The sequence below is a fragment of the Lutra lutra genome, chromosome 10 (assembly GCF_902655055.1).
Source record: "Lutra lutra chromosome 10, mLutLut1.2, whole genome shotgun sequence".
Lineage (NCBI taxonomy): Eukaryota > Metazoa > Chordata > Mammalia > Carnivora > Mustelidae > Lutra > Lutra lutra.
Genome location: NC_062287.1, coordinates 2,895,409 through 2,967,497, shown reverse-complemented (window position 1 = coordinate 2,967,497; position 72,089 = coordinate 2,895,409).

Sequence of the window (72,089 nt, the reverse complement as noted above, 5' to 3'; positions counted from 1 at the left end):
ACCTGAGATTAATATTACACTGTATGCTTATTGTACTTGATTAAATTAAAAATAAATAAATAAACATTTTTTAGAAAATAGAGTCATAAAATGGAGAAACGCACGAATGCATGAGCATATTAACATTGCACAAGTAGAACGGAATCATTTTTTTCTTTTCTCCATTTTTATGGTTTTGTTCGAGAATTTTTCAATAATGGAATAATTTTTTCTTATGAAAACACAAAGTACTTACTTTTAAAATAAGGATTAGTCATGTCTTTTCAGGAATAGTGACTTATCTCAAACATACATAAGCTTTAAAGACATTATAAATTCTCTGGTTTAGGTGAAAGTAAAAGTTCATACAATTTAGATTCCAATTTGATGCTCATTTCTGCTGGAGTCTTCTCTATAATATACCCCTTTCTAGTTGGACTTCTAGCTTGAGCACATCTCATGAAAATGGCCAGCATCTCTGTGTTTGCAGCCTTTCAAAGTGCTGAGAATATACTTCATTCTGTTGATTCAGGATCTGTTTCCTAAAGCTTATACTCAGACTTTTGAAGTATAACCCCTTTTGCACATGGCAATCATACAAATGCATAAAGACTCTGATCACTGATCACACAAATGCATGCACACAAGACAAGGCACAACAAAGACATATACATATCCTCATTTACCTGGCATTGAGTCTTCTCAGGGTTTTGGCCCCACTATTCTGAATGCATTTGTAATTTACCTCTAGCTTTCCTTAAAGTTTTTATCACCCAGATTTGAATACATTTCTGTAGTTTTGGTCTCACTGGCTCAGAACAGTAAGACACCATTATCTTTCTTCCTTTCCATTATTGAAGCTTAAATTCTAGCTAGCTTCTTTTAGCCTCACGGAGAAAATATTTTTAAAGGGATACACTTTATAATACTGAGATTACCTTTGAGTTTTAATTTTTATCACAACTGACTTTTTAATGAAAAAAAAAAAAAGAAATCAAAGCCATTTCTGTTCTTCCCATCCTCTTGACTTTCAGTGAATCAATAAGATGACCAAAAACACCCCACAAAACACACATTCCACTCAATCAAGTGCTAGTAAATCAATACAAGCAAAGAGAAATTATTTTATGGGGGCAGAAACTTACACTCTATTAAACTTAACTGTTTAATCATGCCGGGTACTACATTTTAAATATGTCTTGGAAGAAAGAGAACTCTAGGCAAGGTGTTTCTTTGCTATGCTTTCCTATATTTCTTGTGACCCGAAGTATAAAGACTTTCAAAACACATTTTTTATTTTCTGACCAAAAACATTATTTATTGGTTGAGGCACATGAGATTTATTCCACTATTCCCTCCTTGCTTAATATGCTCCCTTGAATTATAGTTGACATAAATGGATTTAAGTGAGTACTTCAAGAACCGGTGCTTTTCCTTCCTCTTATGTTTGCACTGATGACTTTGTCTGGGATGGAATCTCTATGGTGGAAATACTGTGTGCAGTGTGTAACTGTCCTCAGTGCAGAGTGGTAAATCTCCAGTGCACTATGCTTCCTAAAATCCAGTTTTCCAAGATTTTTTTTTTTTTTCAGTTAAGTCATTTTGATTTTAGAGCCAAGACATCCATGTAGTCTTTGGTTGGCCATTCTGTGTCCATGAGCAGAACTGCTTATCGACATGAACAACAATAGCACAATACCGGTAACAACAAAAACTCCTGGCAAGGATGTCACTGCTTTCTCTGAATTCTTCTACTCCTCACTCTCAGCTGAGCAGGTCAGCTATACAAAAAGACCATTTGGTGCAGGGACTTCCGCCTTTTCTCACCTGACAGACAGTGAGGCTACAAAACAGTGATGAGTGGCCCGGAACACAGCTCGAGATTGTTGATTAAAATTGGACAACCACCAGTGCTTGAATTCTCAATCTATAGCTTTAAATACAGGAGACAGAAGAAAACAAGTGGGCTTGAAAAGCCATTCTGGAGAGTAAGTATATTATACTGAAGTGAGAAAAAAATCGCCTAAAGCACAATGCAGTAGAAAATGTATTTCACATGCACAGAGCAGAGACCAGCCTGTCCTCTCCCCACCGGATACGAGGTGTTACATTAACACACTCTGAAAAATGCCCTTTTCTCAGAGGTTGTTAACTAAAAATAAACACATAAACGAAATCTTAAAAAAAAAAAAAAAAAGAAGTCTGAAGTTATACCATACACCTCTCCTTACTACAACACTACGGAACTAGAAATCAACCACAAGAAAAAATCCTGGACAGATCACAAACACTTCAAGGGAAAATAAAGTGCTGCTAAATAATGAGTGGGTCAACAGAAAAATCAAAGAAGGAATCAAAAATATATGGAGACTTGTTAATTTTAGCCATTCTGACTGGTGTGAAGTAATATCTCATTGTGGTTTTGATTTGTATTTCCCTGATGCCCAGTGATGTTGAGCACATTTTCATGTGCCTGTTGGCCATCTGGATGTCTTCTTTGCAGAAATGTCTGTTCATGTCTTCTGCCCATTTCTTGATTGGATTATTTGTTCTTTGGGTGTTGAGTTTGCTAAGTTCTTTATAGATTTTGGACACTAGCCCTTTATCTGATATGTCATTTGCAAATAGCTTCTCCCATTCTGTCAGTTGTCTTTTGGTTTTGTTCACTGTTTCCTTTGCTGTGCAAAAGCTTTTGATCTTGATAAAATCCCAATAGTTCATTTTTGCCCTTGCTTCCCTTGCCTTTTGTGATGTTCCTAGGAAGATGTTGCTGCGGCTGACGTCAAAGAGGTTGTTGCCTGTGTTCTCCTCAAGGATTTTGATGGATTCCTTTCTCATATTGAGATCCTTCATCCATTTTGAGTCTATTTTCGTGTGTGGTGTAAGGAAATGATCCAATTTCATTTTTCTGCATGTGGCTGTCCAATTTTCCCAACACCATTAATTGAAGAGGCTGTCTTTTTTCCATTGGACATTCTTTCCTGCTTTGTCGAAGACGAACGAGTTGACCATAGAGTTGAGGGTCTATTTCTGGGCTCTCTATTCTGTTCCATTGATCTATGTGTTTGTTTTTGTGCCAGTACCATGCTGTCTTGATGATGACAGCTTCGTAATAGAGCTTGAAGTACGGAATTGTGATGCCACCAACTTTGGCTTTCTTTTTCAATATTCCTTTGGCTATTTGAGGTCTTTTCTGGTTCCATACAAGTCAGGAAATGACAGATGCTGGCGAGGATGCGGAGAAAGGGGAACCCTCCGACACTGTTGGTGGGAATGCAAGCTGGTGCAACCACTCTGGAAAACAGCATGGAGGTTCCTCAAAATGTTGAAAATAGAACTACCTTATGACCCAGCAATTGCACTTTAGGGTAAATACCCCTAAAGATACAAACATAGTGATCCGAAGGGGCATGTGCACCCGAATGTTTATAGCAGCAATGTCTACAATAGCCAAACTATGGAAAGAACCTAGATGTCCATCAACAGATGAATGGATAAAGAAGATGTGGTATATATATATATACACAGTGGAATACTATGCAGCCATCAAAAGAAATGAAATCTTGCCATTTGCGACGACGTGGATGGAACTAGAGGGTATCATGCTTAGCGAAATAAGTCAATCAGAGAAAGACAACTATCATATGATCTCCCTTTTAGAGGGAGAGGAGATGCAACATGGGGGGTTAAGGGGGTAGGAGAAGAGTAAATGAAACAAGATGGGATTGGGAGGGAGACAAACCATAAGTGACTCTTAATCTCACAAAATGAGGGTTGATGGGGGGAGGGGGGTTTGGGGGGTGGGGTTATGGACATTGGGGAGGGTATGTGCTATGGTGAGTGCTGTGAAGTGTGTAAACCTGGTGATTCACAGACCTGTACCCCTGGGGATAAAAATATATTATATGTTTATAAAAAATAAAATAAAAATAATATATATGGAGACAAATGAAAATAAAAATACAATGGTCCAAAGCCTTTAGGTCCAAAAGCTTTTCTAAAGGTGAGTTTATAGCAATACAGACCTACCACAACAAGAAAGAAAAATCTAAATCAACAACATAACCTTAAATGTTAAGGAGCTAGAAAAAGAAGAACAAAAACCCCAAAACCAGTAGAAGAAAGGAAATAATAAAAATTAGAGTGGGAATGAACAAAAGAGAAACTAAAAAAAAACAATGAAACAAGAGCAGATCCTTTGTAAGATCAGCAAATTGATAAACATTTAGCCAGACTTAGAGAGAGAGAGAGGAGTTAAATAAACAAAATCAGAAATGAAAGAGGAGAAATAACACCTGACACTACAGAAATACAAAATTTTATGAGAATATTATGAAAACTTATATTCCAACAAATTGGACAACCTGAAAGAAATGGATAAATTCCTAGAAACATATAGCCTCCCAAAACTACAGGAGGAAGAAATAGAAAATTTGAACAGATTAATAACCAGCAATGAAATTGCAAAAAATTCCCAATAAATAAATGCCCAAGACCAAATGACTTCATACATGAATTCTATCAAACATTTAGAGAAGAATTAATGCCTATTTTCTCAAACTATTAATAGAAGAGGAAGAAGAGCTTCCAAATTCGTTCAATGAAGTGCATTTCCCTGATACCCAAAAAAGTTAAAGACACTATGAAAAGAAGGAACCACAGGCTAATATCTCTAATGGACATAGAAGCAAAATCCTCAACAAAATATTACCAAACTGAATCTAACAATACATTAAAAAAATTATTCACCATGATCAAGTGGGATTTATTCCTAAAATGCAAGGGTGGTTCAATATTTGCAAATTAATAATGTAATACATCACATCAACAGGGAAAGAAGAAAAACCATAGATCATTTCAATAAATGCAGAAAAAGTTTTTGACAAAGTACAACATCCAGGAGTGCCTGGGGTTAAGCATCTGCCTTTAGCTCAGCTCATAATCCCAGAGTCCTGGGATCGAGCCCCAAGTGGGCTCCCTGATCAGTGGGAGCTTGCTTCTCCCTCTCTTCCCTGTCTGTGCTCTCTCTCGCTATCTCTGTCACTGTCTGTCTCTCTCTCTCAATTAAATAAATAAAAATAAAATCTTTAAAAAAAGGTACAACATCCATTCATGATAAAAACCCTCAACAGAGTAGATATAGAGAGAACAAACTCAACACAATGAAGGCTGTATATGAAAATCTCTACTTGGTGGAGAAGAACTGAGTTTTTCCCTTAAGAACAGGTGTAATGAAGGATGCCCACGGTCACCACTTATATTTAACCAAGTACTGGAAGTCCTAGCCACAGCAATCACAAGAAAAAGAAAGAAGTTATCCATATTGGTAAAGAAGAAGTAAAACTTGCACTATTTGCAGACAATATGATCTAGAAAACCCTAAAGACTTCACACAAAAACAAAAACAGAAACAAACAAACAAACAAAAACTATCAAAACTGGTAAATGAATTCAGTAAGGTTACAGGATACAAAATCAATGTACAGAAACCTGTTGCATTTCTATACACTAAAATTGAAGCAACAGAAACTAGGAAAACAATCTCATTTACAATTCTGCCCCAAATTAAAAAAAAAAAAATAGCCAGGAATAAATTAACCAAGGATGTGAAAGACTTGTAATCTGAAAACTATAAAACACTGATGAAAGAAACTGAGAGTGACACAAACAAATGGAAATGTATTCCATGCTCATGGATTGGAAGAACAAATATTATTAAAATGTCCATTCTACTGAAAGGGATATACAGATTTCATGTTTCTATCAAAACACCAATAGCATTTTTCAGAGAGCTAGAACAAATACACTAAAATGTGTGTGGAGTCACAAAAGACCCCAAATAGCCAAAGCAATTTTGAAAAAGAAAAACCAAAATTGGAGGCTTCACAATCCCAGGCTTCAAGCTATATTTCAAAGCTATAGTGATCAAAGCTATTTTGGGGGTACTGGCCCCCCAAATAGACACACAGATCAATGGCAACAGGTACAGAACCTCAAAATAAATCCAAGATGATATGGTCAATTAATCTTTGATAAAAGAGGCAGGAATGTGCACAAACGGTGTCTTCAACACATGGTGTTGGGAAAACTGGACAGCAACATTCAAAAGAACGAATCTGAACCACTTTCTTTCACCATTCACAAAAATATATTCAAAATGAATTAAGGACCTAACTATAAGACCTGAAACCATAAAAATCCTAGAAGAGAGCACAAACAGTAATATGTCTGACATTGGCACAGCAACATTTTCCTAGATATGTCTCCGGAAGCAAGGGAAATAAAAGCAAAATAAACTATTTGGACTACACCAAAATAAAAGGGTCTGTACAGCAACGGAAATAACCAACAAAACTAAAAGACAGCCTACTGAACGGGAGGAGGTATTTGCGAATGACATATCTGATAAGGGGTTAGTATCCAAAATATATTAAGAACTTGTACAACTCAACACCAAAACCACAAATAAACCAATTAAAAAATGAGCAGAAGACTTGAGCAGACATTTCTCCAAAGAAGACACCCAGATAGCCAACAGACGTGAACATCACTCATCATCAGGGAAATACAAATCAAAACTACAGTGAAATATCATCTCACACCTGTCATAATGACTGAAATAAGAAAACAAAAGAAACAACAGGGGTCGGTGAGGATGTGGAGAAAAACGAACCCTCATGCACTGCTGGTGGGAATGCAAACTGGTGCAGCCACTGTGGAAATCAGTATGGAGGTCCCTCAAAAAAATGAAAAATAGAACTACTCTGTGATCCAATAATTCCACTACTCAGTATTTACTCAAAGATGATGAAAACACCAATTAGAAAAAGATATAGGCACTCTTGAGTTTACTGCAGCATTATTTGCAATAACCAAAATATGGAAGGAGCCCAAGTGTCCACTGACAGATGAACAGCCAAAGAAGTGGTGTGTGTGTGTGTGTGTGTGTGTGTGTGTGTGTGTGTGTGTGTATAAAAATAAAATGGAATATTAGTATTACTCAGCTATAAAAAAGAATAAAATTTTGCCATGTGCAATGACATGGATGGAGATAGGGAGTATAATGCTAAGCAAAACAGATCAGTCAGAGAAAGACAAAGACCATAGATTTCACTCATATGTGGAATTTAAGAAACAAAACAAAAAAGAAAGAGGAAAACCAAGAAATAGACTCTTAACTACAGAGAACACAATGATGGTGACCAGAGGCGACGTGGTCGGGGGGAGATGGGTGAAGTAGATGACAGGTATTTAGGAGGGGGCTTGTCCTGATGAACATCCGGTGTTGTACAGAAGTGTTGAATCACTGTATTGCATACCTGAAAGCAATACAACACTACACGTTAACTAGACTCTATTAAAAATTATTTTAAAATTTTAATCATTAAAAATTACTAAAATTATTCAAAACCAGATATATTTAATAGGATATACTTAATAGGATATATTTCATAGGAGATATATTTAGTTACAAAGAGTTTTTATCAGTTTGGCTGGTTCTCGTCCTTGGTCACAGGATCTTGAACTTAATCTCAAGGGTCACTTGTCATCCACCATATAAGTCAAAGTACTCAATCCCTCTTTTTGTTTAGACTTCAAGGTTTCAGTCTGAAGTCATTCATTATATATATGCATATGTATTTATGTCATATATTTCTCTGAAGCTGTCTCTGCATTATTCCCCTTTAATCCCATGGTGCCCTGCATTAAAAAAAAAAAACTTCTTTTGGTAGATCAAAACTAATATTCCCATGTGACACTTTGATTTCATTATTTCCTTTTTTGAGATGATTCAAAGACACATTTATTCCACAAATAGGTACTAAGCATCTCCCACATGGCAGGTGCTCCAGCTCCTTCCAGTACACTGACTCTTGAAGAGCGCAGGGGTTGGGAATGTCAACCCCTGACACAGATGAAAATCCACCCTTGACACCTCCAAAACTTAACTTCTAATAGCCTGTTGACTGGGAAGCCTTACCAATAACATTATCAATGAACACATATTTTGTGTGTTGTATGGTACATGGACTGTATTCTCCAAGTAAGCTAGAGCAAAGAAACTTATTAAGAAAATTATAAGGAAGAGAAAATGCACTTATACTTCTGTACTTTATTTACAGAAAAAAAAAATCTGTGTCTGAGTGGCCCCACAGAGCTCAAACCCATGGTGTTCAAGGGTCAATTGTTTGTGACTTTAACAAAAGAGTAAAGATTCTTCTTCTCAGGGAATTTATGTTATTACAAAGAGGAACATGTAACAAATACACACACTAAAATGAGTAAATCATGTGGTTTGGGAGAAGTTGGTAAGAGCTAATAAAAAAGAAAAAGGAGACTGTTTACGGAGGATTGGGAGTACGAAAAAGCAGCAGTGGCGACAATTTTAAACAGGTTGTTGGCACAGGGATTATTAAGGGGATGAGGTATGAGTAGACACACCACAGAGATCGTGAAGACTTAGCCTTGCACATCTAGAACTGATTGAATGCAATGTCTGTAAGCTAATCAGGCGGCAGGAGGGACTGAATAAAAAGAAAATCATGAGTGTTCAATTTGAAGACCACTGGGTAAGGCATTATTCAGAGATGTTCAGTACCGTTTAAGTTCTCAGTGGGATAAAACTTAAGATATTTCACAAACCATCAGTTCGGAATTCAAGTAGCTCTTTTTAGAAAATTTAGGAATGTTCAATATGCTGGCTAATTGAACATAATAATAAAATTAAATTAAATTAAGTTAAATAAAACAAAGAAAATTTAGGAATCAAACAGTTTCTTTTCTGCATCTGACCAGCTAGGGTCCACATGCATGATGAAGGAAGGCTCTACTAAAATAAAAAAAAAGATGCTAAAATAAAGAATTAGTGAACAAAGAGGAAGGATGATACAGACCCCAGTTTTTTGAGCAGGCAGCAGAGCCACATTTATGCTCCTTTTCAGGCAGAGATGCACGCCGTCGACCATGGTCCAGAAACCTGCGTCTCTGTGTAGTGGGGTTTTCATAAGACCACTTCTGAGGCACATTAGTAGATTTGCCCCTGGCTGTTTACCTTCTAAGCCAGCCTCTATGGCCCTCCCCCAAAATTATTTAATATAAATTTTTTCCTGCTTAATTCAGGCAGAGTTAGTTACTGTTGTCAAAAAAAAAAAAAAAAAGTATTAACTGATAGGCGCCAAAGGCAGATATGGACATCATTATACAAATACTCATAATAAAGTTAAGCCAAAAGGTAAAGAATATAAATTGAAGATTTGAGAATTAAAAAACATAATGAAATATTGAGTGGAAATATCTGGTAAGTTTCTTGGTAGAAGAAAAACGTATCTGAGCAGAAGAATTCTGAATGTGGGACAAAGACCACCCAATGGCTTGGATGGGGTAAGACTGGAGAGTCTATCAGACAAGAGTCGAACTTCACAGAGATCACTGGGGATGTCATAGGATATCTTTCAAGAGCATTTTTTGAGTGAAGAGATCATTTAGTGACATTCTTATAAACTCACATCCACCTACATTGTGAAGGCACCATGAGGTCCTCTGATTATCCAACGACTGTTCTTTTTTCTCCTCCCGTCCCTTCCCTGACTTCCTTGTGGAGCTGAGCAGGCTCCCAGTTATTCTGCCATAATTATGTCTTCAACCTAGCCTCATCTATAGAACTGAACATCTGGTCTGTGCTTTGTTGGGAATATTTGTGCCTGTTCTCAAGGACCAAGGGGAGAATGGGACAGAGGGGATGCATGGAGGGATAATCCTAGCGCTCCCCACTGACATCTGGAAGTGGAGCGGAGCTTTGCAGAAATCAGCAAAAGCCTTTGCACTTCCAATGGTTCAGTTGCTAACTAAAAGACCTGTTATTCATAAATACCAAGTACATCTTTGAATCCTTCTACTGACCTACCTTTTCTAGATGAGGGGCTTGACCCACTTTGAATTCTGAACACCAGCTGCTTGTAACGAAATTTAGAACAGTTGAAACCTCTGCTTGGGGAAACAGAACATGCTCACTCCAGCTCCTGCAGGAACACACTGCTCAACAAATAAATTAATAAATTTTTAAAAAAATAAAAAAGAACACAGTGCTGATTTCCAGAAACCTATTCTGGTTGTTTAAATCGAGGATGACAAAAGGTTTTTTCCATGTTGCCGTTCATCAACTCAGCTCAACCTGACCTTTAACAGCAACCCCAGAAACAAACTTCTGGTAGTTCGTATTTGCCACCTGTGAACCAGACTCCTCTGCTCATTGTTGTCTTAATTATTTGGTGGGTGTTTGTGAAAAATGTAAACACTCACAGGGGTAAAATGAAAAGATAATAGTCACAAAGTCTCCATTTTAAATATTTCGGGGAAGTAGTCCCTGCAGTCTTCTTCACTAACAGTCTCCTTTCTGCAGAGGGACTGGATTACAGAACACAACCAGAATTAAAATGTAACACATAACACGTTTCACTGTCCTCAGAGCAGGGCAGGTGGGACAATCCCATAAATTCCAAATGTCAGGCTGGTCACCTGCCACGGAAATACCAAAACTACCCCATAAAATATACAGGCAGCAAATAAAATTATTCTCCTCAAGTCTGGAACTTGAGCAGGTCAGATGAAATTCCTGGATTTTTATAGTCTTTCCTAAAAGAACACCTAATTATCATCACTATAATGAAAATAAAAAAAGAAAATTATTCCCATCATATTCACATCTCGGAAGCAACCAATTCAATTCTGAAGAATATCATATTCAGAAACAAGCAAATTATGTGATAATCCTGGATGATATCCATCACATCTTTCTGACATTGTGAGAATATTTCTATGAAACATATTCTGATTCAAATTAATTATATGAAACTACACTGGAGAAACTTGGCAGAAACTTCAGTATTTTATTTTACACCATTTGAAAAATGGAGACAGAAAATGTAGTAACTGGCTTTTTAAATATGAACTTAAAATACACCATATTTAGCTTCTACTGTCACATGTTCTGAAATAAACTGGCTTCACTATCGGCTGGCCTAATTAAGTGATCTATGCTGGAAAACACTCAGGTTCTCAAAAGATCACAAAATACACTTGTACACAGAAGAGTGCATCTCTAGTTACAGACCTGAAGAACGAAGCTAGCGAAACAAGAAAGGACAGTGCTCAACAAAGACCAGCGCATCAGAACACAGAACATTCGCGTGAGATTCTTTAGAAGAGCCGTATCTTGCATCCCACATGCAGCCCCATGGAATGGGGTACATTTTGGGGTCCTAGCAGCAGAATGTATACTAGAAAAAATGAAAAACATCCACATTTATTAGGCACGATCAAAAAACGTGGTGCTAGAGTGGACAAATGTGTATGGTTAATATGAAAATTAGAGCCACCATGAGGGGCAGATTAGTGTTTATTTAGGGAATCAGAGAAGTACCATTCATAGAAAACTGCCTCTCTGTCTGTAAGCAGAGAGCAAGGAGTTTTTATAAAGAAAGGGGAAGTGGACAACTACATCAGGTAAGAAAAGAGAAAAAAGAAAGGCTAAAGCCTTTCTCTTGGTTATACATGGATTCTATGTTCAGAAACTCCACAGGCGTCCTTCTTGTGATCGGGATGTCCATTTTCCTCCTGACTTCTCAAGCAATTGCTTACAACAACTGCAGTTCCATCCAGTCCGAAGTTATGGCTCAGTTCAAACAATGGTGAACAAGACAGTTTTCTCTGTACTGGCTGCTCTGACTCTGTTCCAAAAAGCCCTTAGTCACATCAGTGTTTCACAGTATGAAGGACATAAAAATAATTAAGGGGCAGAAGTGATCCCTACACAGATTAAAGAATTTAACCTGATATTACTGATTGAATGCATAATAAATTTAGAGGACAAGTAACAGTTAAAATAAGATACGTAATTAGGGAAGGTGTGACTTCTGGAATGATAGCACGATGAGTGCTCTAAACCCTACTTCTACAGAACAACTTCAAATGGTGAAATTATTTAAAAACCACACTTCGAGTCTCTGGAAATTGTCCCATGGCATATTGCAAACACGGAAACATTTTTGAGAATCTTCTAGAGAAGCCTGGGGGGCTCAGACGGTGGAACGTCCAATTCTTGATTTCGGCTTATGATCTCAGGGTCAGGAGTCAAGCCTTGCATCGGGCTCTGCACTCAGCAGGGAGTCTGCTGGAGATTCTCTAAGTAAGTAAGTAACTAAGTAAGGAAATAAGTAAGTAAATAAATAAATACATAAAATCTTTTAAAAAGTTAAAAAACAAAATAAGTAAAGTAAAAATCTTCTAAATTGTGATGCCAACAATCATGGTCTATGGCACTTGACCACCACCTGCTTTCTCCTTGCCTCAGGGTTTTTACAGAATCTCTAATCCAGGCGGTGGGGGCGGGGTGGGGTGGGTTGGGGAGGGTGGCGCCAAGAAAATAGAGCTTCCTCTCCCTCATTTCCTAGTCAAGGGCTATGCTACCTCACTGGGAAAGCCAGGTTGCCAGCATTTCTCAACCCTACTGGTTGCAAGTGGCAGAGGCTAAATTCCTATCATCTGAAGCTGAGACATTAAGGTCCCCTTTTCTCTCCTCAACCCTCACTAGTAGGATGGAGGCTCAGCCCCGGGAACTCCAGGAATGGCAGGCCCAGAGGGTCCGGGAAACAATCACCCCGTCTCCAGTCCCCTCAGAGGGAGTAAGAGCGATGCTGGGGAGGCGAGCCAAGGAGGTGAGAGGCTGCCATGCTGGTCCATAAAGCAGGGTGCTCCCTCCGACAGGATCAGGCTACTGCCCCCGTCTCTGGATCCAGAGCAGAGGCTACCCCAATAGGGAGGCCGTGCATAAAACCAGAAAGCTCCAAAGCTTTCACTAAAGAAACCGAGTGAAAAGACCAAAGTTGCTCCGAAACCAAATTGATTCTGGTGGTAACCAGGAAGAGTATTAAGCCAAAATTCAAGCCAGGAGCACTACCAGAGAACCAGGTAAAGAGACAGCTGAAAAGACCTGTCCTGTGGTCAGAAAAAAGCGTCCAGGACCTGCTTCAGAAACTCGCTCTGCAAGGGAGCGGGGTTGGATCAGGACGTGGAAGCAATTTATAAGTCAAGGAATCATTGAAAATGACTCAGTGATTGGCCTGCAATTAATGGAGACTACTGAATGCGTGTGATACCAGCACAGGCCAACCGCGTAACTGAGAGCGCAGGGAAGGAGAGAGTTAAATGCGACTCTCATTCCTAGGCGACTGTCCTCTGCCTAATGCTGCACCCTCTGAAGACTATCAATGGCCTCACATGGGAGGGGGAACAGACTTCGCTAAAATAGTCCAACCAAGCCACTAAACAAGGAAACAAGAAAGCTGAAATTCATGAATATTTCAATGATTTGTAAGAAGTAGAAATTTTAAGTAAAGAACTGAAAAAAAAAATAATGGTTTTCAAACTGAGGCAATGCCTTAACATGCTGTGAAGGTCAAGCTGAAATCTTTATGCATCCACGACTGATACAGGAAAAGGTACACAAGCCACAGCTTCAGTCACAAGTACAGAAGCCGTCCTTTGCTACATGGTGCATAGTTTAATGTGTTTCTAGAAAGCGTCCTCAGCAGTGCTGGAGCAGTGAGATTCCTCAGACCAACTCAAAGGCTATACATGGTATTTTCTAGATCTGCCAGAACATTTAAAAACGACCCTCAGACAGAATGTGGGAATGCACAATACATGCCGGTAAAGCACTTTAAAAAAAAATTAACATATAATGTATTATTTGCTCCAGGGGTACAGGTCTGAATCGTCAGTCTTACACACTTGACAGCACTCACCATAGCACATACCCTCCCCAATGTCTATCACCCAGCCACCCTATCCTTACCCCCACCCCACAGCAACCCTCAGTTTGTTTTGTGAGATTAAGAGTCTCTTATGGTTTGTCTCCCTCTCTGGTTTCATCTTGTTTCATTTTTCCCTCCCTTCCCCTATGATCCTCTGTCTTGTTTCTCAAATTCCTTGTATCAGTGAGCTCATATGATACTTGTCTTTCTCTGATTGACTTATTTCACTCAGCATAATACCCTCTAGTTCCATTCACATAATTGCAAATGGCAAGATTTTATTTATCTTGATGGCTGCATAATATTCCAGTGTGTCTCTCTCTGTGTGTGTGTGTGTGTGTGTGTGTGTGTATTAATCACATCTTCTTTATCCATTCATCTGTTGATGGACATCTAGGTTCTTTCCATAGTTTGGCTATTGTGGACACTGCTGCTATGAACATTCGGGTGCACATGCCTCTTTGGATCACTACATGTGTATCTTTAGGGTAAATACCCAGTAGTGTGATTGCTGGGTTGCGGGTAGCTTAAAGTGCTCATTTATATGCTAATTCATCAGTCCACCCTCACAAAAATATTTAGGATTTTTATATTATTGGAATATAGTGTTTGGTAGGTTATTTGAAATATCAGTTAAAATTCATCATAAATTTATGAGTCTAGACATTTATTTAAAACTGAAAATTCTGGTGGTAACGGCCCAGCAGTTCCTCACACCAAAAATTGAAAAGTAGGGGAGCCTGGGTGGCTCAGTGGGTTAAACCCTCTGCCTTTGGCTCAGGTCATGATCCCAGGACCCTGGGGATCGCACTGAGGCTCGCATGGGGCTCTCTGCTCAGCGGGGAGCCTGCTTCTCCCTCTCCCCTCTCTCTGCCTGCCTCTCTGCCTATTTGTGATCTCTGTCAAATAAATAAATAAAATCTTTAAAAAAAAAATGGAAAGTATTTAAGATTTACAGTGATTCAAGAAATACCATCCAATTTGGTCCTACTGTCAATTGAGAGTCAATTATGTATGATGTTCATAACAAACACAATTCATAATTATGCTTAAATGGGGGCCAGAAAAATGTGCATAATTTATCACGTACTTAATGTTCATTAATAACTATGATATTTGTAATTTTTAAAGATTTTATTTATTTATTTGATAGGCAGAGATCACAAATAGGCAGAGAGGCAGGCAGAGAGAGAAGGGGAAGCAGGCTCCCCACTGAGCAGAGAGCCTGATGCGGGGCTCGATCCCAGGACCCTGGGATCGTGACCTGAGCCAAAGGCAGAGGCTTTAACCCACTGAGCCACCCAGGTGCCCCTGATTTGTGTAATTTTTATCTGTTTGGTTTCCCCCCCAAACATCAAAGTCTAAAGAATGCATTAGAATGCAAATATTTTCTTTGAAAGCTGGTCCCCTAGAAGAGTAATGAGAAAGTGGGGAGGAAAAGGAGTCAGCAGAAGGAGGCTGCCAACCTAGCAGGGTACTGGTTAGGGCAACAAGGTTCACTCCATCCTCTGAGACAATACTCAGAAGCCAGGTCAGAAGTGCTTCTCCACACAATCCTGGAACGAGATATTTAACTCTTTGCACCCAGGGTACTCTTGCCCTTTCCAGCTCTGACCGACAGTGGATAACACAAGCCTGTCTGCTCTCTGATTTCCACCATCTGAACTATGTATAAATATTTCAAAGTCACACGCCTCCTTCTGATTCTTTCTTTCTTTCGGGAGATTTCTCTCTGATGTTCACCGTCTTTTTACATGGGGCACCTGGTGTTTCCATAATGCGTTATGTATCTTAGTGATCAGCTGGGGATTTGAGCAATTTATGTTCTGACTTTGGGTCTGGCTCCTGAGGTTTTCATGCTACCAGGATTTCCCCTGAATTCTGATCTCTAACATGGCTAGCCAGAGGAGTGGGGGTTTTCATAGATGTAACCATAAAGACTGAGCAGTGTTCCTGGGTCAGTAAGCCACAAATTCTCAAGTGTTACTGATTTCGTTTTTCAAAATTAATATTGCCAGTTGCTGTCTACTTGTAGATGGCTTTTTCATTTTCTTTACATCTTGTTTAATTCAGCATTTTGTAGTGATCTGCAAAGGTTCTCAGAAGCACATAATTCCTCTATGATGACAGTAAGTTGACTTTTGGTAGTTTTGTAAACATTTAAAATACCTCCCAACACTTCCCTACCTAACACAACCTATGAAAATTCCTTCCATATTCTCCTGTGTATAACCCTTGTAAGATAGTTGAGCTATCTTACTGACCCACACAAGCTCCTGTGTTATCTGATGTGGGCATCATAAATACATTACTTTTGAAATGAGCAGCTGAAACTCATTCATCTACTAATAAGTGGAAGAGAAGAAAAACTCTTCTGACTCAGAATCCCACGCTCTCTCTTTTTTCTTTTTCTGTTTTTTTTTTTTTTTTTTTAATATAACAGTGTGAAACAAATAGAGCCTAACAATTCTTAATAACTCCTATAAGAAACTTGTTATGGGGTATGATTAAGAGATAAGATGTGGGAAGAAAGATTCGATATTATTCATATAGCCGTATTGTGTGTAAGAATTTCCATGATAGGGGCATGAATTATTGCATAGAAACCTCCACTCAAAGATTCCAGTAATAAGGAATAAGATTTTCTACAGAAAGTAATGTGGAATATAAAAAAATACCATTGTTGGATATTGATAGAAAATAAGTTGTAGAAAAGCAAGTTTTCTTTCCCTGTAGCTTTGAAACATTGGTTTTAAAAAATGCTTTACTGAACTACACAGAAAAGACAATTATTTTTAAATCCTTTTTAGAGTAGCATTATGTTTATTATGGACTATGCATTTAAAATCGTAGAAATAGGGGCTCCTGGGTGGCTCAGTGGGTTAAAGCCTCTGCCTTCGGCTCAGGTCATGATCCCAGGGTCCTGGGATCGAGCCCCACATCGGGCTCTCTGCTCAGCAGGGAGCCTGCTTCCTCCTCTCTCTGACTGCCTCTCTGCCTACTTGTAATCTCTGTCTGTCAAATAAATAAATAAAATCTTAAAAAAAATAAAAATAAAATCATAGAAATACATATCATCCAGAATTTTCAGTTTTCAAAACAAAGGGAAGTTCCATAGACTTCTATCACGTATAGAGCCTAAATGGAATTCCAGGGGACTTTCTGCATTTAAATTTGTGTTTGTGTTAAAGCACAACTTTATATATATATATATATATATATATATATATATATATATGCATCATGAAATACATAGATGCATATATACGAAATATGAAATATATATGCATATATATAACTTTATTTATTGAACCAAATCTGTGATTTTTATTTATTCCTGTTAAAGTTAATATTGTTGAATCTAACCAGTTGGAGAGTGAGTCAAGTGCTCGCTTTGGCAGCACATACTAAAACTGGAGAGTGAGTCAAGATTATTTTTTTCTCAGTTTGAAATGTTAGGAACCATTTGTGTTTGCGCTCATTGCATAATTAGAATAGACATTCACAAATCTGTCCTATCTCTTAGACACAAACTCAAAAGGACTGCAACAATGGCCCCAGGCTAAGAACCGACTCAAGAAGAAACTGAAATAGAACCTGTATTCTGAAGTTGCTGTCTCTTTAAGTGTAACATATAAAAATAAACACTGAATTTCTAACATTGTTGAATTAGACCTTACACTTGGACAGTGAATTTTCTGACGAGAACATAGTTCTAACCATTCAAAATACTTTTATTCCCTGGTTTTGAAAAAATAGCAGTAAACATCGGATCCGTAATGGAAACATAAGTTTGCATCTTTGGTTATCTTTATTCACCTCTAAACTTAGAAAATTATAAAAAATGGTTTGAAAAGACTTGGATCACTCAAAAACAAGTTGTCTGTATTTGCTAGCCATAAGTAGAACAGAAAACTCAGATTGAGGCGGCATTGAAATCAGTGAGATGTTGGCCTCTGGGGAAGAAAGTGGGAGAGGCATGCAGGAATTCAAACTGGAAAGGAAAAGGGAATCTATTCATTTTATAAAATGTGGGCCAATCAGAACACAACCCAGGAAAGCTGATAGGGTCATGGCTTAAACTGAATTACTGCTCAGCAGGACAATGAAAGACAACCAACCAACAGGGCCTGAGCTGAAACATCAATATATTTGAGCTGCTAATACATGAAGGACCTGGTTCTGAACTGGTGGTCGGATGGGTCTGGGGGGAAGCAATCCAAAGCTATCCATCAGGGAGGAATGAGAAAGGAAAGACTGAAACAAACACACACGCACACACACACACACACACACACACACAACCAAAACCAAAAACTATAAAGTCAAAGTAAAAAAAAAAAAGTTAATTCAAGAAACCTAATTCATTCAACAAAGAGAAAAATTCACCACTTTAGATCTTGAAATAATGAAGAAATTATGGAAAGACAACTTTAGAAAGCATGTATAACTGTGTTACAGAGATAAAGGGAAGAATGATATCCAGAGAAGTGAATAAAATATTACAAAAGGAAAAAGAAAAAAATGATAAAAAATGGTTAGAGATCAAAATAACCATTATAGACTTTCTATGAAGGAAGAACAATCATTTCAAGATAGTTCTGAAATGTACCCATAATTCTGCATTTGCAAATATGGAAGTTGATATATTGAAAAAAGAAGCTCAAAGACATAGAACATAAGATAAAAATGTCAACATATGACTTTACAGACACAATACAAAAATTTAGGAACAATGATGGAGACAAGATCTTTGAAAACATGACTGAAAATTCTTCTGAATTATATAATAAAAAGAATCCTCATATTAAAAAGTGTATTTAAAGCACCAAATGGAAAAAAATAAAACTATGTGCAAATAAATGTTCATCAAAATAGCAAAAACCATAGGATTTCAGATACATGGAGGTAAAATTACAACTGAGACAACTCTGAGGTAAAATTACGCATTGATGAGCTAACCTCTGTAAGCCCCTATTCCAACTGGAGGACCACAGTGATAATTCAAGTCTCCTGGAATCAGTGTCAGTTGTGAGTCAGGGTCCAAGAACCCTTAAAAAGTCTGATTAGGGGCACCTGGGTGGCTCAGTGGGTTAAAGCCTCTGCCTTCAGCTCAGGTCATGATCCCAGGGTCCTGGGGTCGAGCCCCGCATCAGGCTCTCTGCTCAGCGGGGAGCCTGCTTCCTCCTCTCTCTCTGCCTGCCTCTCTGCCTACCTGTGATCTCTGTCTGCCAAATAAATAAAAATCTAAAAAAAAAAGTCTGATTATATCCTTTTCTATAATGCATGGTCTCATTCAAAGTTTCTGCATCTGTAAGATGGCTCAAGTCTGGAAATTGATTCTAGGGTCATGACTCTCTTTTTTATCATTCATTTTAGGTTTCTGTTCATTTGACCTAGAATTCTTCTTCTACAGATCAAGTAAGAATTTAGTATGATTCCCACTTGTTTCACTTTGGGGATACCATGGTCACCTAACCAATGCCATGGGTTTCTGCAAATCAGACTATCCTGCTTACTGCTCTGGCTCTGCTGTCCAGTAAGTCATCATGCCCACCTTGCTTCTGTTAACTAAGGGCTACCCGGTGGTGCCAGCCACCCTGGGATCCAGTTACCATCCCTGCAACTCTTTTTCCCCAGTTCACTGGCTGCAGTTCCCATTGGCTACTGAGAAGAGTGACTACAGAAATACCTGTCGGCGCCATGATTCCCTTCAGAAATTTGCATCTGTAGAAGAGAAAAGATGGTGTGTCCTGAAAAGAATCAAGCAACTACCTCAGAGGATTCCATGACGGAATGTTTGTGTTCCTTTGTTTTCTCTGGAGGGAGAGCAAGTTTAATCTCAGGTGAGAACACAGAACCAAATTGCCAGATTTGAGGTTCACTGACCCAGCTTCATCAGGTTCATCACATATGTTCAAATGACGATTTTCAGGACCCCATTCCTTCCCAGTCCATGCTCTCACTTTAACAGTGCACAACCTGCAGGGTTGGGAATTCAATTTGTGTTGTAATTCAGCCACTTACTGAAGGAGATGCTGGATTTGTTTTTTTAGAAATCCCAGCTCTGCAGTTACAAGAGATAGAAGTTTCTTTCAAGAAATACACAGAAACTTCCAGATCATCTGGGCAATGCTGGAACATCCATGATGTAATCCTCCTCCTTCCCCACTTTGTTCAGTGCAACTAGAAGCAGCCAATCTTACCACACCTGTTACTTTGAGAAACATATTCTAAGGTATTAAATACCTTATGGTCATCCAAACTGGTCATCCAAACTGCCTCCTGTAAGTATTTGATTAAAATTACCCGATGGTATTATTTTGTGTATCTCTGTTGCCACATTATATCATGGATTACCAATGATATAATGGTATCTCTCTTTTTACTACTGGGAATAGAGTCATTAGTATCTTCAAATCGAATCATATTATAAATCAAGTCTAGAAAACTCAGAAAAAAATTCATAAAACTCATTCTTAAGGTTCTATTCCCATGGAACTACTCTCAGTACCCAAATCTGTATTAATTATTGCTTTCCAGAGAACCAACTGTGTGTGTGTGGGGCGGGGGGAGACAGAGAGAGACAGACAGGGGGAGGGAGAGAGTACGTGCATGCACCACCCCCTTTAAGGAACGGGCTAGTACAATCTGGAGATTTGTTGGGAGGACTAGAACATTAGAAATTTGTAGGGTAAGCTGGAGAGACTGGATATCTGGTAAGGGGATGTTGTAGAGTTGAGTCTGAAAGCAGGAAACTGGCAGAATTTCTACGTTTCAGTCTGAAGGCAAAGGCAAAGTTCCTTCCTTGGGAGACCTCAATCTTTAATCTTTCAACAGATTGGATAAGGCCAACACACACTGTGGAGGTTAATCCGCTTTACTTAAAGCCAATGGATTTAAAAGGTTAATCCCATCTAAAAGATATTTTAACAGCAATGAATCTAGACAAGATTTTGACAAAACTGGTCAGCATAATCTAGCAGAGTTGACACAAAAATAACCACCATGGTCAGTTCAGGAAATTTGTGTGTTTCTAGGAATTTGTACACGTTGTCTCAGTTAACTAATTTGTTGTCACACATTTGTTCATGTTCTTATCTTACAATCTTTATTATATATAAAAATAGTAGTAATGCTTCTACTTTGAGTTATTTATGTCTCTCTCTCTCACTTTTTCAGTCTAGCTAAAATTTTGTCACTTTTTTTTGCTCATTGTAGCTTTTGGTTACAGCTTTTGGTTTCACTGATGCTCTTCTCTATTGCTTTTCTATTCTTTATTTTTCTCTGTTCTAATCATTATTATTTCCTCCCTCCTGCCAGCTTTGGATTTAGTTTGTTCTTTATCTGATTCCTCAAGGTGTAAAGTTGGGTTATTGACTTGAGATCTTTCTTCTTTTTTAATAAAGGTGTTTATAGCTGTAAGTTTCCCTCGGAGCACTGCCTTTGCTAAATCCCATTACTTTTTGCTATGTTATGTTTTTGTTTTAATTCATCCCTAAGTATTTTCGGATTTCCCTTGTGATATCATTGACTCATGGGATGCTTAAAAGTGTGTCTTTTGATTGTCACGGCTGTCTTCTCTCTTTCTCCTGAGACCCCTGTAATATGTACGCTAGCCCATTTGATGGTGTTTTCCAGGTTCATTGGGCCCTATTCACTTTTCTTCAATCTTTTTTTCCTTCCTGCTCTTCAAATTCAATAATTTTAAGTTCCCCATCTTTACGTTTCCTGAATCATTCTTCTCTCTGCTCAAATCTGTTGCCAAGCCCTTCTGGTAAATTTCACTTTTCCACAGAGATTATTTCAGCTACAGGAATTTCATTTGATCCCTTTAAAATAATTTCTATCTCTTTGTTGATATTCATATTTTCATAGATTGTTTTCCTGACTTCCTTTAGTTTTTTTTTTTTTTTTTTTCCTTTAGGTCCTTGATTATATTTAAGAAAGTTGTTTAAAAGTTTTTGTCGAGTGAGTCTGACTTCATCAGGGATGGTTTCTGTCAATTTGTTTTTCCCGTTGAAAGGCATACTTTCCTGTTTTTTTGCAAGCTTTGGATTTTTTTTAATTGAATACTATAGTGTGGTAACTATGGAAATAAGATTTTTTCCATTTCCCAGGATCTGCTGTCCTAATTATTGATACCTATAATTATTGATACCTAATTACTGATAATTATTGTTACCCTAATTATTGATACCTATAGTTTTCCTTTGGGTTACTAACTTTCAAAGGCTTTTTTTTTTTTTTTAATGCTTCCTTGTGTGTGGTTACTGAAATCCCTGTTCCTTAAGTTGTGTTCCGCTAGTATTTTCAGAGATTTCTTTTAATGATAAAGGCTAAAAAATAAATTCCAAACAAATAAACAGATCCCTCTGCCAGTCTATGCAGATTGGCTCACTGTCAGGGCATTCAATCAATGCTTACCCAGACCCTGATTCTAGGGATCAGCCCAAGGTGAAAGATAAGAATGTTCTTGGTTTGTTTCTTATCGCGCATTAGCCTGGTTATGCACATGTCCTTTCAAATTTCCCATTATACCCGGATATTTCTGAAAGTCCACATACCTCAAAGAAACTCTCTTCTGCATTTGCTTACAGGTTTCAGGGATTCTACTGTATATTCCAATGACCTTTTGCCCCAGGCCTGTGTGTGGTTGGTTTGGCACATAGTGGTTTCGAACAATGCCCACCCTTTTCTGGCCTGAGTTTGAGTGAAGTGAAGCAGAGACAAGCATTATAAACACTTCAGATATATGTACTGTGTGAAGAATTCCTGTTGCCCTTATAATCTCCATACTTACCAACAAATAATATGGTATAATCAATATCTTTGTGCATCAAAAACATGTATGTTAGTTAGCCTTTCAAGCAAAAATTTCTAGAGGAGGAAAGGAGAACATCAAGAGAGAAAGTAGGGAAATGGACATATTTTGTTCTTTTTATGTTTTAGGACAAAATGAAGGCAGATTTTTATCTCTTTTCTCATTATAAAATAAAAAAAGTTCCTTCCACTAAAAAAAGAATACATAAACATGGTACTTGTGAATCCAACGAAGAATAATCAAATGCACTGCTATTTTTTTTTTTTTTTGCAAGAGAAGATGTAAGGAATTATGTCAAGCAAAATAAATGTTTTCATTGATTCTCCACAGGATGTCCAACAGCTGTCTAATAGTTTCTGTTCAAGCATTTGATAATATTTGTCAATAACAAGCCCAAGCATGATCACTCTAATTTCCCATCATCAAAAATCACTGAATGCAGAAGAAGGTAAGCGGAAGGTGTCCTGTTTGTGAATTATTCCGCAACAGGCATAGGTTCACACAAACGTTGACTCTGCTCGCAACGTGGCATGCATGAATGTCTGTGCAAACATCAGGACAGTTTCCATCCGAAGTGAATGAGATGCTAAAAAGAAGTGAGACAAGTGCATTGTGTTGAGTAGACGGTCACAGCCACGATGATTGGGTGGTAAAATAAAACATCGTGTGGAAGGCGGCAAATGCCGTCCAAGGTCTATAAATGGACAAACCTTTCTCTACGTAGTGTGAAGTTTGAAACAGGCTTGTTTGCTGTTTTTGATTTCGTTTGTATCTATGAATTGTTCATTAATACTTTAAAAAAAAAAAAAAAGGCTTACAGAGTGTTATGTTCAAGCTCATTCGGAGCTGTTCCTCTTCTGATGTGACTTTAATTTCCATCCTCCTGTATATTACTTAAGGAAAGTTCAGAGCTCTTACCAGACTTTTAATTCCAAAATGAATGAGAGGCAGAAGATGAGTTAAAAGAGAGTGAATAATAATAAAAATAAGAAAATAAGATGGCTTATGAAACAACAGCTTCCCCCATGATGGAAGACCTTAGCCAGTGGTGACTGTTGGAGATGCTGTCAACGGTATGCCTTCCTCAAGTGGAAATCTGGACTAGCTGACAGGTACATTTTAACAGTGCCATTCAAAGCAGTGGTTTAGAGACATCACTTGACCTCCCTTGGCCTCTTGTTTCCTTCACATTTTAGGGTGCTTTCCTGATGATAACTACCACACGTATCTTATAAGCATCCATCTAAGATTGCCAGAACTTAACATGTACCGAGTGCTTCTAAGCTTCCTAACACTGCCACCAAATGTCACTGATTTTTTTTTTTTCCCTAAGTCTCTGCTAACTGTAGAAATTTAGGTAGAAGGAAGAGTCGCATGGAACTGAGGTTTCTTACTTAGGCAGTTTGAAAAGGTATTATTCAACAGCTAAGGTAAGAAATCCAGGATGATGAAAATTTTGAGTCATCTGAGAACTTGAGATGTTAGCGGGCATGGGGGAAGATATTAGATATAACTGATGAGCACGTGGGAGTGGGGGTTCAAGTCATCTCAGTGAAAAGCCTTTTGCAGGGTTAGCCATATGGTAATCTCAGAGAATTTAGATCCCAGGCATTAGCTCAGTTGGTCTGTTAGTAACAAGGGGAGTGGAGAAAGATGTGTTGAGGACATCAAGGGAGGACAACCTTCAGTATTTGCTTCCTAAGAGCTCCACTAATGTGGACAGCTGATGTAATAACTTTTTATGGAGCATTCCTAGGCTGTGGCTTTGAGCTGGTAGTAAGCAGAGTTAGGAGTGTACATTCTTTTGAACTTGGCAAATAGAGGAGTTCTGGAAAGTGAAAGTACAAGAATCATAGAACATTAATTAATCCTGGATTATACAAAAGCAATTTTCCAATCATTCTCTAATTTAATGAGCATTTACATGTGTTTAGGTATAAAGTAAATAATACAGAGTATGAAGCTGGAGACCTCATTTAACCTAACAAAGAGAGGAAATTAGTTTACTGATTAAAGGAAAAACTTACCACTCATCAAATGCTTTTTTGAACCCGTGATTATTTAAAAAAAATCATTAATATTTTTGGTGTGACTTAATAAAACTCAAATTGCTTCATGGTAAATGTCATTTTAATCATGTTTTTAGTCGTTCAAAACCTAATAACAAATGTATCAGATTCTATTCTGGAGGAGGAAAGGAATATCTTCATGAAAATGACAGTCCGTTTCAAGAAAGGAGATTTTGAGTACAGAAGGAATAACTATCAGAAATATAGTCTTGTACGTGGCTTAAAGTAGTACCAAGCCAGTTTGACCAAGCGCTTATCTGCCTGGGTCTTTGGTAGTTCATATTTTCTAGGCGTGAAGGTCTGTAACTAGGGAGTCTGGGCAGCCCTGCCTCTTACTCCTGCATCCACTTTCAAATTCAATTACCTGATGATTACACTGTGGAAGGCAGACAATGGTGGTGTTGGTTCTGATTATAGTACCTTGCTTCGTTGATCTGCAGACTTTGTTTCCTTGGGGACTGACTTGCCTTGGATCCCTGCCCGTTAAGCCACGGTGAATTCGGACGCTTGTAAAGGTGTGGCCAATGGTCTTAAGCAGACGCTCCTCCCATCTAATGGGACTCTGTCCTAGAACTTCACAGCCATCAGAGGCATTCTGACGGGCATGAATCTGAATCCTGCTGAACAGGATAGGATATGCTGCCTTGTTCTCCAGACTGGACACAGGTGCGTTTCCAGCTTTTCTTAGCAGACTCTCTGCGGTTGGCCCTTGGATTTTGCCATCGAACCCTTCTGCCTGTTTTTTCTTTCTTTCTCTTTCTTTCTTTCTTTCTTCCTTTCTTTCTTCTTTCTTTCTTTCTTTCTTTTTCTTTAAATTAACATATAATGTATTATTTGTTTCAAGGGTACACATCTTGATTCAGCAGTCTTACACAATTCACAGCACTCACCATAGCACAGACCCTCCCCAGTGTGCTTGTTTTGTTCTAAGAAAAAGCCCTGGGGTTAACATGCTCTGGAACTTACACTCTATTATCATCTAATTTTTTTGTGCGTGTATACCATCCCTGTCATTACTGGAGGAAAAGATGAGATGGCTCCATTGGTTTACTACTTTCAAATTCTTTCTTTTTAAAAGATTTTATTTCTTTTTAATAAGATTTTATTTATTTATTTAAGAGATAGCACAAATGGGGTGGGGGCAGAGGGAAGGGCAGACTCCCCGCTGATCAGGGAGCCTGAAGCAGGGCTGGATCCCAGGGCCCCGGGATCACGACCTGAGCCGAAGGCAGACACTTAACTGACTGAGCCACCCAGACGCCCCAATTTCAAACAAATTCTTAATCAGAATACATGTGGCAGCTTCTAATTTGTGAAACTGGAAACCAGAATTGTTCAACTTTTACTATATAATTAGTACCTCTGAGAATAGGAAGAAAGCAAAACCTTACAATCTGCATGTCCCTAATGAATATTAAACACCGCGCTCCGGTGTTGCGAGACGAGCCCTCGCACAACAAACTGCGGGGCGCCGCGGCGGATGTTTCTGTTTCCTCGGACGTAATTGAGAGTGACGCACTGTGCTGAAGTCCAAAATCCGTGTCTCTGTCACTCTGTGACTATTGCATAGGCTTGCAAATATATTTCTTAAGAACTTGTTTTTTTTTTCTGAAAGTAACATATTATAATTCCTCTTTTTCCTATCATATTTTAAAAAACAAAAATACTATTACGTTTGACCACAGAAGGCAGCATACTTGACTCCGTTTAATGTAGGGATGTCCTATCTAAATATTCTTACAAATGAAATTCCGTGTTGTAAAGTGTTCCATCCAGATTATATCTCAACTCGAATGATTAAAATGTTTTCTTTGCATTTCTTTCCATGCTAAGAAATTCCAGTGGCATCAATCACCACCTTGGTATTTCTTTGAATAATCCTGATTTGTAAACACTCTTCTTCAACTTCACTATGCTTTGACAATACAAGTGAAACGAACCAAATATGGCACCTAATTTGGTAAAAACTAAAAGTCAAAAAAAATAATAATGATCTTTTTAATGTCCTCCTTTTTTTAAGAAAAAAATAACATTTTATTTTAGAATAATTTTAGAGGGAGAAAATGGTGAAATAACAGAGAATTCCTGTTATCCAGCACCTAGCCTCCCCTATTATTACCGTCTTGCAATGGTACGGCATTAATGAATCAATATTGATACATTATTATTCACTGAAGTCTCTGCCTTCTCTAGATCTCAGTGCTATCTGCAGACTGAAGGCCCCCAGAGACGTGCATGTTCCAACCCCTTGAAACTGCAGGTACGTTGGGGTATTAGGGCAAAGAAGAATTCAGGTTGCAGTAGGAATGGAGACTGCTGATGGGATGACCTTAAACTAGCACTGCTCTTGATTCTCCTGATGAGCTCAGTGTAGTTATGAGGTCCCCTAAAATGGGGGAAGAGGGAAGCAGCTGGATACCCTGTGATCACCTGACACCCCCCCTTCCCCGTTTCTGGCTTTGAGTACAGAAGAGGAGCGCAGGAAGTGAGAAGCTGCCGATCTCTGAAGCCCGGGAAGGGGGAGCAAATGGAGTCTCCCTGAGAGCCTCCGGGAGAGAACTCAGCCCCACCAACACCTTGGTTTCCGTTCAGTGGGACTCACTTTGGACCTCTGAACTAGGGAGCTTTAAGAACAATAAACGTGTGCTATTTTGAGCCACCAAGTTTATGGTCATTTGTTACAGCAGCCATAGAAAACTAATTACACTGAAGTGTTTGACCAAATGGCCTTTTTCCGTTTCAGTGGATGTTGCATTTGCTTGTCACATGTCTGCCCATCTTCCTTCCTGTCCTCCTTTTTCACAAAGGTCAGCACTCCCTTCCCGTTTTCCCTCCCAGTGTTTCCCCTACAGTATTTATCTTGCATGGCCAATCCCCTCTTGGTGTCTGATGCCTAGAGAATGTGAACTAACCCAGCTTTTCGGCCCAGTCAACAACGTCCTGCCACCAGCCCCTGGACAGTCTGTAGTCAGTGAAAAACAGAGGGGAGGGCACACCAAAGGCAAGCCGCACACGGTAAAATGGCTGCACGTACACTCCAGACTCCATCTGAGCCCGCATCCTTGCTTATCTGCTTATCCGGTTTCCTTCAAACTCTTTCTTCTGAGACCACTCCCTGGTCAGTTGCAGGTGCCTGAAACCCTGCTCAGACCCCACATCTGGGGAATCTTATCTAAGGCAAACCCCATTACATTTGAGTGGATAAAGTAATATGATTGCATCTCAAGGGTCTTAGGTCTCTCAGTTGGGCAAGGGTTTTTTTTCCAGCTTGCAGAGAAGAAATTGTGAATGATGGGTCTACTGAATTTATTAATTCAAGTCACATAATAAATTTATCCACTGATGATCACTTTTAAGTAAATTCATTTTATTTGGCCATGAGCCCTGGTTATAAAACTTTCCAGGATACTGGACATCCCCAAATAGGGAGGATCCCAAAGAAGGGTTTAGTGAAGACCACTGGGTCACAGTGACCCCCAAGAGTCCTATCCCCACCCCTCCTGCTCAAAACAATTACGCGTGTAGGGCATCTCTAACCACATTCCGGAAGCAACTCTCAATGATCAGGAACTTTGTCTTTTGAGGATTTATTTTAAATCCCCATCTAGTGCTATGAGTCAATGAATATAATCACTTGAGTTTAATTTTCAACTATATTCTTGTCATGTAAGCAGAAAAATAAAGTTAAAGTACAGACTAAACATCTGTTCATAAATTAATTCTTATGATATAGAAGTTTTATATTTATCCTAACGTTCACATTCTAGAATCTGATCATCATTTAGTAATGTTCGATGATGTAATGGGACTAAACAAAACAAAACAAAAAGTCCTGGAATATAGAAGTTGCTGATTAGATTAATTTAAATTAATGATGTATATAGATGCTGACAATTTAAACGTTAAATGTTTCCCTATAACAAACGTTAACTGCACAACTACCCTAGAGGGAATTATGCCAGTCACTGCGAGGAAAACAAAGATAAGACCTAGTTCCTGTAATCCCAGGACAGAACAGATACTGAGATGACAGATGTATGCGTGAGAAATTCTAACGCATCATTGTCACCTGGTGGAAGCATTTCTCCATTTGAAACAGAACAACATACCACCAAAGACTAAAGTCTTGATGACAAGAAGCAAACTGTTCTTTGTTTTTTTTTTACCATTCCAGCATTTTCCATAATGTAGCACAATTGTCCATATTTGTTGAATAAGAGCAGACATCAGCAAAAATTGGCCAACTTTTTATCATGCTTTATAAAATAACATGTGTATCCTGGTAACCAAAAGAAGACAAATAAAAATCTGTTTATTTAAGTTTCAGTAGGAGGAAAATGTCATGATATGGGCATCCAAAATTAATCAGCTTTAAATTAAAAGGCTATGGTTTATGCTTTGAATACACTCAACTAATCTTTGGTTATCTCAATCCGGAAATTTGTTTCCGCAAACTTTTACCGAAATCCCTGGAATTAGAGTCTACTTCCACTTATGTTGTGTTCATTAGGGGAATAAAAATTTATCAAAACATTTTGTATACTCTCCTCTCCTGATATTGGCAATGTTGAAACAGAAATCTTACTAAATTTATAAATAATTCTTTATAATAGGAAATGTAATGGGGTCCCAATTCATATATTGACCTATTTTTATTTCTTTTGTTGGAACTAGCTCATGTAAACTTTTTTATATACACATTAAGTACAAAATATTTCTCACTAAATTTCACAGAAATATATTTTTGTCCAATGAATTAAAGTCCCTTGAAATTTCTTACATGTAAAATAAAGTATTATTCACTTATATGCCTATACAACCTAAGAAAAATTACTTTTATATGCTTATTTATATTTATTAACAACACTTGCTCTATATTTGTACTCACAAGCACACCTATAAAAGCAAAATTCAGTTGCTTACTTTCGAAAACTAATTATGTATAGTTAATTATATACACTCAAAATTTAGTGTTTCAATTTAAGGAAACATTATTAACTTGTCCAATTAATCTGGGCTTTAAACATTTCTCTGAGAATTTAAAGTTGGTGAGAGACTATGAATTCTTTTGTGTCCTAGCGAATGCATTACTGGGTCTTAGAAAAGAAAACAATCTCTTTATTCTTTTACAAAGTTCACCTTCAATTGTATACTGCTAGAGCTGATAAAATAGTTCATTTTAAAACATGGATTTATGGGCAAACACAGCAAGAAAATAATTTTTATTTTAATCTCTTTAACACATAACCTCAAATGTGGGTTGTGAAAAGATCAAGAAAAGTAATAAAGAACAGGTATACGGATAGAAACTCAATTCAAAATGAGTCAGGTGTGTATGTGTGTGTGTGTGTGTTTAAAAAAGACACATATTTATTGGAAAAGAATAAAAAATAAATATCCAACACCTCTCCTGGCTTAGATTTCATCTTTGGCATAAGGGGGACAGTAATAGTAAACTTCATGTGATTTATTTAAGATGGGATCACATGATGTGTATATTAGCACAGTGAGTGGTCAAAGCAAGCACTCCTTCTAAGTCAGTTGATTATCATCTATACAAGTAAAGGCAAGGGTAAATGTTGGGCATCTGTTTCTTCCCATTACCTGACCTAAGGTGTGTGTGTTTAGCAGTCACTCTCTTCTCTTCTTTCCATGTGGATTGATACCACTATTTCTGCTATAGTGCTAGACTTTGAGGTTTTCTAGTTTTGAGGTAGAGAAAATTCACTTAGGAAATAATCCACTAGTCATATTGCCATGGTTGACTGTGTTTCTGACTACCAGCATAGATAATAGTGTGGAACCTCTGAGCTTCCATATAAAATTGGACAACCTACAAACTGAAATGAATACTCTGAGAACTTTATCTGGTAAGGTGTGTGCCAGGCAAAATTCTCGAACAGCCCCTGGGAATAGTCGTGACCCCTGGCATTTACAACTTTTATAATCCCCATCCCTTAACTGTAGGTGGGTCTGGCCTAATCAGTTGATTCCTTCTTAAAGAGGCTCTGGAGATCAGAGAAATAAGAAATTAGGGATATTCAAAATCCAAGCATATCTCATTTTACTGTCCTTCACTTTGTTATGCTACTGTGCAGATACTGCATTTTTTACAAATCGAAGGCTTATGGAACCCTCCAGTGAAGCAAGTCTATCAGCACCATTTTTCCAAAAGCATCTGCTCACTTCATGTCTTTGGGTGACATTCTGACAATGCACTTAATAGTCCAGATGTTTTCATTATTATTATTATATTTCTTATGGTGATCTGTGATCAGTGATCGACTTGCTAGAAGCTCAGATGATGGTGGCATTTTTTAGTAATAAAGTATTTTTAATTAAGGTACATTGTTCCTTAGACCAACTACTGAACACTTAACTGACTACAGTACAGAATAAACATAACTTTTCTACCACTGGGAAGTCAAAACCTTCATTTGACTTGTTTTATTGAGACACTCTCTTTATTGTGACAGTCTGGAACTGAACCTCAATATCTCCGAGGTACACCCATGTAAGAGAAAGGCTGATGGAGGGGGCTGTGTGGCAAGGACAGAGATTGGTAGCCAACAACTGAGTGCAGAACTTGATCAACAGAGAGGAAAAACACAAGGGCCTCAGTCATACAACTGCAAGAAAATGAATTTCCCAGCTACTTAAGGGAGCTTGCTGGTACAATTTTTCATAGCTGAGTTTCCAGATAAAGCCTCAGTCAACATCATGTTGATCCTCAGTCAACATCATGATTTTAGCCTTATGAGACCCTGAGCAGAGGACTCAGCTAAAGTATGCACCATCCCCATGGAGACTGTGCTCTATTTTAGGCTCACTTTGTGTGACCTATTATGCAATGATATATGCAAATGCAAGGGCACATGAATGGTTCTTGTAGTTTAACATACAATCTGAGGGCCCCCGGTATATCTCAGGCACTGTCACAGGTCCTGTTATCAGAGAGTTGAAGACTCCCAATTTTGTGAAACACTTGAGTAAAATCTGGTGTTCTGATGTGGTAGAAAACAATTGATAAGGGGCAATGGGAGGGCCTGAGAGTTGGGCTTTAAGGGGTCTTGGAGGCAGGGACTCTCTCAGAGATTGTTTTCCTGGGACCAGATGTCAGAGGCAATCTGGGGGATGTTGCCCCAATAGAAGGCCATACAGAGTGGTTTACTCTTGATCTCATATATTTCTTGCTCAGAAACCAGCTTTAAATTGGGCCCAACGGATCACTTTTCAAAGTGTGGCCCATTATCCGCTCACTCAGCCCTTTCTTGCATGCTGGTGAGGAAGCAGGGTATCTAGTTGAGTGGAAACTAGGCAGAGTGCTAGAGATTCTTCCTGGAAATTACAAAGACAAGGAAAGTTGGCATTGTTAACAATGGCTGGAAGGTTTTTCAAGATACTGTAATGGTTTTGGTTCTATAACTGAAGGGGAATAAAAGTCACCTAAGAGCTTGCTAATAATGACACTCTCCTAAGTCCCACACAAGACCTATGGGGTCAAAGTCTTTGGAGGTAGGCCCAATGAAACTATGTTGTTATCAAGCTCCTTGATGATGAATCTTTGTCATGTTAAGTTATAGAAATAATGCCATAGAATTATCTTGTCAGTTCTGTGTTGTTCCTTCTAATGTGCATAACTTTCTGGGTCTTTGTTATTCCCTGGGAAAGATCTCTGGTGATCTATATGATGTCCACTCAGATGATTGTCCTGCTTCCTCTTCAGTAGGGAATAGAATCTTGAACTCCTATTCTGACTCAGTAGAACCTGGACTGTTGATAGCAGATACGATCCAGTCAGATCAAAATTGATTTGATCTCCTGAAGAATGATCACTGCAGGCATTACTTAGTTGGATAGGAAAATATCTAATAACTCCTAACAGGATACTACAACACAATAACAATAGATTTGAAAAGAATATAGATTTGAAAAAGGAGAAGACGGATATATTAACGAAAGGCCTTAGATCTAAGAGAAAGAGACTGTCTATATCCCAAAAAAGTCAAAGCATAAAAGAAAAAACAAACAAACAGAAACTGACAGTAAAAGTCACAACATGGACTATTATCCATTTTTTTCCGTGTTTTTTTTTTAAGATTTATTTATTTATTTGAAAGACAGAAATCACAAGTAGGCAGAGAGGCAGATAGAGAGAGAGGGTGAAGCAGGCTCCCCACTGAGAAGAGAGCCCAATGCGGGCCTCGATCCCAGGACCCTGAGATCATGACCTGAGCCGAAGGCAGAGGCTTTAACCCACTGAGCCACCCAGGCGCCCTCCCTGTTTTTCTTCATGGAGAGTGTAACTTCATACAACTCACAATCTTACTTCAAGAATAGTGTCCCATTACGTTCTTGTCAACCAAGTGGTTTTGTTTGATGCTTCTTCATGACTGGTCCCAGATCATGCACATCTGTCCAGAATATCACAGATGCACATTCTTTCACTGTTTCCCTCCACTGGGGCACATAATGTTCATTTGTCCCATTATTGATACCCGGACTGTAGCCTCCATTGATGGTTTTATCTTATCTAGAATTTTACTGTGATGATTGCCATATAGTGATTATCTGATTCCACCATTTTTTCTACATTTATGGGATCTTACTGTAAGATACAGCAATCTCTCCTAGTTATTTACTTACAGATATACTCACTTATTTACATACCTAATTTATTCGCTGTGTTATAACCCATTATTGTCATTTCTTATTTCCTGCTCAAATTGTCTCACAGTTGACTGTTAGGAACACCTTTAATCTACTCCTCTGTCTTTCTGTCATGTCCTCATCATTACTGAGTGCTTCCTTACTTTGGGCATAATCAGATATTCTAGGTTCATCTGGAACATTCTCTGCCCCAGGTCTGAATCAACCATTTTTCATGAAGCTCTAGACTATTTATTTATTAGACTATATCTAGACTCTTATTTAACTGCTGAGCATAATTAGCAACCAAGATCTATGCTCTAGGCATGCTCTTTGCTACTGGTGTACTATTTTTCAGAGGCCTTCACAATATACAGAACTATAAACATCCATCTCTCTATCCGATTCACATTACCCTCTTTATACACTTTAGCCCGTGAGATTATATAGCACCACAAATTCTAATGCAACACTGCAGGGTTCATTCTAGATTTGTCTCTTTCCATATTTTTAACACCCTTTTGCTAGAACAAGAAGCCTGGACTCCATTGTATTTGGTATAGTTTCTTATTTGCTTAATGCCCTGTGCATAGCTGCGAGGCTACCAATAGGTTTTGTGGGGGCCCCAGAAAAATATTTATGTAGACCTTCTGTCTATACAAATAATATGATTTAAATGATCTAGAAAATTCATAGGTTCATGTAAGGTATGGAGACATATCAATGACGATTTAGAAAAATGGGTAGAAATACATACCTATTTTTTTATTGTCAATTAGTGCACACAGATATTCTTCACATTGTCTATCCCTTCACATGCAAGACCCAGTTTTTCCTTTTGTTTATTGTCAAATGTTCCATTCTTGGTTAATTTCCTATCTCCCAGGAAAATGGAACAATGTCATTAGTACTAACAACAGGATCTTCCAAGCCTGTTCATTTTAAATCAATATAGATGATCTTGCTACTGTAATACCTTAATAAGTTATTTATTGCTGATTCCATAATTTCCAATGACACTGTATATCCACCCTGAATATTGGTTTCCAATGACTCTCTCAAAGTTTGTTACTATGTTTCATGGAAACATAAATTCTAGTCTTATCCAGAGTATGCAGGAAAAATGGAAACAATGACTCATTTAATGGTTATGTAAAATTTACCATATGGAATTTTCTAGTAAAAATATAGAACAAAATATCTTTCTCTTGAACTCTGTAGGCTATAATCACTAGAGTCCTGAAAAAATATCTCTTTCAATGTTATCATGTTCCTTGCCCTCCTGTCTTCCACACAATGCCAACCATGGGGAAGACAGGTGAGGGGTCCTGGACAGAGCAAGAAGAATGGTCCCACTTGGACAAGGAATGTCTATCTCTCACCTTGTATGTCTGATGACCAACTAGGAAAAGTATGACACCTCATCATTCAACAGGAAGAGAGCACATGGATTGGAAAGACTAGATGGTCATGAATGCCTTTGGAGAAGACAGGCTGAGACTGTCCTGGAGGAATGCCTAACAGATGATGAGGAACCCACAAAATCATAGCAGTGGTGGTGGACTCAGCACAACCCTCAAGTGCTGGAGATCAGAGGCAGCACAGTGATCAGAAGGCAAAAGGACAAGAGCCAGTCTACTGCCACACATTGAGCTGAAGTCTTTAACTGTCAGTTGCCCAGAGCCCTGCACTCTGCTCGGTTCTAAGCATAGAACTTTGCAAGTCAGCATCTCTCACACACATAAATCTCCCCCACTCCATGAAAGAAATATGGCCCTGTGGGAGCAATCCTCTCACCAGCTGCTCTCCTGAAACTATGGAGAAGCTATAGGACCCAGGGACATCCCCACAGACACGAGTCCTTTTGGTCCTTGGGACATTTGGTCCATCTTATGTAGGATTAGGGAGGAACAGAAGGTTAGAGAATGTTTCTAAAGGGAGAAACAGGGATGGGCCTACAGGGGTCCTGGTCCAGGCTTGGAGCTTCCTGTCTGGCTGGATGGCACTGCAAAGAAACACACCAAAGGGCTGGTCCCCTGAGATGCATGTCTAGGCATGGCTCTGGCATGTTCAGGTCTAAAGCATTCTGTGTAGTTTAACTCCTGGCTGCTCCAGGTCACTGCCAGTCCAGATGCCCTCCTGGCCTAGGCTTGGCTTCCAAGGGACTGCCCTTCCTTCTTGATCTGACACCTTACCTGTGTGCTTCCCATTGCCCCGAACTACCCTTTTGTCTCCATGATTTTAAATAATTTGAAATTTATGAGAGACAGAGGAACCGAGAGCGAGAGAAAGAGCACAAGCAGCGGGGAGCAGCAGAAGGAGAGGGAGAAGCAGACTCCCCACTGAGCAGGGAGCCCGAAGAGGGACTTGATCCCAGGACTCTGAGATCAAGACCTGAGTGAGTAGAAGGCCGATGCTTAACTGACTGAGCCACCCAGGTGCCCCTCATTTGAAATTTCTAATATTGAGCTAATTTTCAAATTGCCATTATAAATATTAGTGTATGAAACAGAATATCATCTTACACAGATCTTGCAATCGTCATTGAGTAATTTTTTAAAGCACGTTCCTGGAAGCGAACTTCCTAGGTGAAAATAGGAACTGTAAAGATTCAGATATTATTAGGGCTTGCACGATAGCTAAGTCTTAACCCAAAAAAAGAACTCTAACAACATCTTTACATTCGATACACACAGTTTTATTTTCCATGTCGTTATTGAAGGACATATTATTTCCCTTTCTTTTTTTTTTTTTTTACATAATTGCTTTCATTTATTAGTTCTTAATGAATTTTTGTGTTGGCTTGGTATTTTTCAGAAATGTCAGTAGCACTTGTGTGACATCAAATTCCATTGGAAATAGTAAAGCAAATGTCGTCTACACTAGTAAGTCTTCTGTCAGAACGACTTTGTACCCAGTTCTAGGGGAACCGTAAAAGAGCTTGGAACCTCAGGTGATTATACCTATAATAATCCGAATTTATATGGAAAACTTTCTCAATGATGGTTTTATAGAGGAAAAAAAAAGATCTGAGAATCCTGCAAAGATGACGGTTACATGTAAATATTACAGACAAAAATGACTATGTAGACATGGTGCGTGTAGAAGAAGTAAGCAAATCAATTTAAAATATATTTTCAAACCCCCAATTCAAGTTTTATCTTTCCAGTTATAGAAATGCTAGATAGTATAGAAATACAGATGTTATCATAACATCTGCACCTTTATAAGAAGTTGGTCGACTTGTGATTCTCTTCATTAGCGAAACTGCATTGTTCAACTGTAAGATACTGAATGGTTTGTCTCATGCTGTGCCTTTTTTAATCACTAGACAAACTTTATCAAATACCTTTTATCCAGTTTTTTCCCTCTGGTGGTCTATGACCATAGAGATGCTTTTTCTCCAGGCTTACTGTTTCATGTCTACTTCAAATCATGTTTCTTCTACTCCCCATTAGACTGTATTTATCTAAGGTTAGAATCTCTTACTTCTTGGCTTCTATACAGAAATGATGAGCATCATTTTATTAATGTATTGGATATCATTTTGATTTTTTTTAAGATTTTATTTATTGGAGAGAGAGAGCATGAGTGGGGAGAAGGGCACTTCTTCTTCTCTGAGAGAGAGAAGCAGGCTCCCTGCGAGCAGGGAACCCGATGCTGGACTTGATCCCAGGACCCTGGAACCATGCCCTGAGCAGAAGGCAGACAGACGCTCAACCAACTGAGCCACCCAGGCACCCCTCATTTATTTTCAACAGTTAATTGTATTCTTTGGGCTTTTGCTAAGTTGAGGCTAAAAATTAAACTTCGGCAAGATCATTAAAATTAGTTCAATCTTTTCCTTTCTCAACTTACTCTTATGACTTTTCCCTGAATTTATTTTTCCCTATTCTTCTTAATTAAAATTTTAAAAGCAAGCCTCATTTCATAGATGCTTTCACACACTTACACACATACATACAATGAACCAAAGAGACACACTTCTGTGCTTATGAACTACTTAGGCAGTAGGCTTTGGGTCACTATTATTTTGGAATGTCTTAATTTTGTTGTTGTGGGGATACTTATTATCATTCATGACTGATATGTACTGACACTTTATATTCAGTAGAAAATTAAACGAAATATCTATACATAAAATATAAAGCACGGTCTCTTATTTTTAGAACCAATTAAATTAATTGCAGACACCTTCCTACTGTAAAAACCTAGATATGCCAGACAGAAGCAAAAAAGGGGCTTAGTGAAATTGTTTAAATACATAGAAAAAAGGTTTTAAAAGTGAGTGACTTATACTTTTAACACACACACACACACACACACACACACGTGCACAGGTGAAGGTCAGGGGACTCAAACGAGCAAGGGAGGGAAGAGGAAATTAGATCACTGAATAAAGCCTAGATAGTCTGGGTTCCAGTGAAAGATTTGCCAGTTTAGGGGGCAAACAAGAAACTTGTTTTTTCTTATGCTGTCTGGGTAAAGGCTCTATTCTCCTGTAATAAATTGGCAGGCAAAGCAATCCCCATGTTCTGGTTAGTGGTTAAAATTTTATCAATTTATAAAGAGTAAAAAACCAAACCAAAACAAAAAAAACAACCCATGGGATTGGGTATGGGCGCAGCATGTTCTGAGGTTGGGAAGCCACCAAACAGCCAGCTGAACAACACCCAGGAAACGTACAAAATGTTTCTGAAAAGAAACATACAGTAAAGAGTCTCCTTTATTAAACTTACTTTGTAGGAAGAACAATCAGGATCAGACTTGGAAAACAGTGGATCTTAGTTGATGTATTTAAATCTCCCTTTGAATTCCTATTATAAGACTTAGATGTCTGGCCAAGGAGGGATAAGCAACAGCCACACTCTCCCCCTGAAACAACTAAGAATTCATAAAATACCTAAAATGATGGTTCACAAAACCCTGGGCTACCGGTGATGAAGACAATGATCCTGGAAACACGGGAAGCGACAGAGATTGGACCCCTGCCTCAGTTCACCGCACTAAATAAACTTGCAGGCACCAGCGGTGCTTGCTGGGCCATCCCAGGCACTTCTCAGGGAGCCCCTGAATGGCAGATCTGCAGTCCAGGGAGACAGGCTGCTAGAATTTGCTGGAGCATCAGAGAGGACTATACTTCATGCCGAAAGAGCTCCGGAGACCCCTAGTGAATTCCCCTCTGGAGTTCAGCCACCTAACGATCCCAGGCACCAGTGAGGGGAGGTGTTTGGGGAAACATCCTGGGGCTAGGAAAGTAAACACAACCCCAGAAAGGATCCGAAAGATGAGTACCGGTGCCCACAGGCAGCCTGGAGAGCTGCCTATACCCCCTGCCATACTGAAAAACCTCATGATTCACCCGGCTGGGCACAGCGGGGGCAGAGGATCTTTTCTAAGTAGTGGGGAGTTACCAGACTTGACTGAGCACTGCTCCGTGCTCCCCTACGAATCCCCAAAGTAGGGACTGGTAGGAGCAAGTTATCTCTAAGAACTTCATTGCATTCTAAACTAAAGCTCAAGAACATGTATACTGGAGTGTACATGCATAGAACCTGTTCTACTTCTTCTACATACAGAAGATACATATTTATAGACATATACATATAGAATACATGTATACTTATGAATGTATACATATGGGATATATATACTTATTCTACATATAGAATATATGTGTATATTCTATGAAATGCAAAATAGCTTAATTCAAAATATTTAACATAAAAACATCCAGTACCAAACAAGGTAACATCCACAATGTTTAGCAATTAAAAAAAAAAAATTCTTTGACTTGCAAAGAAGCAGGATAATAGGACTCATAAGGGGAAACAAATCTCTCAGTGAAAACCAAACTGACACAGATGTTGCACTGGAAAGAACACACATTAAAATACTTTTTATGACTAGATTCTGTGTGTTCGAAAACTTACATAGAGAAATGGAAGATCCAAAAAAAAAAAAAAAAAGAAGAGCCCAGAGTAGGTTTCTACAGATGGAAACTGTAATGTGGGAGCTGGAAGATCCAGAAGATGGGGTGCTGGCACATGAGATGCTTCGCAAGAACAGAGTAGAAAACTTGTAGATCAGTGGAGCCTCCCTAAAATGAAACATGAAGAAAGCAAAAAACTAAGAGCAATAAAGACAGCATTAGACAAACTGAGGACAACTTCGAGCAACCTAACAGAGGTGCAGCTGTCGTCCATGAAAGACAGAAATGGGGACAGAAAAAAATACTGGAACACGTGGTGGCCAAAATGATCAAAATTATCCCATATTTGATAAAAAATAAAGCCAAAGTTCCATACGTCCGAGAAATTCAAGGAAACTCAAGCACAAAGAACACAAACAAAATGATGTCAAGGCACCTTCTAACCAAATTGTTCAAAACCAGTGACAAGGAGGAAATCTTTCTTTAAAGCATCCGGAAGAAAAAAGAACAAATTACGGATGGGAAGACAAAGATGATGACAAGAGGTGATCTCCAAGAGGAAGTCATGCCCAGCAGAAGACAGGGATAGTTCGTCGTTAAAGTGATGGGGGAAAACACTGTCTTGCTAGGCTTCCATGGAGGTACCTTTCAAAAGCACAGGTGAAATAAAACATGTTTTCAGACATCAAAAATTTGATGGCATTCATCATCGGCCAAGCTACACTCTAAGAAGAGGTTTTTTTTTTTTTTTTTTTTTTTTTTTTAAGTCATCAGGGGCGTCTGGGTGGCTCAGTGGGTTAAGCCTCTGCCTTTGGCTCAGGTCACGATCCCAGAGTCCTGGGATCAGCAGGGAGCCTGCTTCCCCCACCACCTTCTGCCTGCCTCTCTGCCTACTTGTGATTTCTGTCAAATAAATTGAAAAAAAAAATTTAAAAAAAAGAAAAAATGTTTAAAAATAAATAAATAAATAAATAAATAAACAAAGTCATCAGAACAGAAATGATCCTGGATGAAAATAAGTGTTTACTTCAAGGAATAAAAAGCACCAGAGATGGTCCCAGATTCCAGCTTCTCCCCCAACCACCTTGAAATCGCCAAGGGTCTGCTTGGCTATGTGATCTCCATTGCCTTCTTGGGAAAAGCAGAGCTGAGTATTAGTCTCAGTTCTCCGCACTCCCCTCTTCATCAAGATTCTACCCGTCCGTGGCCTTACTGCCTTGTTATCACCAAAAATACTGTCAAGCAGGTTTAATAGTTTATTCAGCTTTTCTAGTTTCCTTGTAACAAGATACGTAGGTTATATACAATTTACTATACTGAAAATGAATTCCCAGCATTGACTAACCATTCTTCTTTATACTTCTGTAAACATACACTTCTTTAGACTTTTAGATAAGTCATAATTAAATGTGAATTTGACCACCTTTTAAAAAATCTGTTACATGTCTTTATAAAGTCTTAAACTTCATTAGTCTTTTAGACTGTTTTGTGAAGATATTTGCTACACAAATATACCAGAGTAAGAAGTAACTCCAACTTTTCTCCCCCTCAGGGGGAAAAAAACCCCATATTTTTAGATATCTATGTTAGAGATGGCATATTTGAAAGAAAAAGAAATAAATGGCATATTTGACTGCATGCATCCTTGGTAGTGTCAGCCATAATAAATTACATATACCAAACGTCTAATAAATTCTGTTGTTTCTGTAGCAAATGACCATATGTGATCTCCTTTTTTACAAATCCATACACAGGATAAATCTTACTTTTTACTTAATTAAAACATAAAAAAATTCTTATTTAATTAAAACATCTTCATTAATGATGGAAGGTAGTAAGATGAGGTAGAGTGAGTTTTTTTTTTTTAATATTTTATTTATTTGACAGAGAGAGAGAGAGATCACAAGTAGGCAGAGAGGCAGGCAGAGAGAAAGGGGGGAAGCAGGCTCCCTGCTGAGCAGAGAGCCCCACGTGGGGCTCCATCCCAGGACCCTGAGATCATGACCTGAGCCGAAGGCAGAGGCTTAACCCACTGAGCCACCCAGGTGCCCCTAGAGTGAGTTTTAAATCAGAAACACATGTGACCTAACTTTGACTCTGGGATTTGTACATCTGCTATTAGTATCTAAGCCTTTCTACTCCTCAATTCTCTTGCCAATAAAAGGAGATGAGTAATATCTAATTTGTAGATTTGTGATAAGAATTTAAAAGAATTTAGGAAAAGTACCTGGTATATATGACAGGCACTCAGCTAATTAATTTCAGCCTGGGGATAGCTATAATTCATCACACATGTCTCTATACAGATGATGGATAAAATTTAGCAACTCTCAACACCAGAGCATGAGTGAATTGTGTCACTGATTTATTCATCCATTCATTTTGAATACCAACTATAGTCAATGTCAAGCCCATTCCAATCCTTGCACTGTAATATTTCCTGTTTCTGAAATGTTCTGTTTTTTAAGGATTTATTTATCTATTTATTTGAGAGAGAGAGAGAAAGAGAGAGAACAAGTTGGGGGAAGGGGCAGAGAGAGAAGCAGGCTCCGCACTAAGGAGGGATCCTGATGTGGGACTTGATCCCAGGACCCTGGGATCATGACCTGAGCTGAAGGCAGACACTTAACTGACTGAGCTACCCAGGTGTCCCTGAAATGTTCTGATAGTCATATGTCTGGCTATAACTTCCTTGGACATTCTTCAATAGTAGCATCCTCGTCTTTCTCTGTCCCCTTACCTTGTCACTTATCCTATACTCGTCATCATATTTGTTTATCTTTGTTATATGTTTTCACTATGAAAAATGTAAGTTTGACGAGGGCCAGAGCTTGTTTATTCTGTTTACGGTTTGGTACCTTGAATTGTGCCAAGCACAATGTATGTAATCAGAAATATTTTTAAGAACAAAAAAACTATGCCCTTAGTATAAATATTCTTTTATAACACCCTTTACTGGTGGAATGATGTTTTATATTTATGGATATATTATATATATTTTTCTTTGTTTTTGTTTAAAATATTTTACCATTTCAAATACTGCTCAATTAAACACTTTTGTACATAAATGTTATCGGCCGAGTCTGATTATTTCTTTAGGATTAAAAGTATTCCCTCTTATATTGTCCTTTCACACTTTTAAAACTCAACAGATTCTTCAGACAAATGCTCCTATCTAGAGTTATTTGGAGCATGGCAAAAAACAAGACCATGAGACATGACATTCAGGTCTGCCTTCCTTCCAGCCGACTGTGCCAGGCACATTGATAGTAAACCTTAACATGACTTAACCTTTCAAGGCTTTTGGAGTGAGCAACAAATGGGTCATCAAATAAAAATACCGTTTGAGTATTTACTAGCTAGCATATTACTAGCTATTGAGTAATAGTCATTAATTTCTTTTTTTTTTAAGATTATTTATTTATTTATTTGACAGAGAGAGGTCACAAGCAGGCAGAGAGTCAGGCAAAGAGAGAGGGGGAAGCAGGCTCCCTGCTAAGCAGAGAGCCTGACACGGGGCTCGATCCCAGGACCCTGGGATCATGACCTGAGCTGAAAGCAGAGGCTTTAACCCACTGAGCCACCCAGGTGCCCCAATAGTTGTTAATTTCTCAATCTGCAAAATGAACACTTTGGTTATTTCAAGGATTAAGTATCTTAGTATAAACTGGTAAGTGCCTGGCAGTAGCTGGTCAATGAATAGTAGCTACATTTCTAAGTTAAAAGTACGAATTCAGTTAAAAATGCAGTAAGTTCTCCAGTTTCTGCTTTCTTCATTTTATAAATACCAGGGATCAAAATCACGACCTCACTGACATTTTTTAAGATGACATACTAGAAAAATATAGAGTAAATTTTCATCATTAGTAGATGCAGCTGTAAAATATAAAAGCAATTATTTCTGGTATGCATTTTACCTATATAATTAACTATCATGTGAGGAGTAGGTCTTCAAATTGCTGCACTAGATTATTTAATTAATAATTAATTAAATCATTAATAAATTATTAATTAATTAGCCTGAATGAGGCACATCTCTACCAAAAGAGCTACGAGGAACAATTATAACTCAAAGTTTATCTGTTCCAAATGTACTGTAACTACCTTTAATCTCCCTAAGAGGAGTCTAGCTGTTTAATATTGATCTTAAAACTTAAAGCTCAAAGTTTATCTATTCATTTCATAATAACAGGTTAGCTGTTACTATGTAAACTTAACAATGAATTGGTAACAGGTAAAGCTGAAAAATACTGAGAATCATTTGTTAATACAAATCCTATCTTATACAAATATGTATATGTTGAGATGTTCCCTGTACTTTGGTGTATCTAGTTATAATAAAACTATAAATAAAATATAACAAAATATAAAATATAAATATAATAAACCTCTGTTTAGGTAACTAGGACAAGTCACCATTTTATAGTGAAGGACTATATTCAGACATTAGCTTCAGAAGGATTGTGATAATTATTCTTAAGTTCTGAGAGTATATACAAGGACAGAAAGTAAAGAAGAAGGTGGAATTTGGAGTTGGGAGTTGGAGTCTAACACTGGTTTCCCACCTAAAAGCAGCAGGACCTTCAGTGAATGTCCTCACCTTTGGTGGATCTCAATTTTTTCCATCATTAGAGTGATGAGATTAAACTAGACAGCATATAAAGTCCTTTTCAGCTGTTAACATGTGTGACTATATTGGAACCAAATTACCAAAAGGTTTAAATTCATTGACTTTTTTTTTTTTTTTTAGGTACTGTGGAAGTTTTAGAGAATTGGCATTTGTACATATTTTTTATTAGAAAATACAGATCATCAAGTTAACTTGGTACTTTTATCAGAGGGCTAATACCCCGAAAAGATTCTACCCACTAGAATCTCGGGAGAGCTGAGCGCCTGGGTGGGCCTGGTCCTGCACTCCTTCGGGAAGCTCTCAGCTCTGTCAAGGAAGAGCACCAAAATACCTGGGATGAAACTGGGACTGACACAGGGGTGTCTCCAAAAATATATTTCATATTTTAGTACAACCAATTTTCTTCTTCAGATGACTGTATTTAGGGTCATGAACTTGACAATATGAGTATTTATCCAGGTTATTCATTATGTCATGCACTGAGTTGAAGAGGTTACTCAGGAGCTCAGTGAGATCAGAGGAGAAATGGGGTTAATTGAGGACAGGTGTTTGAAGGAGCTCGGTATTGAACTCCTACTTCATGGAGCAGAATGATGGAACAGGGGTGAACTGGGCAGCATGGGCAAAAGATTGCTCGACGGGAGTGGGGATCCACGAGGAAGCAGGTTAAGCGGAGACCAGGCCAGGGAAGGAGAACAGGTGTAGTCTCTGCATTTTGAAGATAACATTCAGAAGGCGGTGTTTGATCTGAGGGCAAAGGAGACTCACTGAAATAGAGAGATGACAGCTTCAAGAGATCCGTATAGAAAATGATTTAGCAACAGTGTCTCAGAGACCTGGAGAGAGAAGGAACCAGAATGCAGAAAACCAACAAAGAGTCAATTGTTGAGTTTCATATCTTAGATAACTGGAAATTCTACCCCCCCCCAAAAAAAAGATTTTGTAAGCTACAAGAGAAAGAATAGGGAAATTAAAACTATGTAATAAGGAACAGGATTATTAGATTTTATGAAAGTCAAGTATAGAGGGACTGACCACACTTTGGAATTAGAATAAATGTCAAAGATTATCAGTTAGTTCAAGAGAACACTGAAACATAAGAGAAACTATCAGAAGTACTCAGTTACTTAGCTAGCTATTCACAGAGCTGGAAGTAGTAATAATTCTTCTGACATCAAGTGCCCATACACACACACACACACATTTCTATGTCATGACCGCCTTTCTTAGAAATTCAGTATTACAAAAGTATTTGAGTATATTTAGATATGCTTTGGGCAATATAGGAAAATATGGTGTTTCCTAAATCCTTGAAAAAAATAGATAATATGGAAAAAATGGGTGCACAAGCTTCATTTTTAACCAACAAACTTGGAGATGGCAGAATTCGACATATTAATTTATTCATTCAATATATGCTTGCTTCATGTATTATGCTAGGGGATGGGGTCATAACCATGAAAAATACTTTGTTCCTAATTTCAAGGCATTCATTGACCAGTGGTGTAAGCAAATATGAAAATGAATAATGTGAACACAGGGTCATAAATTCTGTGATAACATTGTGCCCAGGAAACTATATGAACCCAGAGAAAGGGCAAACGGACCTAGTTTTGTTTCGTCAGAGAAGACCTTCCGGTGGAGAAAATATCTGAAAATGAAGAGCAGGGAGGATTGAGCCCAGGATAGAGAAGAGAAGGAAATTTCTCTGGCTAAAGACAGCCTCGGGATGAGCACGAATCACTGTAGCCAATTACAAGTTTTATAGGGGTGGGGCTGGGAGTGGAGGCTCAGAAGGGGCTGGGATCAGAGCAGGAAGCGCGGCATCTGCAGTACTACTGGGTTCACGGTTCATAGTGCTAGTAGAGGGAGGCACTGATAAGGCATGCTGAGCAAGACCGTGATGATCAGATCTGTGTGTTAGGATGTTCACTCTGACCCTAACTGAAGACACCTGTTTGGAGTCTGGGTGACCAGGTAGCAAGTGGTTTCAGACCTCTGCAAGGAAAACAAAAGAAACTCCAATGAGGGAGTTGTGGAGACCAAGGGTAAGATGGGAGGAACTCAAGAAGATAATTGCAAGGCTCGCTACCAAATGCAGCCTGGCAGAGGGTGGGAGGCAGAGACTGTGTGTCTCCCAGACTCCTGATCCAGAAGGCTTGGGAGTGGGCAGTGCTATTAAGGAAGAGAGAGAGTCTGGTCAGCAATGGTAGGTGGAAGAGTGATTTGGTGGGAAGGTGAAAGGAAGTGAATTAAAATGAGAGCACCTAAAATGTGTTAGACATTTTGTAAAGGTTATCTTTTTAATTCTGATTGAATTTCAAGAAAGTGAAGCTCAGAAAGATACATCTATCTATCATCTATCTGTCTATTCATTGACCTATCTACCTATCTATCCTGCTCCACTTCCAGATGTTTTGAAGCCCAGAGTTTAAAGCCTATACTTAGGATTCAACAATTCATGTTGAATGAATCTCAGTAGGGCTGCATCTGAGCTCTAGCCATTCCACATAGCAGTCACTATGCTTTGAGGAAACAAACAAATAACAGAAGAAAACAGAAACAATGACTATAACAACAATAAAAAACACTTTACAGTTCAAGTGTTTAAAGTCCATGTTTGTAAAAATTGCTGGCAATACTAACCTCCCTCACAGTGATAGTATCCAACATGATGATTATGTGGAGATATTTTTGTAAATTGAATATAATAAATGTTCATTACTATTCCATCAACACTGCTAGAGGTTATTATGAAAAACTAAATTTCTCTCTTTAAGTCAGATTGAGATTTAATATACAATACAATAAAATTCACCCTTTTTCTATGTAGATTTTGATGAAATTGATCAATGTATACAGTTCTGTACCCACTGCTATAATTGTTATATAGGAGATTTCCACCACCCACAAAAAGAGGTCCATTATGCAATCTTGCCGTCTATGCCCTGAGCTCACCTCACCTTTTGCCAACAACTCATCTGACATCTGTTTCTGTAATCTCACTTTTTCCACAGTTCCATACAAATGGATTCATCAGTATGCAACTTTTCATTTCTGGTATCTTTCATTTAGTATAATGCTTATGAGAATAATCACTGTTGCTGGATATACAGGTAGTTTGTTCTTTTTAATGCTGGGTAGTATTCCATGGTATGATGTGCTACATTTGTTTATGCGCTCACCAACTGATGGAAATTGAGAATCCCCCCCGCCCCCAACACACCTTTTGGCTCTTATGAATAGAGCTGCTATGAATATTTAAGTGTAGGTACATTTAAGCGTATTTAAGTAAGGGTTTTCTAAGTCATATGGTAAGCGTACATTTAACTTCATAAGACACTGGCAGACTTCTCCAAAGAGCATTCCCATCAGCAAGGTATGAAAATTCTAGCTGCTGTATCTCTTTACCAGTATTTGATATTGTCAGTCTTTTCAGCCAGTCTAGTAAATGTGTCGAAGTTTCATATTGCGACTCCCTGCATTTCCCTAATGATTTAGAATGTCAAATATCTTTCGTGCACTGATATTTTGTCCTCTGTGTGTGAAGGATGTGGAAAAAAAAAAATAGGGAGACTCTTTGTCTCCCTAGCGCTGAGTTTGACTTCTTTATATAAAGCATCTCATACAAGCTTTTACAAGATAGCTGGTTTGCAAATAGTTTCACTGAGTCTCTAGCTTGCCTTCTCGTTTTCTTAATGTATTATTCTAAGAACAAGGGTTTTTTAATGTTGCTGAAATTTACCAATTTTATGTATCATTTTTTTGGTCCAAAAAACACCCCTACTTCTCCTTAAACTAGGTCATAAAGATTTTTCTCCTATGTTCTTTGTTGCTGCAACGGTATAGCCTTATCTTACATTTAAGGACATGATCCATTTCAAATTCAATTTTGTATTTGGTGGAAGGTATGAGTGAGGTCATTATGATTTTTGGGCACACAAATGTCAAATGTTATGCCATGTTTACTGAAAAATGCAATCCCTGTCACACTGAATTACTTTCTTGTTGAATTACAATTATTACTGAAAATCAATTAACCGTGCATATGTGGGTCTATTTCTGGCTTCTCTCTTCTCTTCCATTGACCTATATGTTTATCCTTCTGTTAATACCATACTCTCTTGATTACAGTATCTTTAAATAAGTATTGAGACTGGTAATGTGATCTTTGAGTTAAAACAGCAAATCTTGGAACACTGAAAAAATAAAATAAAATTTAAAAAAATCTTTTATCCAGTATGAACATTTCTGCTTTTTAATTGCATGAAAGCATAAAAAAGAAAATGAAAATCATACAAACTTTGTGCCAATAACTATTATTAACAAATGGGTATAGATTCTCGCTATTTTTAGTCTATAATGTTTATAAAATTATCTTAATATATAAAAAACACAATAGCTTAACTTTGCTATATAATATGGCATGAACAAATTATGTTTGGAATTATTATCTTTATTTGAAATTATTTTAATGAATATTTCATTGTATAGAAATATCATTATGATGCCAGTATTGAATATTTATGTTGATTTCAATTTTGGGTTATTTAATAATACCGTGATGAGCTCTGTTTTCCATAATTCTTTGTTTACATCTCTGGTTATGTTCTATAGCTTAATTCCATAAAGTAGAAATAGTGGGTCAAAGACTGAGGACTTTTAAGACCACCCGCCTCCTACCAATCCACAAATGGAAACAGGGCTAGAAATGGAAATATATTATTCTACATTGTCCACCAAATGTATATTCTTTTTAAAAAAGATTTTATTTATTTATTTGACAGAGATCACAAGTAGGCAGAGAGGCAGGCAGAGAGAGAGGTGGGGGGAAGCAGGCTCCCCGCTGAGCAGAGAGCCCGATGCTGGGCTTGATCCCAGGACCCTGAGATCATGACCTGAGCCGAAGGCAGAGGCTTAACACACTGAGCCACCCAGGTGCCTCCCCCCCCCCATTTATATTCTTATCAGACATATAGAAAGTGCTCATTTCCCCTATTTTCTTGTAAAAACTGAGTTTAAGTTTTTAATCTTTGACAATTTGATGGACAAAAATGAAACCTCATTATGACTGAAAAACCTGCTTTGATTACTAGTGAGGCTGAATGCTTTATGACTTAATTGGCTATTTGCATTTTTCCATGGATTAACTACTGACACACTTGGGAATTCTTTTGAGTATTCATAAGTTCTTAATGATTTGAAAGGAATTTTTGGTATTGTTTGCAATATATTTTGTTCATTAACCAACACACATACTAACTTACCCATACATTATCATAATTCTCTGGCCTTTTAATTTTACTTATGGTTACTTTTAAAGATATTTTTTTGAAAATGTATGTCGCCAAGCTGGTCAATATTTTACATTTTTTTAATTTTGCACTATGACTATTTTATATTCCATTGTTTTGTACTTAATATAGTTCTTCTGAACCCAGAAATCAGAAATTCATTCATAATTTAAAGTTATTTTATAACTCTTTTTTGAAAATTTTTACCATTTGATATGATGGTTTTTATTATTCTACCTTTACAATATGGTTTAGTAGCTGGAATGGCAAGAAATTCTTACTCATCATTTAGAAACAATATTTCAGGACACTCTATGATTTTCAATTAAAAATAAGAAAAAGAGGAAATAAACTCTGAGATAATTTACAAACTTGTATTTAACCTATAAGTTAAGTTGGGGGGAACTGTCATGAGAAATACTTAGTCTTCCTATCCTGGCTTTATTTAAGTCTTCTTTTATTTTCTTCAGTGATTGTGATTTTTAATTTTTGGTTGTAACTTCTACATATTTTATGTGGCCTAGACTTACTATTCTAATTTTTGCCCCCTGATGCCTCTATTTTGAAAATAGAAAATCTTATTGACCAACAGAATTGTATATGGTAAAATGTATTTCCTGAAAATAAAGTTCTTTGTCAAATTGTCTTTTGGATCTTGGAAATCAACCATTTATTTACCTTCTCATTAAATCCAACATTTTGAGGTAGGATGTAACAGACTCCTGCTAAATGGGTAAAAGGCTATCTTTTACTTGACTCACAGAAACACATAGGTTGGAGAACGTCTTTCTTGTCTCAATGGAAATACAAGTACAGCAGGATCCCCACAATAGAGCAGGGACTAGTTCCATGCTTTTTATATTTGGAAAGCCAAATAATAAGGGGGGAAAAAAATCCTAACCCGAGGAAGGAGGTCAGCAGTTAACACCTTGCATAACTTCCGTTAGGTTTGAAAATGGTGGCTTTGGGTACACTTCAAAAACCAGTTAAGGCCATTGGATCACCAATAAATTCTGTCATTAGCGTCTTTTAATAATTAAAACACATGTCTCTTGCTCTCTTCTCATCACATCCCCGATCTCTTCAGTTTCACTTCAGTGAGGGCGAGCAGAAGAAACGCTGACCTAACAGGATCAGTGTATACTGCCTGGAACTTTGGAGGATACCTTGTAGTTAGCAATGCTCTTATTTCCAGAATGGATGCACTGTCAAAGTATATTGGACCTGGAGAGCTTTAGTAGCAGAGTATTTAAAAATTAAAACTTTGTAACATGCATCGGTACTGAATTCTCACTGAGCATGCGCTCCCTGAGATTTCAAACCCAGAATGGAAAAAAATAAAATTCTTCTCTGTATACCTAATAAAAAAAATAGAAAATATGTGCTCTGGAAGCAGTACCATAGATTTTATAATCTGCAATTAATTCATGGGGCTTGCTAAGATTTCTGGGTATTTTCGAGCATAGTTAAGTTTTAGACACACATGTGGCATTGCAATACTTTAAAAAAGTAATGTGTCATATAAATTTTTGATAAATCATATTTCCTCCTTGTTGATTTTAAATATTTGCATTTTCACACTTTACTTGAGTTCTTTCCCTGAGTTTAGTGAAAGACCAGCAGACGGTGAGTAGCATATCACTACCGCCGTCCAGATACGGAGATACTCTTGCCTTAGCCTTAGCTCAAGCTGAATGAGTGGTATGAAGTTACAACATAAAAAAAGAATGACATCCGTCTCGGCCTTCAAACTTACTAACTGGAATCACTGTTGTTTTCATCGTCTGTGATTTGTGATAATACCTGTGTATTTATCACATTAGTGCTCATTTTGTAAGTACTATTCATGTTATACATCAAAGGCTTCATCTTCATCAAGCTTCCGTGACCTTCATTTTAATAATAAAGATTCTTTGCATTGAAGATGAGAATTCAAAAATGATAATGCCATGATAAGCCAGAGTTGGAGGTGATGTGGTTTTAACGGGGGCGAAGCCTGAGTAAAGGAGAAACTGAAGGTCTGATTAGACTTTGCAGTGGGAGTTACTTCCTCAAAAAAGCTAGATCTGAGATAAATCAAAGGTTTAAAATGGAAGATGATATTCCATATCCATGAGTAGTCACTTTAGCTCCAAATAGGGAAAATTAATATTTCTGTCAAGAAGCTGCCAGATTTAGGATTTGGGCAATAAACTCTTTTAAATTGATAGAAATATTTTTTCACTCATCTTAATACTAATTTAAGATCCAAAAGTACCTGTAAATTTGAATGAACACTCTCTCTAAAATTTATACATGTGGGTAAGGATTTTGAAACCTGTTACATTTCCTTGATATATCGGTAACTCCTATGAAGTACCAAACTAATATCTATCTTCTCACTGGTTTTATGTTCCTTTTATTTACTGAAAAATTGCTGAAGTAGGAAAAGCTTTATTGTACACTAATTCTGAACAAAATATGATGCAATTTCACTAAGAGCAACTAAGAAAATTTGTTGATTTAAATGGGTATTATTGTCTGGGCACCTGGGTGGCTCAGTGGGTTAAGCCACTGCCTTCGGCTCAAGTCATGATCTCAGGGTCCTGGAATCGAGCCCCGCATCGGGCTCTCTGCTCAGCGGGGAGCCTGCTTCCCCCTCCCTCTCTGCCTGCCTCTCTGACTACTTGTGATCTCTCTCTCTCTGTCAAATAAATAAATAAAATATTTACAAAAAATAAATGGGTATTATTCTCTCATTAAATTTCAGGAAAAATGCATGACAGTAACTATTGCTCTATCAAAACTAGCTTCTTCCATGAAAAGGTGGATCCCACTTAGGGGCTAGGAGCATCTCCCTAGTATGTAAAGGAGCAGGAATTGTCACAGCCCGAACTGTAATAGCTCTTGTCCGAGAATCATGAGTCATTGATCTCAAAAGTGGGAGTCTTGATCCAATCTTTATATATATATATATGACAGAGAGCGAGATCACAAGCAGGCAGAGAGGCAGGCAGAGAGAGAGGGGGAAGCACAGGCTCCCCGCTGAGCAGAGAGCCTGATGCGGGGCTCGATCCCAGGACCCTGGGATCATGACCTGAGCCGAAAGCAGAGGCTTTAACCCACTGAGCCACCCAGGTGCCCCTTTGTTCTAGGCATTGTGTATCCATCATTTTCTTCCATACAAACCTACAAAATAGGGTTGCAATCGCCAACTTAGCTATAAGGAAATGGAAGCTCAGAGAGAGTCAACACTGCCACAGAGTTAGCATGTCACAGAGGGAGAACCTGTATCATACCTGGCCTGGGTCCAAACGGCATGGTCTGTCTGTCTTTGACATTGTAACATGACTGGTAAGATTGACAGCATCTATCACTACCCTTTATGGCTCTCTTTTGTCCCATTTATTTATTCAGAAACTACCAGACGCCTCCAATAGTCCAGGCAGTGTTCCGGGTACTCAGGACAGAGAACACAAGTGAATCCAACAGACAACAGATAGGATCCCTGATCTCACGTTCAGTTGAGTGAGAATGTGTCTTAAAGAAATTATCACATGGATACAAAGATGATTACAAGGTATATTATGCTTTTACAGAAAAATGACACATGTTTGGAGAATGTAAAAGGGATCTTGTTTAAATTTTGGAACTGGCACTCTCAAGAGAAGTATTTATTGAGGACATAACGTTAAAGATGAGTCCCACGCAGTTGAAAGATGGGAACAGTGTTCTAGATGAGAGGACTGGCATGTTAGCAAGCTCTGTTCGGGACGCTGTGGTTGATCCTGAGGGAACAAGAGGATGGCAGGTGCTGTGTGATGTAGAAAATTATGGAGTTTATAAACTGTAACTTTTATTTTGCTTCATTTTGTTTACTGGGGCTCTACCTGTTCTTCCAGGCCCTGGTGTGTCTTTCCTACCCCATGGAACAGTTATGCCCACTCATGCCTATGCCAATCTCTCCTTTCTTCAACTACTGTGCTCATATCATTAGGAGCTACTAGCAAAAATATTCACATGTGAAACTTAGCTCCTTTCAGAGCAGGAACAAGGTCATGAGCCCTCATCACACAGGACCGATGAGTTAGTATCCCCTGAATTTAAAAATGTGGACTTTTGTGATAGTTCCTCTCATGTTGGGGAGATTGGTTACAATTAATGGTCATACCTTTCCTGGAAGCCAAAGATGACTTATATGGAATCAGTGTTTGGTTTCGTTAGCATACCTGAATGCAGGAAGTGAAAGTAAGTGGGATAAATGGAAATGCTATGTAAATGTAATGTATTACATTTAAGAACAAAGCAAAAGATAGACTGTTATGGACAAGTGAGAATTAGCAGATATTTTTGCATCATAATCTTTTGAAGTTAATGTATAAATATAATGTGTTTTAGTAAAACCAAATTCATGTCGCCATGCTGAGAAGCATACCAAATTTTGGATCTTTCTTTATATAGAATAAGTCTCAAAAGAGCAAAGACATAAATAAGTACCTGTCCCAAACTTAGAAGGTTTGTATTCACAAGAATGTGTTTTAATACTGATAGCAGATCATGGTTATAGAAACTTCGCATGGATGGGGAAACAATAGAAATTAAACTTCTTGTATCCCTTTATTTCTATGCTGCATTTTTTATTTGATGAGAGGTGAGAAAACCAAAAAAACCCTGAGTTTATAATGGAAATATCAGTATCACATAATTACCTTCAGTTATTTTTCCCCATGCGCTATTCTAGATATTTCATGATTCTTACCTCTATTGACAACCAACATTGGTGACAATCTGAAAAAACTACTCAACTTTTTGCTTCCTTATCTAGGAATCTTAAACAAGAATGCTCCTTTAGCTCTTTTCTAAGTAAACAGGGATTTAAGACTATTGCACATTATTGAGGACATAACATTAAAGATGAGTCCCATGCAGTTGTCTTTTATTTAATATCTTTTATTTAATAATCTCTTTTATTTAAACTTTTATTTAGTAATTTTAAATAAATCTTTTATTTAATAATTTTCATATTGTGTTTACTGGCAATTTGTGTAGTCACTGTGATTTCTGAGTTTATTATATCTTCTTGGTTCATTTGATAGGTTTATAAGTATATTATGGAAGGATTATGATGTAAAGTCAAAATTTATGACCAATCAGAAGATTCTACCAAGTTAGATATAATAAACTTTCTGTCCCAAAATAGTACCGCCATATAACTTAGCCGCTTAGAATAGAGAAACTACTGTATCTTAACCAATATTAATGTAACTCTTACTCTTTTGAAATCCATTGCCATAGTGGCCTCAGACTTACTGGATCTCTTGGTGGAAACCTGATAAATGCTTCTCATTTTCAGTGCGCCAGTGGTTTGGTGTCCCCCTCCTCACACTTCTCACATTAGTGATTACTCTCTATTCACCCCTAACAAAACGTACCTGGCATGTGTCTTATTCCCTCAGTAGGAAATAACCCAGTAGATGACTGATAAGCAGCTAGGACACAGCATGATAGCTTCAAGAATGTGGCAAGTCAAAGTGGGAGGATATTTGGGAAAAAAATGTCTTTTGAAGGTGTGCTACTCAAATGTTAGTATTTGCCCCATACCACTTAATTACTCCCTTTATTTACATAGACTACTGGTCCCATTGAGAGATTGATATTGAACAGCTCTGAACCAATCTTATGTCATATCTTCCAAAGAAGACAATTTGACAAATCTTCCCACAGAAATGATCCCTGTGGGGTGCATTCTAGATGACCCACAGTTGTTTTGAATATCTGGGAAGATCATTCAACTTAGTGGGATCTAACTTTGGCCCTGCCACTGACTCTTTGTTAGGATACTTTGTCAAAATATGTGCAGGTTAATGTCCAAGGTATGGGGATGGGGAGAGATGGATATACAAGATTCCTGTCCTGGGGCATTTTTTGGTCTAGTGATATAAAAACTGATAAAAGAACAGATAATTTCACCTTAACATGGAAAGTGCAGGGATTAAAATAGGTACAGGGTGCAATGGGAGTTTAAGATGAGGAAAATAATAATGTTTTTCTGTTGTAATTACTCAGAGACTCTTTTGAAATAGATGACAACTTGCAAAATTACCCTGAACTTTATGGCCAAGAAAAATCCTGTAGGAATTCAAGACATTCCTAATCATCACCCATCATGTAGACACTCTGGTTTCTATGATACCTAAGGTACATGATACAGATCACTCAAATTATGCAATGGTTAATCTTATTTTCTTCATTAATTCTAGTGGGTCTTCTGAGTAGTAAGGAATGTTTTGAATAATGTTTGCTTTTTTTGATCCTGTCAGTTTAGATATAGTAAATATTTTAAGTCCAAAGTATTGCAAAAAATTTTAAAAAAAGGAAAGAAAGACACTACCTGTTACTTAAAAGTTAAAATTGTTACTTAACTATGAGAAGTGATTTTATGACAAGCTTCATTTCAAAAAAGCTAGAAATTAGTCAAGATTCCTCTCCATGGGGTTCTATAATTGCTTTTTGACAAGCTGGCCTTTCTCAGATCCCAGCCTTGGCTGTGCTAATGGTAATTAAAACCTTATTTCAGGCCATCTTTTAATGGTAAAATGTCTTTCTGGCCTTCTGAATTAACGTTCTGTGTAGTGTATTAAGTTTGGTACTCAGTACTATCCGCTTGACTTGGTTCATTATTATCTAGTAATATCAGATCTTTATCAAACTTGATCAAATGTGTATGACATTCACTCAACAAATATTTATTATTTATTATTTATTACCTTCTATGTATAAGGCAGTGTGCTGATCACTGTTGATAGAACATGGCTTCTGCCATCACAAAACTTCTGACTTACAGGAGGGTAGAGACATGTATATCTGTGCTTATGGGACAGTGGCAAGTCCTATGGGAGAGAAAGATGGAAGGCCCACTGAGGACAGAGAAATGGGCATTAAAATTAGACTGGAATAGCTGGGAACACTTCTCAGGAAAAGTGGTTCTTGAGCTTTATCCTGTTGAAAACATAATTTGATTGTATAAGGACATGGACAGGGTTTTCCACTTGAAATAAAATATACAGCTTTGTCCCTTATTAGCATAGCCAATTAAGAGATGATGATGGATTGAATACATTTTGAATATATTTTAATCCATGTGGGGTTGGGGAAACTCTTTATAACATACTGCACTGCATATTTTAAATACTGAGTCAAACTAAGTACGTAGCTGTAGATCACATAGCTGGCCAGCATCTGGGAGATGGAACGGCACTAGAGCTGGTCTTTCAATATTATATTTGAGTCTATTTTAGTCTCTATTAGGGGATCAGCAAGCAAAGTGAACTGATCTGGATTCATGGAGATAAGGATGAAAGTGCCATAAATAGTCCTTATCTTGCCTGACCATAGCTATCGTCCTTCTCTGGGGTTTGGGCTTTTTCTATAGGGATTTTCTGGGAGGTGAGCTTGAAAGATTAGTTGGCTGAGGTAGGGAGGCATGGGGGAGGTGAAAGGCAATGCTGCTTAAAGACAGGATTACGCAGCTGTAGAGAACTCATATCTCCTCTTGCTCCCCAGAACTCAGATTAGTCATCATCACACATTTAATACAGTTACTTCAAGAACTTTTATGGAGCATCTACTACATGGCCAAAGCCTCTGCCAGGATTCACAAATGAATCAGACCTGGTCTCTGCCTCCCTGGAGTGCACAGTAGAGCAAAGAGACCTAAATTAACATAAATGAGTGTGAGAGAATGTAATTAGCCTATTGATGAAAGTAATCATGGGTTAGGTGAGCAGGAGCAAGCAGAGAAGATCTGGAAAGACTTCTGTCAGGAGGTGATGTCTGAAATGCTTGCTAGAAAGTGAGTAGGTGTTTGAAAGGCCATTGAGGGCATTTTGCACAGTGGCAAAGCGAGAGGGAAGTCACACAGGGTGTGGAAGACTTGGCCTCGGGGTGTATGTGAGAGTTGGGAGGGAAAATCTGCACCAAAGGGGAAGTGGTGAGAGAAAAGTCCGGAGGGACAAGCAGAGACTAAGCAACTCCTAACACCGCACTGACCGAGAGCTTAGAATTAGTGTAGAAGGTGAGGAGGGGCACTTAAATTGTAACAGCTTAATAAATAAAACCTGTAGACTAACCTTCAGCGTAGCATTCGTCCCAATACCTGAAAGGTAGAAATAATGCAAACGTTCCTCAATTGATTAATTAATAAATAAAACATGACTTATCCATGAAGAATTAGAACATTAGGCTAATGGAAAGAAGCTAGATACAAGATGCCACAGATTGTATGATTTCATTTATGTGAACTATCCAGGATATACAAATCCCTAAAACAGAAAACAGATTAGTGGTTACTAAGGGGAGAAAGGGACAGGGATTACCTGCTAAACAGGTAGGGGTTTACTTTTGGGGTAGAGATAATATTCTGGAAGTAGCTGGGGGTAGAGGGTTGCACAAAACTGTGAATGCACTAAATGTCACTGACATACACGTTCCCTAATAGTTAAAATGGTAAGTTGTATGGTGTATGTATTTTACCACCATAAAAATTAAATTAAAATCTTAGCTTAAAACTAAGGGAGGAGGTGGCAGGAATAGTGATACCATTGTAAGGGAGCAAAATTTGCCACCTTAAACATGTATACTTTGGCATGTGGATTATTTTAGGATATTTACTTTTTTTTTTATAAAATGGAAGACTCAGTTTTTTTGTTGATTTTGTTTTTTCTTGTCTCTCCTTCAAATGCCTAAAGAATTTAGATGCTGGACCTGTTCCAGGAAAAAAACTATCACCATAGATAATTACATTATGATATGAATTAGGTATGATGGACAGGGAAGAAGCTAGCAAAGCCTATTGGGTCAAAGTTCTCTCTATGTCCTATTGTTTTGGAGTGGCCCCAGCAGGGGTGCCTGGGTGGTTTAGTCAGTTAAGTCTCTGCCTTCAGCTCAGGTCATGATCACAGGGTTCTGGGCTACAGCACTGCATCAGCTCCCTACTCAGTGGGGAGCCTGTTTCTCCAACTCCCACTCCCCCTGCTTGTGTGTTCTCTCTCTCTGTGTGTCAAATAAATAAATCTTTAAAAAAAAAAAAAAGTGGCCCCTGCGAACATTTGCTTACTAAGCATTTTTTCCTGAGAATTCCTTTCTTTCCCTTTAAAGCCCCAGATACCTACCCTCTTCTCCTCAGTCCAGAATAACATATATACTTCATTTTGCATGACTGTCTTTGGAAGCTCTTATGTTTATTTGACATCTCTGTGTAATCAAATTTGATTTTCTCCTATTGATCTGACTCATGTCAATTTGATTCTTAGAACAGCTAGAAGAATCATGAAGGGCAGAGGAAAATTTCTCCTCCTCAACACTATGAACTCTCATTTTGTTGTATATGTAAGTTATACAGTTACATGTGCAAGATTCGGGAGGTGGGGTGGGGTGGAGGATGCCTGCTGTAAAAACTAGCCTGGCAATGTGCTCCCAGGGGGCCTTCTGCCAGGACATGGAGGCCCTCTTGTATCTCCTCTGGATTCACTGTCCTATGCTAGGATAGCCACCCCCTTGAGTACATAGTAGGCACTCAAGAATCTGAGGGCATGATCCTGTCAAAACAGGGTTTCAGTGTTTACACTGTCTTGAAATCATTACATTGTGAACTTATGTCTTTAAGTGGTCTTTCCTCATTCTCTCAAGAAGCTGTCTTTCAACTTCCAGTTAAAGTAGGTTTACTTCCTTTCTCACATTATTAAGCAGTATTAGGTTGCATCACAGTATGCTTCCTCTTCAAGGATACTAATTTCAATAGCAATTTCTCTTGTGTTGTCAATTTTCTATTTCAACTCTAGGAGAATTTATACATCTGGGTTGGACCACGTTAATATAATGTGATCAGTATAAATCATGTCAATGCAATTAGTTGACCAAATGAATATTATCCTTGAATTTCTTAATGAGAAAAATCCAAGCTCTTGGTAATTAAGTGGCATGGCATAAATGGCAGAGGACAGAGCCTGTGCTCTCAAGGGAGTCCCATATTCAAAGTGGGGATTAGCTCAACTTGGTGGCTAGCTCTGGGCCCTTCATCCCAGAAGGGTGAGCCCTGTCTCTTGGTAATTAAGTGGCATGGCATAAATGGCAGAGGACAGAACCTGTGCTCTCAAGGGAGTCCCATATTCAAAGTCGGGATTAGCTCAACTTGGTGGCTAGCTCTGGGCCCTTCATCCCAGAAGGGTGAGCCCTGTCAGACGGTTTTAAACTTGATCTTGTGGAGCGGCACTAAACTTCTCCCCATCTCTTCCCTTTGGTGGCACTTCTTGTTCTCGTTGCTAAGATTCTAAACAGAAATGTGGCTTACCCTTGTCTACGTCCTCAGAAGCCTCCCTCTTGGTCCTCCACCCTGGGTGATCTCAAGCTTTTGGAACATAAGTATCCAGAGTGAAGGAGAAATTGAAGCTCATCTTATGGCCTTGCTGAGTTTCCAGAAGTATCTGTGACTCTAGACCCAGTAGAGTGTCTTTGTGGCATCACAGCACACAACACTGTGAGGGTGGCAAAGTAAAGGTGGGCAAAAAGTAAGAACTTCCAGTTGTCAGATAAACAACTTCTGGGACATAACGTACTAATGACTATAGTCATTAATACTGTACTACATATCTGAAAGTTGCCAAGAGAGGCGATATTAAAAGTTCTTATCACAAGGAAAGGAACTGTCATGATGCGAGGGAAATGATATTAATTATACTTACTGTGGGGATCATTTCGCAATATGAACAAATACCAAATCATGCTGTGTATCCTGCACTAACACACTGTTAAAAAAATAAAAAGAAGACGCGACACACAAGATGATCTTACGGATTGCAATGCATTTTTAACCCACACAATTGTGATGACTGAACCTTCCACGAAATACTTCTATCTGGGCTTGTTATTTTTCCAAATGGCCTTATCATCTTCTAATGTAAGTTGAACAAGGAAACTATGGTAACTCAAGGTACTTGGTGACCATTACTGTCTGGGGTTATATGGTGGATGTCTCTTCCAGCTACACTCAAAAATCACACCCTGCTACAAACTAATCAATTTTAAAAATTAGAAATAAATCATGCATCTCTGGGTAAATAAACAAGCCACTCCACACTTTTGGAAGTTGCATTCAGTAACCTCCAGAAGACTAAGATACATTCGTTTTAAGCTGCGCCTGAATGGCAGTATCTTTGACAATGTTGGTAGGTGGTAACTAGTACTGTAGTTTTCAATAGATTAAATCAAATTAGCTATTTAGTGTTTTAGCAATGGTAAGTTTCTGGCACTCATAAAGCACTCCAAGTTTTAATTCGGACAGCACCTGCCCCACCCCGCATTTCGTGTAAACTATTGTTACAGACAACAGTTTAATTCTATTAAGTCCTTGAAGCTACCCTGGGAAGGTATTTTGCCATTTTTATAGAAAATTAAACAACACCTTAAAGACTATTGGCTTACATGGAAAAACAGAACTGGAAATTAGACCTGTCTGACTTCAAAGCCCATTTTCTTCACTGTTATTCCACAGAAGTATAATTATCTTCCATATTTCATATAAGAATAGCCCATGTAAGTATATAATTATAAAATTAGCCAACAATATCACAGACGCTTGCTTCAACACTGATGACTTCCCTAGAAGCTCCCTGAGTCCTGTATTTGTGGTGCTGTTGTTTATCTTGGGCCATGCCCTGTCCCCGGAAGGGAGGTGGGAAGGAGGTGAGAGAAAGCGCCTCTTCCGCCTAGCGGGTGAAAACTGGCACTTTCCCTTGTTTTGTGCACACGTCTCGCATCCAGGTACAGTTCAAGATCCCAAAGGATGGATTACAGCATATCCCCAAGGCCAGGCCTCCTCCATGAAAGAGAGAGCAGCTCGGGAAAAATACACAGAGCGAAATAATGCCTCCAGGTCCATCTATCCTCTCGTTCAAATCCCCGGAGGACCGGGAACTGTCCACTGGGCCATCAGCAGGCTCAGAGTGCGGTGCAATCCTGTGAGTCTTACAGATGATGCTTGTCATCTGGCCTCGTCCTCACCCGGGAGGAATGCTGTGGCCTGAGCTGTGGCCACTCGGGGACACAACAGTCACTCATCCAGCTGCCAGTGGTTTGACTGCTTTATTCCCGTCTCCCCTCAGCGACGGCAGGCCACCAGGGCAGCCTGAAAATCCACTGTTCTTGGTCTTCCCAGTTTCTCTCTGATTCTCCAGGGAAGGACCCTTCTGTCCCTGCTTGGGATCCTCCTCACAGAGGAGGCTGAGGCCTGGCTGGCCTCCATGGGTCCTGTCTCTCGGCACTGCCTTCAAGTGATAGCTGGGCTGTTTCTTCCTCCACTAGGGGCACTCCATGTCCTCTGCAGATTTGACTAAGCGGCCCTAAATCCTGAGTTGCCATCAACACACTCTTTGCTTTTCTTTTAACGTTTGGGCTCACTCTCACAAACAGCACCGTGATGCTCGCCGCGAGCTTCTTTATCTCGGCAAAAATGGAAGAGTCTGCCAACGATGCAGGCATATTCGTATCATTCATATCTGAATTTTTGCTTAAGAGCAAGTACGGTTTCACCACCTCCAACCACCTGGATTCATTAAAAGTGAAATATGCTTTAGTAGTTGCAAAACAACTACACAATTTTTTTTCTTCTTTAGTCTTTCCTGTACTTTTTATATCTAATTTGTATAATATTTCATAATTCTTCAAGCAATCATTGTTTATAAAATTGAATACACTGGGCCTAATACATTCTCAGTAGTTTTAAATTTAAAAAAATACTAAATATTTATTACTTTGTTCAGAAGTAATTATATACAAAAACAGGAATATCCCATCATTTCTCTTCATTGATCTGGATTTGTCTTTTTCAGACTGAAAAATCTCCTTAGAGGGTTGAACTTAAATTCATTGGAAAAATCTCTCCAATGGGGATGCCACATTTTTAGTTACAAAACAAAGCCACCTTTGAGATCTCTTTGTTATCCTCCGGCATCCTTGTCAGAATTCTTCAGTTGGTCTCTAAGCCATTGCTAGAAAATTATCAGGAAATACTTTCATCAAGTAGGGAGTGATTATTCAAGCACTGTGTACTTCCAAAAGGGTGGTTTGGACTAATTTTCTGGCATGAGTAATAATGAGGTAGAGAATTTCATATGAGTCATTTTATCTGAATCCCAGTGTGTATGTCTTGTTTTTTTTTTTTTAATTTTTAAAGATTTTTATTTATTTGTCAGAGAGAGAGAGAGAGCAAGCAAAGGCAGACAGAATGGCAGGCAGAGGCAGAGGGAGAAGCAGGCTCCCCGCCAAGCAAGGAGCCTGATGTGGGACTCGATCCCAGGACGCCGGGATCATGACCTGAGCCGAAGGCAGCTGCTTAACCAACTGAGCCACCCAGGCGTCCCTGTATGTCTTGTTTAAATAATTTTTACATGTCACAATATTAGAGGGTGAGGTGGAGGCCCAGAAATTATTCAGGCTTCTGCCTTTCAACATTTTTAACCCTGACTAACGTTAAGAAATATACTTTACCTTGCATCCCTGTATAAATGCATTCATATTCAAAACTGAAATTAAAGCTCATGAAACAACAGGTTCCTTCTTTTTTTTCTTTGTATGTGCAAGGTACTGTTTAATCTGTTCTGTTCTATTTTTCCACCTTTTGTGGCCACGTAGGTTGATTTTACAAACTACTAATAAATTAGAATCTATAGCTTACTTAATGCTGTTTCCATAAAATTCTCTTATTTTTAAAAAACCAGAGACATCCATTGGGGATTTATGTATATTCTCTAAATTGGCATAACCAACTAGTGTAAGAACTTGTATCTGAAACTGATCTCTAGATTTTCAGCCTAGTGATCTTATTTATTCAAACAACAAATTATTTTTGAACACCTACAACCAAGGTGGGGCAGAACATTCAAGGAGGATGGTATTTTCAAACACAAACATGTATTTCTCCATTGAATTTTTAAAAGATAGGGGGCAATCATTTTAAAATGAAATTTAAAAAAAATAATAATTGTAGAAAGAATTAGAACAAAATAGTAAAAGCACAAGTACATGATTTTCTCTACAAAATGTTTATCATTCAGCTTTGAATTTTCATATGCTTTTACTACTTCTCTTTAGACTTTCATTGATTTATTATTCATTTTTTAATTAAAAAACCCTTATTGATACATAATCAATGTATCAATACTACCTGCATGTATTTAAGACGTACAACTTTATAATTTTGAATTATGTGTGCTCTCATGAAATAATCCCCATAATCAACCTTTTCCTGCCCATCTTCCCAGTTATTTCATGTCTCTTTGTAACCTCCCTAGTCCCTCCCTATCCATTCCCCTCCTTTTACCACTGGGCAACTGCTAGTTTACTCTATGTTACTATAGATTAGGTTACGTTTCCCAGAATCTTATATATTAGAAATCTCATAGCATGTGCTTCTTTTTTGGCTCACTTCTTCCATTTTGCTTGCTTGCTTGTTTGCTTATTTAATTTATTTATTTATGTTTGTTTGTTTATTTAAGATTTCTTTAGGGCGCCTGGGTGGTTCGGTCGTTAAGCGTCTGCCTTCGGCTCAGGTCATGATCCCAGGGTCCTGGGTTTGAGCCCAGCATTGGGCTCCCTGCTTGGTGGGAAGCCTGCTTCTCCCTCTCCCACACCCCCTGCTTGTGTTCCCTCTCTTGCTGTGTCTCTCTCTGTCAAATAAATAAAATCTTAAAAAAAAAAAGATTTACCTATTTATTTGAGAGAGAGGAAGACACGAAATGTCTTGAGACCCAGACGTCTGCCCCATGATGTTTTTTTTTTAAATTTTATTTGTTAATGAGGCTAATTACAGTGATTGATTTTCAAATGTTTAGGCCATGTTGAATTGATTGCACTAGGTCATGATGTATTATCCTCTTAATGTACTGTTGGATACAATTTGCTAAAAGAGTTCATAGGTGTTCAGTGGTATCAAATCAGAATTTCCATTTGGATTTTGTTCTTGGCTACTGAAGTTGAACATGTTTTTATGTATTTATTTGTCATCTCTGTGTTCTCTTTGGTAAAGTGCCTTTACCATTGGGTTGCTCCTTCTTGTTGAGTTTGGGTAATTCCTTAGGGCTTTGGAGTACAAGTTTTATCATGCATATGGGTTTTGCTCATACATTTTTCCATTCGTCCAGTGTACTGCTATTGGTTTCTTGTTTGTTTTGCTCTGTGTTTTAATTCTCTAGCACTGACTTTTACAGAGGAAAAAAATTAATCTTGATAAAATCCAATTTATTACCTTTTCTTGTACAAATCATATACTGATGTAATACTTAAGAACTATTTGGATAACCCCAGATCATGAATATTTTCTCCTATTTTTTATTCTAGGTTTTACAGCTTAATATTTCATATTTATATCTATGACCCATAGTCAGGTAATTTTTGTACCAAATGTGAGGCTTAGGTCAAAGATCATGTGTTTCCCTATGGATATGCAATTGCTTCATGATCGTTTGTTCAGAATATTATTATTTTTGCTCTGAATTGCTTTTGCAGTTTTGACAGAAACTAGCATATTGCTTAAGTCTATTTATGAACTCTATATCTAGTTTCATTAATCTTTGTATGCAATACAGTTATAACATCTATTTTAATACTTTTGTCTGCAAGTCTACTATCTTATCATAGGATAATATGGATCAATTGATTTTTCTATACATTGTGGGCATGGTTTCCAACTGTTTTTATGTTACTAGAAATATTTCATTGGATGCCAAATACTATGAATCTTAGCTTTTTGGGCACCAGATATTTTTATTCTCTTACAAATACTCTTGAGTTTTTTTTCTGGGACCCTGTTAAGTTACTTAAAAGTAGTTTGATTTTTCAAGTCTTGCATTTATGATCTGTTAGGTGGTACCAGAACAGCATTCCATCCAGGGCTAATCATTCCACATTACTGAAGCAAAACCCCTGGGAGTACTCTATCCCATGTCCCACAAATGAGAAGCGTGTCTAGTAAGGATGATGGATATGGATTATTTTTTTTACACCCTTTTGTGAGAAACAGGAACTGTTCCTTGTAATTCTTTCCAGGGGTTTGTTGCCAACATCTTGCAGTTCCTTTACATGCAAATGTGGATCAGAGCTCAGGGAAGCACTTATTCAGGTCTTTGGTTCTGTTTGCATGCATATCTCTTCTACCCAGTGTTCTCCCTTTTGTAAGTGCACTGTCAGCTCCATCCTTTGGCTCCAGGAGCTTCCTTGACTCTACCTGTGTGCACTCCATCCCTGCACTGTGCCCAGGAAACTCCTTCAGTGCAGTAAGCTGAGGCAAGCATGGGGCTTACCTCATTTGTCTCTCTCTCAAGGTCACCACCCATCACTGATCTTCTCAGTGTCTTGAATACCCTTGTTTCATGTATTTACTGGGTTGGGTTTTTTCTTTTTTTTTGAGCAATTCTGGGAGGGAGAATAAATTTAGTACCTATGACGCCATCTATGACTCTGGCTAGAGCATAAGTCAGAATTTCCATATGCTTTTAATATGATGATATAAATCTTGTATTTGAAGGAAACTGTGTCAGGTCTTAAGAAAGGCTGGAAAGAATTTCACTGAAATTCAGACACTTGGAAATAGGACTTTCAAGTATAATTGCACATGGCTTGTCATAGAGAGGGAGGCTTCCTTCTCCAAGGGCTGATTGTAGATATCCTTAAAGACAAATTTTAATCTTTGTTGAAATGAGGTATCCAGTAAATTGCACACATTTATCAAATAACCACGAATTTCTTCCTTACTTGCTCCTTAATACCCAATATAACAATGACTAATTATGTCACTTCCATCAGATTATTGAAAGAACTAGTCAGTAGTTTATCTCAATTTTTGAAGAATTTTAATAAAAGTCTGGCCTAAGAGTATGAAGTTAAAAAAAAAAAAGGACCATCTGGAGAATGAAATGAGATTTTTTTTTTTTTGAACAACGTTTCATTATTTGGCAAGGTTTGGTCAGTTGGCACATTTTTCTTGACCTGAACCCGTAATAGCATAACATCTCTAACGTGTAAAAAGAAAAATCATCACAATAAATAAACAGCACTTAGTTCTGTCACCTTAGCCTTTTCAAACTGCTCTTTAATTTATTTTTTGCTTTGCTTACATAACTGGACTGAAACCTGGTAAGCTTGAGAGAAATGCCACAGAGGTCCGGGAACCTGACGCTGATACGCAGCAAAAGTGAAAAGAAAGATTTGATAATGAGGAGAAGGAATAGGAAAAAATATATACATATATATGTGTATGGTTTTTACCTGCCTTAAGATTGTAGAGACTTCAGCTATTAGAGCTTCCTGTCTGACTCAGAACTTCTCTGAGGGGGGCAGAACTATATGTTGCAGGTGTAGGACAATAGTGACAATCTTTTTTCAGGTTGGATGACTGTGTCACCAAATATAAAGGCAGTGTGTGACCCTCTGCTAGTTCTCCTTGAACATGGCCTGACCCCTTTCAGAATCCCCAAGGTGACTTGCAAATGATGAATTCCCTGTATATCTTACTAAGCTCATTTAAAAGAGACCTCAAAGATTATAACATAGAATAAATATCAAATAAGAATGAGATTATTTTAATTATGTATACCACTTGTTATGCTAATAACGCAATGAATGATTCAGTAAAACAAAAAGGTGCACTAATTTTTTCATAAATAAGGAATTAATAATGATGATCATGGGTCCTTTCCTTTCTAATAGTCACAATAATCCTTTTTGGTTGTTTAAAAATACAAGAACATCTTGGAAACAACAGGTATATATTTACAAAAGAGCTCATTAAAAATTACTGAGATGGCCTGGAAGATTACAAGTTTTATGTATTTATTAATCTTTACATATATATTATTTGCCAGGTGGAAAGTTGAGTGTGAATTTATATAGAAACAATGCAATATGCTTCTATTTGAAAATCTGCACTATAAAGCAGGGTCCAGATCTCAGTGTTTCCCTCTCAAAATTCACAAAACCAGTTTCACTATTTTCTGAGTGTTTTCTACTATTTGCAATATGTCTGTTTTTCCCAACACATCTTGCCCAGTTGTGAGTAATGTAACAACAGAGGCACACGAGTCTCGATACTAAGGAAAAACTTAATCAGCCTATATCTGCAAATGAACAAAGGAATCAAGGAGAGAACTGAGACAAGTAAAATCTTGTCTGCAAATGCTAGTGGCAACAGCAAACCCCAAAATGTTCCAAAGGAAGTCAACCACTGAATGACATTCAAAATAATATGCTACTTGAGCTACAAGTATATTCGGGCTATTTGGTATTTTCTATCGCCTAATAAATAAGTTAATTATGTCAGTGCCTGACAAACATTGTACCTATTCTGAGAAGAAAAACAGATTTCAGAAATTACGGCCCATTTTATGTTAGTTGTGGATATGGCTCAACAGACATCTCTCTGCTATAGTCTTTTCTTGAACGATGTGGGGTTTCTACTTCTTCAAAACTTGAGGAGATTTCTTGGAGGTTTTCCTTTGTTTGCTCCCCAGTCTGGCAGACACTTCCACACAAGCAACCACATGAAAGTTTATGGCACTTATATTTTTAAAAAAATCACTTTCTAAAAATGACATTAGGGCTTAGAATTATAACATGTGGGGCACCTGGGTGGCTCAGTCATTAAGCATCTACCTTCAGCTCAGGTCGTGATCCCAGGGTCCTGGAATGGACCTCATGTCAGGCTCCCTGCTCAGAGGGAAGTCTGCTTTTCCCTCTCTTACTCCCCCTGCTTGTGTTCCCTCTCGCGCTGTGTCTCTGTCAAATAAATCAAATCCTTTTTTTAAAAAAATTACATCACATGTTTTCATAAATAAAATGTTAAATGTGAAGAAGTTTCAAGGTGAAAGAGTTTTGACAAATGAAATGAACATATGTAAAGAAAAAGAGAAAAAGAGATTTGGAGATCAGGAGGTCACATGCTCAGGTTGATGCTTGGACTGTCTTTTCTCCAAACATATAAAGCTTTGCAGGACCAGAAGCATATGACTTATATTTGAAAATGCACATCTTAAAACATTATTATGCATTTTATCTTATTTTAAGATTTTATTTATTTATTTGATAGGCAGAGAGCACAAGTAGGCAGAGAGGCAGGCAGGGAGAGAAGGGGAAGCAGGCTCCCTGCTGAGCAGAGAGCCCTATGATGCAGGGGCTCGATTCCAGGATCCTGAGATCATGACCTGAGCCAAAGGCTCCTGAGATCATCACCTGAGACAAAGGCAGAGGCTTTAACCCACTGAGCCACCAGGTACCCCAATAATTATGCATTTTAAAGGGCACAATATAGAGACTTTAAAATGCAGTGGGTAGTCTTGGCAAAACTGTTGTCAGAGTAAATTCATATGCTGGATATTAAGCATGCAAACTTTTACTGGGATCTTTGCCTTAAAAATCTGGGCTTTCATACGAATAATTCTAACCCTGATTTTGGAAAAACTATGGTTTTCTTTTGAAAGGTTTTAAAATTTTTCATCGAAAATTCACTTGATATTTATCTCATTAATGTATGTATGAATGAATATATGTATGCGTGTGTATATTTATGTGTGTATATGTATATTATATATTATAAATTATATATTATACTACACACATTTTTATATGTTCCGGATAGGAGATCTCTACACATATACACACCTCATAAATATTTGCTGAAAAGGTGGAAAAATGAGAAACACGAAATTTGCCAAACATGAAATATATTTTTACCAAAAATGAGAAACATGAATTTACCAAAAGAAAAGAATTTTGATAGGGTCTCTTGGTTTCCAGAACATTGAGATACGAGCTGTGCTTGACGGCACTTCTCCACGCCGTGTTCTGCAATGTCACCACTGAAAGATGTCTGCTTAGGATCACCCAAGCATTATCCAGGACCCGTCTTTTGTCTGCTTGATCTGCTATAACAAAAGTACTGAAAACTGACTAGTTTACGAACAGCAAACATTTATTTCTCAGTTTATAGGCTGTGAAGTTCAAGATCATGGCACTGGTAGATTCTATATCTGGTGAGGACCCATCTTGCAGCTCAGAGATGGCTGTGTTTTCATACAGAAGCGGCGGGAAGCTCTCTGGGGCTTTGCTTCCAAGGGTGTTAATCCCATGCATGAGGGCTCCACACTCCTGACCTAATCACCTCCCAGGGGCCTCACTTTCCAACACCATCACACCTGGGATTAAGGTCTCACCATATGAAATTTGGGGAGGACACAAATACTCTGTCCATAGCAAAGCCTAAAGAATAATCACACTCAGATACAACTCCTTCCACTTCCTACTCTATATACACATACCATTTATTTTCAGGTGAATTTAGGTAAAAATGGGCATTGTTGAGAGAGAAATGGAATTATAGAGTCGTTCTATAATATGTGAAGGGGTTTCTCTGGAAGTAGAAAAGTAACCCAATTATTTTGCCTTGAGGATGTCAAGCAGTGGGCAAGTTGCAGTTAATGCCTTCCCTCTGAAAATGTTTATTTGGAAACAATAACCCCACTTATTGTGTAGTTACTAAGGCTATCCTTTTCTGAAGTGTTTACTAAACCTAAGATACTGTGAACACAGGCCTTATGCAAGAAAAAGCTATCAGTAAATTAAAGAGCAATGTCTGTTGATCCATCAATCTGTTAGTACAATGGTATATATTACTGACATACTAAATAATACACATAATGAGATTAAGGAACCGAGGACTGAAGAATTGCTATCTTGCATAACTAAAGTGCAACAGAGTGGACAACATCATCACAAAACCATCCATATATACAATATTTACTGTGGCTCAGAATGAAGACATTGTGGCTTGAAATGACTCGCCGATTTTAGGACCAAAAAAAAGAAAAAAAAAAAAGACTTACATACAGTATGAATGTTGTGAGTTAAGATTAGATATCGGAAGACTACTACTTGTAAATTCCGTCCTCCAATGGCCCCACTCCACACACGCAGGGTAGGAAGAAGGTAGAAAAACGTAAATGCTAAAGCATTGTTCAACATGGTTCACTTTTTTTTACATCGTCTCATTCTCCAGGTCACTCATGAAATTTGCAAGGCATTTTAATCCCCACAGCATCCAAGGGCTGGCTGGAAGATCCGGTTATCCTCAGGTTTATACTTGGGGAAACAGTGGCTGAAGGTCAAGAGAAGGAATGTTTGCCAAGAAGCTGTCTCTCCATGAATTATCTCCACAACGCATTGTCCTCTGCATTAAATGCTCTGGGATGACTATTTGAGGGCAACCGGATAACACTGTGATAATGAAAGCAGAGACGGATTTAAAATTTACGTAATTTTAAAGAGTTGGAAATGAACCAGATTATTTTGCAAGGAATTCTCAAACCTATGGGCCTAAAAACTTCTGTCAGCCTGCAAAGTTATATTAATTCTTATGGTTTTTTCCCCCCAAGTAGCACCTGGTGACTCTTCTTACCATCTTCAATTCCTCTGCTTTTGCTCTGGAGGTAAAATCATTGACATGTACCTCCAGAAAAAGATATAATAACCTTGACTAGTGGTTAATGAAATTCTTCTTGAATACTGGAGAAGGAGGGGAAAAGAAGAGCAGATAGGGAATTTACTGGTATAATAGACCAGCACGGAGCTCCAGAAGTTTAATGGTATTTGGAACTTTTGAAATCCTGACTATAAAAGCACTTTAAGAATAATGACTTTAAAAGTAATGATAATAGGGGCGCCTGGGTGGCTCAGTGGGTTAAAGCCTCTGCCTTCGGCTCAGGTCATGATCCCCGGGTCCTGGGATCGAGCCCCGCATTAGGGGGTCTCTACTCAGCAGGGAGCCTGCTTCCTTCTCTTTCTCTGCCTGCCTCTCTGCCTACTCGTGATCTCTGTCTGTCAAATAAATAAATGGAATCTTAAAAAAAAAAGTAATGATAATAAACTTTCATGTGTTGAAAGTTTACCATATGGTCAGGTGTGGACCAAACACATAGGACGATACACTTCTTAGAAATGCCCTAATTTTGCATTTCATCTTTATTCTACAGGATACAAATCTGAGACACACAGAGTTTACCTCCCCAAGGTCACCCAGCAAATATGACTTGGGCTATCAAACTTTAATTTAATATGTGAGAACTAGATGGTACTTTTAGTATTATTTTACACCGGATATATTTCTTTTTAATAGCAGTATTGCTTCAAAAGACTATATTATTTCTGAGGGACTGAAGCCCTGTACATCCATGATCATTTGGGCCTGCTTAGAGGTCATTTGAGGTGACCAATATTCATAATGCAAAAGTCTTATTAACTCAACTGTAATTAAATTTCACATGAATTAAGTTGCTTTACAACTGAAAGTTGTCTGTAATTTGCATATTTTAGAGATTTTAAAGTTGAGCATTTATTTAAAAATAGAGACCGCTTTGTATAAAATTCTAGTCATATTTCAGATAACGTTCTCTCAGACAGGAAGGCACAAATTCACATGGCAAACAGTGGGACTGCATTTCAGAAAGGATTAATATGTCCTTTAGAACGTTCCAGAACCCAATTTTCATTTCAGAATGGAATAATTGTTTCCCTTAGTTCGCATTGAAGAGTCGTCTATTTATTAAGCAACATTTATTTGGTAACCATGCATTCTGGGTAGACTGGGTACTAGAATCTGGGTTAGGCACTGTTGATAAAATGATTAATTTAACTTGGCCTCTGCCATTAGGAAGCTTACAATATGGCTTTCAACACACTTTTTAAAACGTGAGCCCATGTGGCGTGTGTGATGTTCAGAGTCTCTCTGAAGAGCCACCATTGTGAAGAAATAGTCTGAAATCTGCTCAAAATGCCGGCCTGCTTGCACTGCCCTTGAAGATTCCTGGGGAAGTGACACAGGTACG